The sequence below is a fragment of the Strigops habroptila genome, chromosome 2 (genome assembly GCF_004027225.2).
Source record: "Strigops habroptila isolate Jane chromosome 2, bStrHab1.2.pri, whole genome shotgun sequence".
NCBI lineage: Eukaryota > Metazoa > Chordata > Aves > Psittaciformes > Psittacidae > Strigops > Strigops habroptila.
The window spans coordinates 77,884,934-77,957,022 of record NC_044278.2 but is presented as its reverse complement, the minus strand read 5'-3'; the positions used below and the strand labels follow the sequence as shown (position 1 = coordinate 77,957,022).

The 72,089-nt window shown below is 38.0% G+C and overlaps 2 long non-coding RNA genes across 2 annotated transcripts; one reads left to right on the top strand and one right to left on the bottom strand.

Moving 5' to 3' along the window:
- The first annotated feature begins 23,846 nt into the window (after window positions 1-23,846).
- Window positions 23,847-39,134, top strand: LOC115604228. Its single transcript, XR_003990159.1, has 3 exons — window positions 23,847-23,932; window positions 30,011-30,016; window positions 39,125-39,134. It is a non-coding gene; the product is annotated as an uncharacterized LOC115604228 (long non-coding RNA).
- Window positions 39,135-44,955: 5,821 nt separating this feature from the next.
- LOC115604227 lies at window positions 44,956-57,536 on the bottom strand. The gene is made up of 4 exons (XR_003990158.1): window positions 57,453-57,536; window positions 56,835-56,928; window positions 55,207-55,261; window positions 44,956-51,386 (listed from the first exon to the last, which is right to left on the bottom strand). It is a non-coding gene; the product is annotated as an uncharacterized LOC115604227 (long non-coding RNA).
- Between the last annotated feature and the right edge of the window lie 14,553 nt (window positions 57,537-72,089).

Sequence of the window (72,089 nt, the reverse complement as noted above, 5' to 3'; positions counted from 1 at the left end):
GGTTTGAATAGGCACTGAAAAAAGAACCATGTTATATTAACAACAGTGGTCTGTAGGGAGACAGGGAGATATCCTGAATCTTATAGTGTTCAAGTAGCAGATATTGATCTTTCTCAATTGCCTGGGATAAAAAGAATTATACAATATTTATAGTAGAGCCTTTAACCCATGAGCAATAGCTCTGTAGTAGCCAAATTTAGGGATATTTTTGTTATTAGTAAAAGCATATTCTGGGAAGATATAGAGTGGATACACTTCTTAGGGTGTATGACTTTTCTGAGGGTTGTCAGGATCTGAACTACTTAGAAATGCAATGGAACCACATAGATAGATACACTTTAAAGGACTGCTTAGAACACTGTTCATGCAGCCTTCCTGTGTGCCTATACCTGGCGTCACAGGCAGGCTCTCTGAAAGACCTGTGTTGGTTTGTGCTACCAGCATGACTACAGAAGATTTAGAAAAGAGGTAAATAATAAGATTAAAAAAACTTCAAAACCAAGTGTTTCAAACTTATGCAGCATAGTCAAATCCAAAACTGACTGCCAAGATTTTCAGAAAACTCTCATGATTAATGGTAGGTAAAGAAAAATGATAAAACTTTTTACAAATTTGTGATGTATTAGATGATGTCCATATGGATAAATAACATTCGCCATACGTAAATAGTGCTGAATTTCAAATGCTCTAATACAATTGAAGAAAGTAATCTTGGAGTCATGATTTTTCTGATAACACTAACTCAATAGCTATTAGGAGGGGAGACTTAGAAAGCAGTTGGAAGGGAACAGAGATCAAAACAGAAAACATCACTAACAAATACATCTACATTTTGATCACTGTTAGGGACATCCCACTTTAAAAAGAGTATCACAGAATCAGATGAAAGATACGACAAAGGTAATGAATTTCCTCCCTATGATAAGACTGGCACTCGTATTCCTGAAGTGTAATACTGAGCTTGATAGAGCTCTGTTCTGATTCCATGTGGCAATCTTTATGCCTGAAACTACTGAAGTCCTGGCTGTTTGAAATTAGTTCAAAATTTGTGTCTCATCATTTATTGGAAACAGCTAAATTAAGCACATAAACATCATTAGAAAAGAATCATTCTAATTAAGAAGCTGCTTAAATAAACTTGCAGATAATTTCAATGAAAAGGATTTTGCCTTGAAAGAAAATTATATATGCAACACTGCCATGCTTATAACATGAAAGCTGCAGCTCTAAATAATCTCTTGAAACTGTCTGCATCAAATCTAGACAAAATGAAAATGGTTTGTCCTGCTTTTTTACTTAGATGTCTGGACCACCAATGGACTCTGGGCAGAGCAGACCAATGACAGGGAAGCTCTGATAAAATATTAAAATGATGTCTTATATATCCTCTGTATATATCCTCTGTATATATATATCTCCTCTGTATACAATTTCAGGTACAACTGAAAATACCTTCATTTCATGGATGGTTACTTTTTCCTGGCAGCAAATCTTATAATTCATTAAATGTAAGAATGTAGCCTGATTGCTCATGCAACATGCCAACCCACAAATTATAAAACATTTACTTTTTAGTGATTTGGTATTCAAGTTCTTTGACAGGCACTGAAGAAAAAAAAAGTAAGAGAAGAGGCAGAAAAAGAGCTTTAGTTAGACACTAACAGAAAAATTCAATAGAAAGAGCATTTGAGTGCAAAACAAACAGATAAAACTGCAGCGAAGCCTAATCAGGCTCCTTAAAGGCTTCTAAATTGCAGTTTTCTAATTGTAGCCCTCCTGCTTTCAGGGCCCTGAGTAGACCAACAAGCTTTAATTGCCTATAACCATCCTTTTCTGTAAACCTCCTCTGTACTCCTGTCTTACCAGGCCCACCTTGGGCTTTGGTCACCTGCATGTAACATGAGTGCTGACAAGGTTCAGCTGTGCAACTTTGGGTTATACTTAAGTGAAAGGTCTTCAATGGATGTGCTATCAGACACATTGGTTTGAGGGTGGCATTTCACCTCAGACCCCTGCCCTGAGTCATGGCCTGAGTAATATTTTTGGCATGCTCTGTTCTGCTTTTTACTTTACTGACCATGACTTGACTTTCTGGCTTGACCTTAGACTTCCTGCTGACCCTCATTCCCCCATCCCTATTCCAGCCTTGCTCTCCTGGTCAGGTACCATGGGACTATGCTCCTAGGTGAGTCCCTGGTCTGCTGGCCTCCCTTTACTCTCTACTCCCATGTCTTGCAGGAAGTTTAATCCCACTGGTCCTCTTAACTTTCCTCCAAATATGTTCTGATACAGTTTCTGCTTTTTTATTGACTAAACATTGCACACATTGTAAAAACAAGAGTAAAATCTGAAAAGAAGCTAACCAATTGATTTTTCTGGGCAGCAGGGGTAATTAGAAAAGACGGATACAATCTTTTTGTTGTCAGTGCCTGAATGCATTATCAAGTGAATATGCTTGGAGTCTGACAAGAATAGTATCTTGTCACTGAATTAAAGAAACAGAATACAAAGACTTGCTACACTTCAAATAATTTTGCAGCAAAAGGATAACGCATAAACATTTGCTTCAGAGAGAGAAGAAATTAAGGAAAGAAGGCAAGAGAAAGAGAGAAACAAAGAAAGGAAGGCAGGGGGACAATGAGGGAAGGAGGAAAGAAAGAGGAAAGCAGAAGGGTAAAAGAAAAGTGAATGAATGAGCAGAAGAAATAAAAAAAAAGGCAGGAGGGAAGGAGGAAGGAAGGAAGGAGATTCTGCTTCAGACTGTAGAATTCTAATGCAGGAATTTAAACCTCTAGATAAGAGGTATCTGCACTTACCTATCTATCTACCTATCTATCTGTCAATCTACTATAGGACTGAGTTGCCAATCAAAATACCTCAGCTTATCAAAGATACCTGTGTGCTCATTAAAAAAAACACAAGATATATAGTACACTGGAATATTTTTAGACCTTCAGCTGGAAGCTACTAGGGAGTCCCTGGGGCATCACAAATGGTAATGGATGCCTAAGTGTAAGGAACTAAATAAAGTCCCAGGTCAATACAGAAAATGGAGTCTCAGCTGTTCATCCAGGCAAACACTTAGGGCTCGACTTGGTGCTGAAACAGCCCCTTGATTCTACTTGATATACGAAACGATGTTGTTCCTAAGTAACCAGATGAGCAATATGATACATGAACTGTGGAGACCTATGCCCTTCTACAGCAATAACTGGAGACCAGGCAAAATAGTCTAAGAAATATCAAATCACACTGTGCCTTTGGGGTCAGGAAACAGAACCAAGACAGCAAGATCAGTATGACTACAAGCCAAGAAAACAGGACAAAAAGGACAGAACTGAGAATAGCTTTTTTAAAAGCAATGTGTTTTGTCTCTGTCTTCTCCCTTCAACTCCATAAACACAATAATTCCTTTAATCTCTTAAAATTTTATACAGCTATTTAAATGATAGGTTCAGGTTGGTTATATAAGTGGTCCCACTGTAATCAACTCTAGCTTTCTTATTTCTGCACATCCATAAAAAAAAAAGACAATGAATCTTCATTTCAGTATTTCAGGGGATGAAATGGATGACTTTTAGTGGTATTCCAGGATCTCCAATTGAAATAATATTTCCATCTAGTTACCCATAAACACTAGCAGAAATGTCTATAGGTTATACATAGAACTTCATGAGTGTGTATGTGCTGTAGGGCTAACATCTTGGAAAGGACAAATGAACAATGAACATTCTGCACTTTTCAGACCACATCAGCATGAGCATCTACAGTAGAACTATCTTGTTCGAGACATATGTGTACTGCATCATTGGCTTCACTTCTGTTTGGGATTTATAAATAGCCAGGAATTCTAGCAGTTTCACATAATCAGTAAATCAGGACTGATCCATCTGTTACAGGCCGCCTGATCAAGAGGACTCTGTGGATGAGTTCAAGATCCTCAGGACAGTGAGAAGAGCATGCAGCAAGCTCACTGCCCTGGATTTCAGGAAAGCAGACTCTGGCCTCTTCAGGAACCTCCTTAGTAAGGTTCCATGGGATATAGTCCTAGAGGGCAGGGGGGCCCAAGACTGCTGATTGATATTCAAGGATCACCTGCTACGTGCTCAGGAGTGTTGCGTGCCGACTAGAAGGAAGTGCAGCAGGAGGGCCAGGAGACCTCCATGGATGGACAAGGAGCTGCTGAGGAAACTTAGAGGGAAAAAAGAAGCTTATAGAAAGTGGAAGCGAGGACAGGTGGCCTGGGAAGAATATAGGAGCATTGCCCGGGAAGCTAGGGACCAGGTTAGGAAAGCTAAGGCCCAGCTAGAATTAAGTTTGGCCAGGGATGTGAAAGATAACAGGAAAGGATTCTGTAGGTACATAGCAAATAAAAGACAGACTAGGGACAACGTGGGCCCTCTCCGGAAGCTATCGGGAGAACTGGCTACCATGGATTTGGAGAAGGCTGAGGTTCTTAATGACTTCTTTGCCTCAGTCTTCACCAGCAAATGCTCTGACCACACCGTGAAAGTCTTGGAAAGCAAATGCAGGGACTGTGAGAATGAAGACCTTAGGCCCACTGTAGGAGAGGATCAGGTTCGAGACCATCTTAAGAACCTGAACGTGCACAAGTCCATGGGACCTGATGAAATCCATCCATGGGTCCTGAAGGAGCTGGCGACCGAAGTTGCTAAACCACTGTCCATCATATTTGAAAAATCCTGGCAGTCAGGTGAAGTTCTCGATGACTGGAAGAAGGGTAATATAGTCCCCATTTTCAAGAAGGGGAAGGTGGAAGACCCAGGGAACTACAGACCAGTCAGTCTCACCTCTGTGCCTGGCAAAATCTTGGAGCAGTTTCTCCTGGAAAGCATGCTAAGGCACATGAAAAACAACGAGGTGGTTGGTGACAGCCAACATGGCTTCACTAAGTGGAAATCCTGCCTGACCAATTTGGTGGCCTTCTATGATGGAGCCACGGAACTGATGGACGGGGCAGAGCAGTTGACGTCATCTACCTGGACTTGTGCAAAGTGTTCGACACTGTCCCGCATGACATCCTTGTCTCTAAATTGGAGAGACATCAATTTGATAGATGGACCACTCAGTGGATAAAGAACTGGCTGGATGGCCGCACAGAAAGAGTTGTGGTAAACAGCTCGATGTCCAGTTGGAAACCTGTAATGAGTCGTGTCCCTCAGGGATTGGTGTTGGGACCGGTCCTATTCAACACCTTTGTCAGCGACATGGACAGTGGGATTGAGTGCGCCCTCAGCAAGTTTGCCGACGACACCAAGCTGTGTGGTTCGGTTGGTACGCTGGAAGGAAGGGATGCCATCCAGAGGGACCTTGACACACTTGTGAGGTGGGCCAATGCCAACCTTATGAAGTTTAACCAAGCCAAGTGTAAGGTCCTCCACCTGGGTCAGGGCAACCCCAGGCACTGCTACAGGTTGGGTGGAGAAGAGATTCAGAGCAGCCCTGCAGAAAAGGACTTGGGGGTGTTGGTTTATGAGAAGCTTAACATGAGCTGGCAGTGTGCACTTGCAGCCCAGAAAGCCAACCGTATCCTGGGCTGCATCAAAAGAAGCGTGACCAGCAGGTCGAAGGAGGTGATCCTGCCCCTCTACTCTGCTCTTGTGAGACCTCACTTGGAGTACTGTGTACAGTTCTGGTGTCCTCAACATAAAAAGGACATGGAGCTGTTGGAGCGAGTCCAGAGGAGGGCCACGAGGATGATAAGTGGGCTGGAGCACCTCCCGTATGAAGACAGGCTGAGAGAGTTGGGGCTGTTCAGCCTGGAGAAGAGAAGGCTGCGTGGAGACCTCAGAGCAGTCTTCCAGTATCTGAAGGGGGCCTATAAGGATGCTGGGGAGGGACTCTTCCTTACTGACTGTATTGGTAGGACAAGGGTAATGGCTTCAAACTTAAACAGGGGAAGTTCAGATCAGATATAAGGAAGAAGCTCTTTACAGTGAGGGTGGTGAGGCACTGGAATGGATTGCCCAGGGAAGTTGTGGATGCTCCATCCCCGGCAGTGTTCAAGGCCAGGCTGGACAGAGCCTTGGACCACATGGTTTAGTGCAAGGTGTCCCTGCCCGTGGCAGGGAGGTTGGAACTAGATGATCTTAAGGTCCTTTCCAACCCTAACTATTCTATGATTCTATGATTCTATGACTGGTTACAGTATGCCTAGTAATCTTGGATAAAGGTGCAGTTTCATTAAATTTTACCTCTATCTAATTTCTGGACATAAATTTGGATATACCAACGAAATGGCAAGTCACATTAATCTTAATTAAAATTTCCTTCAGTCTTTTTCTATCTGAATCTGGTGTTAGGAACTTTTAAAGTCCCAGTGCACTCAGTAAGAAAAGATATCACTGGGATCTTGATGTCACTAATTGCTCTTTTTCTAGTATACATGGTTGTGTTTCGGTTTTCTTTGTGTTTTGCGTTTTGCATTTTGTTGTTGTGTTTTGTTTTGTTGTTTTGTTTTGTTTTGTTGGGGTTTTTTTTGTTGTTGTTGGTTGGTTGGTTGGTTGGTTTGGTTTTGGTTGGTTGGGGTTTTTTTTTCTCTCAGAGGCCTTTATCTTCCTTTATCTTCCTGCCTTATTAGGATACAAATCCCTTTCCTTTACTACCTCTGCTCCCTTGACTATTTTCCTTCCAGAAAGCACTTGCATGTATCATTATAGCTTTTTTGAAAATACTTTAATCAGCCTCCAGATTATTTGTAGTATTTCAATTTTGTTGACAAATATAACACATTCTGCCCTTCCCACATCCTTTCCCAAACAGCTATAGGCTGTGATGCCGTGTAATAAAGTCACCCATGGGTTTCTTTGAAAAGTCTACTTGACTCCATCGGTGATTGTGTGAAGCTTACATTCAACAGTTACTGCCCATCTCTTTGGAGCTCTCAGGCTATGCGAGGGCAGATAAACTAAAATTCCTTTTCCTCTTTGTGATCTGTTTGTCACATTAGCATTAGGCCCAGAATGAATGTTGGAACAAGGCATGACCCTCTCCTGAAAAGTGGAGGTAAGTCAGAGGTATTCAGAGCCATGTGTGTTCCCAGTTCTTTCTTATCCTGCTCACAATGAAAATAAATATGTTTCCGATTACAAAATGTACTCTGTTTGAAACAGAATTTAATTTACAGGAATCCCTTTTATTGTACTATCTGAAACTGAAATCAATACCTTTACCCTGGAGATCCATAAGACCTAACATATTTCAGAACGCACAAAGAAAACTGGTTGCTAATAGAGATTCAAGGCTCATCTACCCTGTCAGACTCTTTGGGAAACTTATTAGTCTGGACTGGAGCTTCACTATCATGATGATGAAGTTTCCAGAAGAGGCTTGGCTTTCTTCCAAATAATGCAGAGAAGACACAATGCTGTCTGCATCTGATCATGCAGACAGATCTTCCTTTAGATGGAAATGGTTTCTAAAACTTATTTCTTACAAAGCTGGGTCACAGTTATTTAAAATAAAACGAAGCCATGCTCTGAGCAAAAGTATTTTTCCATACAGTAGTATTTGAAATAGGTTGAGAATCAGAATTTAAAAACATGACCACATATATGTTGTTGAAATATTATATATGCTCCTATATAGAGTGTATATATAGATATTACCTTTAAATAGTATATACACTCTTCCTGATCCATATTCAACAGCCTATGTGATGCTGTAAAAATGTGCATTGCTGCTTCTGAGACAGGCTGTTACACCTATTGTGTAATGCTTTTATTAGATACTTATTTCTTTACATTGTTACCCTTCAAGTTTGAATTATGCTTTTTTTTCACATATTCTCCTACAGAAAAGTCCTATATTAAGTTTATTTTTATTTGTTCTATCCTTAGCCATTTTCAAGATTTCCCTTGTAAATAATTACAGTAATACGCTATAAACAAAGTTTGCATCTAGTTAAATACTGGTCAATTGAAAGTAACTAGTTTTGAAAAAGAAAAAAATTGCTTCTCTTTTTCTCTTACATCAAAATATTTTTAGTTGTAAGTAAGTTTTCAAAATCTCTTGAGTAGTAACAGAAGTAGCATAGTTTTCTTTCCTGCAAAAAGGCTTAAGTTTAATAAATCAATATTTTTCAATGAAAGTATTATGCATGTTCCAATTTTGCTGTAGAAACAGAGAAGAACACTTGTCAACTTCTTCCAAGGATACCTTAATGCATAAATGCTGTGAAGACTCATGTGCCCTTTCTTTCAGCGTGGCACAGCCTGGGAGAGTGTCTTTGCCATCTTTTGTTGAAGTTGTCCTGCTTCTTAATGGTATATGATGCCTATATTTAGACATGCGAATGCTGCATTATTGTCTGTTAAACACCAGCAGAATGCCACTGCCACCAGTTAAAGAACATTCCCAATGGAGTGAATTCTTTTGGTTCATTCACTGCTGCTAGACAAGGAAATCCCTGCAATGATGGCAAACAGCTATTCCCTCTCACCATGACACTTTAAAGCATGAATCGCTCATTACTATGGTGTTTACTGTCAAGAAGTACAGAATAAATGAACTCTAAGTCTATCAAAAATAAACAAAACTCGTTATTATAGACTGTATAAAGTACTACTTGTCTCCCTGATTACTGAGGTTATGCTGATGGATCCTTAATATTGTGTTTTTCCTTGACAGTATTAGCTCACCACCTCGTTTCCATTGTTTTATTGCCTTTGCTCACCTAAACCACCAGTCACTCTTCAGAAGATTTTAGGTATGTTTTACATCAGTGTGGTGGGTTGATCTTGGCTAACAGCCAGACCCTTATCCAGTCACCCTCTCATCCCCTCTTTCATGTGACAGGGAGAAAATAGAATGCAAAATCTCATGGGTCAAAATAAAAACCAGGAGATGACTTACTGATTATCATCAAAACCAGACTCCACATGGAGAAAACATATTTAATTTATTGCCAATTAAAATAGAGTTGGATGGTGTGGAACAAAGCCCCTGTTTTCCCAGGCTCCATGTCACTCCTTCGTTTCCAACTCCTCTACTGCCTTCCATCCTCCCCAAGCAGTGCATGGGGATAGAGGAATGTTAGTATCAACTCTTCTCTGTCACTCCTTCCTGTTCACTTTTCCTGCAGCTTCCTTCAGGACGTATCCTCCTGTTCCAGTGTGGGCTGTAGTGTGGATATCTGCTTGCCATGGTCCTCTCCATAGGCAGTAAGTGGTACAAAACAGTGTAATAAGAAATTTCAACTTGCTCAAAATGCTTGAACTATGTTTTATTCACATCTTAATCTTGTAAGTCTAAATTTCAGTATTCTGGACAAAGAAAATGAAAACGAGGTTTGGAGACAAGTGTTTAACTTATCTTTGTACTTACTGTAACCATTTCAAAGATCTCAAGGGAACAGGAAGTTTAGCATATTAAATAATAACATTTTAAAGTGCAAATAGATGTGCATTGGCTGGTATAAAAATATTTGGTTATTTTCAGTTTGGAATATCCCTTCAGAGACTTTTGGCAGTTGAGTGGATCAATGGACTATATCACAGCTTAGTGGATGAACTGGTGGGGTAATTGTTTTTTCCTAAGTCAGCCACATTATGGGGAGAGTAAATACATGTTTCAGCCCAGCACATAACACAAAAAGTACACAATTAACAAAATCATTTAGGAGAATGCAATGGGCTTGAGCTGGCTTTGACCCACATGTTCCATCCCGGCGACTAGGGACACCCAGCATCCTAGAATCATTCCAATCATTTAGGTTAGAAAAGACCTTTAATACCGAGAGTCCAACTATAAACCTAACACTTCCAAGTCCATCACTAAACCATATTCCTAAATGCCACATCTACATATCTGTAAATACCTCCAGGGATGGGGACTCAACCGCTTCCCTGCAAAGCATTTTCCAATGCTTGGCAAGCCTTTCAGTGAAGAAATTTTTCCTAACGTTCAATCTAAACCCCCCGCCTTGGTGCAACTTGAGGCCACTTCCTCTTGTCCCTGTTAGCTGGGCGAAGAGATCAACAACCACCTTACCACAACCTCCTTTCTAGCAGTTCAGGTCTCCCCTTAGCTTCAGTGAGCATATTATAAAGACTGGTAATGGGGATCACATTGATATTATATTGTAATTGAACTGTGTATTGCAAATTCTATATTTTGCTATGTAACACATTCATATAGTGTTTTCAGTCTAATTTGTATCACTCTGCTAAATCAGAAATTTTGTGTGACATTAACTATCTCCAAGTAAAGTTGATATAAAGTATTACATCCCTGCACATGTGCCATGTCTGTAAGACCCTGGGCAGAGTTTACTGGATTCTGACACCTAACCATCTCCTCTCAGTAATCTTTCCTTTTAATTCTCAGTGGCTGCCCACCTTATATTTTGCTCCTTTAATATCTGTCATTTTCGTATGAACTACAGTGGTTCCATTGTTTCGCATGTAGATAAATAGTGAAACGATACTTCTCTATTTTTCTCACGTAAGCAGCTCACCTGAAAACCATTAATATGTGAAACATTCCATTTATACGGCGTTGATTCTTTCCTCCCTTCTAAACCAGCATACGCACAAGTCATGAAGCTCAGTTTCTAGTTCATGCTTGACAGAAGCTCCACAATGCTTGACTAGGTGGATCAAAGTTATGTTTGAAAATAGGTTGCCATATGTTTTAGAAGAATAAATTATTTGGTATACTATTTTTCTGCTATTTATTTGGGACCATTAGAGGAAATAAACAAAACTCTGAAATTTCATGCAGTATAGAGTCTCTGACGTGATATACAGAAGTATATTATTAATGTACACATTCACAGCAAGTGTGTGTCTGTTTGTGTGTGTACATTTATATGTGCATATAACTTTTTCAGAGATAATCAAATGAAATTCTCCATTCCTAATCTGATTATCAGTAGATCAGCAAATACAGTTCATACTGAATATTTATAAACCGGTTTTCTCTGTGACAGAGTTTTAGCATGAAGATAAACACTGAACAGACTTGTGCTGGATAGAAATAAGGCAAAATAATTCAACTTGGAAATGACAGTCGAAAAACCTTCAGATACTAACATATATTCTTTTACTATATTAAGAATTGCTGTCTTGTTCCTTTAAGTGGGGATTGGTGAAGCTGCTCTACAATAACATGCCTCATCAGTGTTCAGACAATCCTCCCTAAATCTTAGTAGAGAGTTTGTTCAGATAAATGCTCAAGAGAAGAAAACAAAACATAACCCTTATGTGTACATTCACTCTTTGCTTTTGTAACATCCATCGCAGTAAGACTTGAGCACTATATTAGAGATATCTTTTAGTCACTGTACCTTCCTTTCATTTCTCAGCAGAGATACTAGAAGCTGCAAAGGAGTAATACACCACCACCTTTTTAAGGGGCTGCAGCCATTTTACTGGTTAGCCCTTAAGAAGGGATAGTGTGGCAGGACAATTCCTCCTCTCCTAAGCTGTATAATATTGTTCCTTTCTGGTCATCTGGAAGCAGACTGGCAGCTGGTTAGACATGGAAAGACTTAAAGCAATTAAACAAATATTGGAGAAGAGAAAAAAATGCTGGATCAAATGTACTTCTGATAATTTTTAGCTGATGTAAAAAAGAAAACAAAAAAATTACTCTCTCCCAAGATGCTTTTTTTTTTTTCTTTAAAACAAACTAACTAATAACATTTGGAAAAAAAAAAAAAAATCAGATTCCTATATAGCCACTTCTAGAAATAGTCTGTATGCTATTGTAGAAATACAAATTGTGTGATAGAGAATGAATGCAGGGACTGTTTTGAATACTGCACTGTCATGGGATCAGAGGAGATGAGCCTAATGTTCTCTTCTAAGCGTGACTTCAGTTTGAGTACTGCTTGGTGGCTATAGACACCTTACTATTATCAGCTGTAATGTCTACTATGATTGACACTTAAGTGCTGTAACACAGTGTAACAGAGATAACATAGACTTACTTTGTTTCTAAGCATAAGGCATACTTTGCTTGGATAGAATTTCCTTTCACAAATCAGTTTAAGAAATGAAATTCATGGGAAGGAAAGAAAGCCAGCCAAGTTGTTTCCCCTATCTACATCTGCTTCAGGCTGCCAACTTACATTTCAGAAGATTAACTGTGCTCACCTTTTCCTAAAAGCAACTGTAGCAAGAATACATACTCTGAAAAAATTCAGGTGCCTGAATGGGTCTGCAGCAAATATCCACTCTGTTTTTTGTGCTGTGTGCCACAGAGGCTGCTTGCTTTGTCCCACGTGAATCACCTGGAACATTGTAGTGGTTTAACTGTAATTGGTCTCAGGTTACGGTGGACCTCATTCAGTTTATGAGTGCTCCTGCCCAAACAGGATTTCTATTGCAGTTCTATCACTTCTCAGTGAAGGGAAGAAGTCAAAAATACTTTTCCCTGTAAGTTTTCTGGCCTTGAGATTTAATTTACTATGAGAGGGAACTTATGCATGAAACTTTTGTACAATTTTAAATATATATTTTAAATTTCATGACTTGTTTTCTGATTAAAATGTTTGACAGAGATTAAAATAATCTTTCTGAATAACTGACAATATAATTGAACACAGAAATCTCCTTTTATGTTTTTTAAGAAAGATTGCATTTTGCATGTTTAACCTCTATTAATGAGTATTTAATGAACATATCACACCACAAATTAAGAAATGTATTTGTATTTTTTGCAATTAAATATTAATTATAAGAACATTTATAGGCTGTAAAAAGATAAAATGTAAATGTTGTTGCTATTTAGTTCTTCTGAATTACACAAGCAATACAAAAGTGATTGAATTGCTATTAATAGACTAGTGTAAAGTATAATAAAGAATTTTATTGGTGTTTAGTAAGATAACTAGAGCAAGTAAATTAGATATTAACAAAGTTAGTAAAAGCCAGTATTTACAGACTGATACCATATTTATTTACTTAAAATTAGTATTACCAACATTAATTAAATGCTTAATTAGCAGAAATAATGTATACATGTGGGCCACTGAGCAGAATCACCAGGAGGAAAAAATTAACAGTGTAATTCTCAATAGAAGACTCTCTTGTCTGGGATTTCTATTACATAGTTTTACATTTTAAGGTTCTAAACCTACTGGAACTGTGAGTCCTAACTGGCGTTTTTGCTAGTAAACCTTTTTAAGCCAAAGTAGTCATAGCTATAAATGTCTTAGTTCTAGGTTACAACTGACAAAAGTTTGTGCATTATGTACACCTGACTGAAGTAGAAGTAATCTGGTATATTTAAAAGTTCAAAATGGCTTTAGCTGAGAATACTGAAAAATGGGTAAAGGGTAAAAGATATATTCACCCACCATGATTTTTAATATATTTTTTAAAAAAGAAAAAAGCTAGGACAAATAAAAATTTGTGAATTCACAATATATACACCAGTGAGAAGTAGTTACAGCCTTCAAAGCAGCTTTGATTTATAGATTATTTCTTAGCATCAGCTTGCTTACTGATATTACATGATGTGCCACTTAGAAAAAAAAAACCAAAATCCTTCTCCGATTTTTTTGAACGGGAATCCCTCTCATGTTCTACAAGAATTTCATTTTTTCTGTCAAAATGCTCTCTTTTCTCCTTTATTTTCACCTTATTGCATTGTTCCTTGTCTATCTTTAACTGATTAATCACTCACATTGCGTTTAGAGAAAGGGTTTTCTGTTACTGTTTGAAAAGTACTTAGCAGAAGAAAGATGTGACATTTTACTCAACTCTTCCAAAGCAAATTAATTACACAGTAAGAACTTTGGTTCACCATGAGGCTTCCAAGATCTAGAATTCTCTTTCTCAAACAGAATGCTTCCAAAAGCATTACCAAATTTCACCTCTAATTGGAGAGAGATGGGTTTGATGGATAGATTATTAAATGGATAAAAGATTGGCTGAATGGCCTTGTCCAAGAGTTACAGTCACTGTCACAACATCCAAGTTAAAAACCGGCAATGAATGGTGTCCCTCAAACATCTGCATTGCCGGAACTGGTACTGTTCATGTGCTTCATCAATGATATAAACAGTGGATTGAGTGCACCCTCAGCAAGTTGCTGACACCACTAAGCTGTGTGGTGCAGCTGATCATGCTCAAGAGAAGGGATGCCATCCAGAGGGACCTTGACAGTCTTGAGGAGTGGACTCATGCAAACCTTGTGAAGTTTAACAGGCCACTGCAACTCCTGCACCTGGGATCTGGGCAAAACTTTGGTATCAATGCAGCTCTGGTGTCTTAAATCACAAAATCTGAATGAAAGATTTTTTTTAGTAGTATCTCATGTATGTAACAGTAAGAAAGCTAATGCTTAGAATTAATCTACACATTCAAAGCTATCTTAAAGGTTGTAACTGTATTTTAATCATGTTTCTCCTCATTCCCCACATCAATAGTAGTCAATATTGAGGGCTACCTTTCAGAATGCCAAAGGTGTTCAGCAAGATACAAAATAATTACTACTTTAATAATGTACATGGTAATATGTATTATTCTTTCTTTCCAGTTATTAGGTGTTGTGAAATATCAGTATACAGTTCAGTTTTTCAAGTATTCTGGATTTGTTCTCTTTCTTTGAACAAGAAACATGCTATGGTCCAATTCGATCTTTAATCTATTCTTTTCCAGAAACTTCAGTTTGTTAGACCCTATAAGTGTATGTATTGATGATTGTGACACATATTTCACTGGACTAATTTAAATTCACTTCACACTTTCTAATATACATAGAAAAAACTGGAGCATATTTATATATGTCTCGGAAATGTGCAGTTTTCTCATAGTTGACTTGAAGAGCTGATTACTTTTGTAACAGTGGAGTCATCTGTGCATTACAGTTTTGTTCCATCATCTACACAGCTATAAATTTCCTTCAGGTTGACTTATGGTTATACCTTGAGTAACTCATTGGCTTTTAAATTAAAGTGTACAGAAGGTTAAGAAGCTGTCTGACGGGAAGGTTAAGAAGCTCCTAAGGGGTTATTTTCCTCATTTTATTTGTTTGGTGTTGGTCCTTGAGCAATTCTGAATCTACATCTAAGCTAATGAAATACACATCGGAAAAATCTGATGGGTTTTGTTAATTGTTGGAAGATTCTAACATCTCAGAAAACTGTAAAACCACATTGATACCACTGTTTTTAGAACTTTATCTGTTTCTTTTTTTATCCACATAAAGTTGTGTTTAAATATTTTTCTTTTCTAAAACTTAGCAATTAATGAGATGTGTGTTTGCAGAAAATTAGCTTTTATATTTCTAAAAAACATCTGCAATAATTGCCTTTAAAAATATTTGTTAGTGAAACAGATACCTTGGTTCATATTTTATTAATTTCAGTTACATATTGCATTAATGAACAACACTACTAGGCAGATTTTCAAAGTCCTATCCAGATGCAAGAAGTAAGATTTACAGATATGAATAAATTATAAAATAGACTCAGAATATGAACTGCTCTAGTTTTGCCTGTATAAAACTGGGTTCCAGAATCCTTGGGAGAATCTAAAAATTTCAGTAGCTATTCTGCAATTCAGTGTTTATCAGAAAATATGCTTCAGTCTCTTAATACATTTTTGCCCTTCGCTAGGTTTGCTCTGGTATGCCAGCATCACAGCAACTCCAGGTGTGGCCTCACCAATGCTGAGCAGAGGGGAAAGTTCACCTCTCTTGACCTGGTGGTGATGCTCTGCCTCAGTGCTGGAACCCAGAGGCTGTTCGTTGTCTTTACTGCAAGGGCACATTGCTGACTTATGTTCAGATTTTGGTCTACTGGAACTCCCAGTTACCTGCAAAGTTGCCGATCCAGCAATTGGAAAAAACAATTTCTTCTTTCCATGTTAAGGATTTTGCATTTCCCTTTGTTAAACTTTCATGAAGTTCTTCTCCAGCCTGTCCAGGTCCTTTGAATGGTAAGACACACATCCAATATATAAGCCACTTCTCTCAGTTTTGTATTGTCTATGAGTTTACCAGCTCTGGAGGTTTCTAAAATATCTATAGATATTGACATTTCTCCTTATGTTATGAATTTATCATATTAGTATGGCCATAAACATCATGAATACTAATCAAGTCAGTAATAAAAAACCCCAAACCAGTTAATACACCACAATGGTATCCAAATTGGCTCCACTGTTATCATTACATAACAACAAACCTTCTTAACTTCAGACATTTATGGTGTAGATGTCTATACAGAACCTGGCATCTATGACGTTGTTCATAACCAGTAGAGAGAAGGAAGGTGTAAATTGTCTCTAATCTGGAGTAGGCTTTTAAAGTAAGATATATTAATCACTAGCCACAAGTGTCAGTTTCTCTCCCTTACAGTGAGAGGTACACTGGAATGTCTAGCAGAGATGATTACAGCTGAAGATTTGATATCCACCTACAGTTTTTCACCTTCAGACTCATTCATATCTCTTCAGTTGTCATCCTTTACATCAAGAAGGAAGTGCAACTTTTGCAGTCCAAGCTAGAGCAATACGACATTCCATAGTCCCTTTCAAAAGAAAATGGTTAGGATGTTTCAGGAAACCAAGTACTTAAAATCCTGTGGTCATCTAGAATGTTTTATGTCCACATACTATGCACGTTTTCACAAAAAAACGTACATGTGTAGTGCATACCTATAAGTATACATGTACATGTGCTCATATGCAGCTCCTTCAAGTTAAAGAAGCATCTGATCTCACACTTTTAGTTATCATAGTTTCAGTTTTAGGTATTCCTGAGAGGAGTAGGGGAGTTGGATTTCAAAGATTCTTATGGGTTCCTTGCAACTTGAGATATTCTATGGTTCTTTCTATGTACACACATGTATAAAAGAATGTATTCACAAAAGTTAGCCATAACGATTACTGTGCATGACCCAAAGAACACTGGATTTGTAATTCCTGGTAGTTTTTGTATGTGCTTTTCCACTACAGTCCTAAATTTCTGGAGTGATGCTTTTCCAGCTTGCAGATAAAAAACAAAAAAAACAACAAAAAAACAAACAATAACAACACAAACAAACAAACAAAAAACCCCACAAAAAAACCCCCGAAAAACAAGGGCAAAAAAAGATTATTGTACCACATACTGTGATCAAAATAAGATCATTACATAATTGGCAGTCCCAATCCCAAAGGATTAGGAATACATCTAGGGAGGTTAGGCATTTTGCATTCCTATTTCTAACAGCTTCAATCTCAAAAATATCCCCAATATGGTTCACCAAGCCATTAAGACAATCAAAAGAACAGTCCCAAATGCAGAACAAAACAGGCCTCTGCAAAGCTGTTGCTTTAGTCTAAGATCACAGTAGATTTTTTCATGAAGTCAAAAGCAATACCCAGTTCTTGAAACTTTAGTTTTAGGCCATTCATCAGATTTCACAATGCATTTCTTTACCACTCTGTCTTCATAAGGTTCATAAGATGGCAAAGCTTTCATCCTTATCTTAAATCTTACTTATCACAGTAAAAATATATATCAAACGTTACTTTATAGCTTGCTGTTTTGTACCTTTTACACGACAGGATCTGGAAAACCTCATGTAACATATATAGAACATGTGAAGATGTTGCCTTGTGTCTCTCAGAATGCTCAAACTGTCTTTGTTCTTATTTATTGGGTAATATTACAAAATATCTGTAAGAAGTTGTTCAATATTTAGAGGACATTTGCAATAAAACTGTCTTCATTTGGATGATACTGTCCAAATCCACTTTATGCTATAGGTATTCTTCTTGTATGCCTCTAATTGGTGTCTTTTAATAGATTTTTTCCCTCTTTTTTTTTTTTTTAATTTCATTTTATTTTATTAGTTACTACACTGACAGAGTACTAGAAATGAAATGTCTCTCCTCTTGCTAATAACTAATTGTACAGATGAATCTGATCCTTAGAACTCAGCCACTCCAGCTGTTCTTGGATGTGGGACTGTTATAGCTTATATTGGGTTTCCTGGCAGAGCTTCAGCAGAACTTCAGGAAAGTCCACAAGTTCTGACAAAAATGTACTTAAAAAAATAGAGTATTTAATTAAATCGTGGGTCATGAAATGGAAATAAAGGATAGATACAACCACAAGTGAACAATCATTCACATTTACACAGAATATATTTGGTAAAATTTCACACAAGTTGCAAGGTCAAGTACATGAGTTAGGAATGACAGAAATCAGATGCTCTATGCAAATCCCATATGTTTGTGTTCTTGACACAAATATCATGATGTTGAATTTAATTACATGATCAAATAATCTCTTATTAAAGTTTTTTTGTTACTGTTGTATCCATGACTTCATGCTGTACTTTACACGCCTGCCTTCAGAATGGAAGTTTCTTCTGCTTGTACATGTTGTGTTACTGTGACAGTATGCCTATGCTTCCCAATTTATTTTCCAAAACTGTTTTGTGAATAGAGAGATACTATTATCCCATTTCTAAATGAAAAAAAATTAGGAGAGATTAATATAAAATATTTGACTAACCTTGAGTCTCAATGGTGAAAATGTTTCAGGTTACTAATATATGGATTTATACAACATCTCCGTTTCCCATTTGCCTTACTCGTTTTACTCCACAAGTTTACAAATTCAGATTACACTTTCACACTTCTTCTGTATCCTCAGTACTTCTCTCCACACCTGCTAATTTTTTTTAATTACTTTTCTTATTGATCAGTACATAATACAAGTGTGCAGCAGCATGAAATTAATTCTATCTAATTTTGGCCCTTACTTAGTTCAATAACTAATCAGGGTCATACTTAATGAAGAGAGATAAAACTCACCAGAGGGAGATTCGAACTGCCTCTTTTTAAACATTTTTGTAGAACAACGTGAATTATGTTATAGAAGTGCCTGATCTAATCGACCTTAAAGAAAGCCTGGAGAGCTTGGTTAAATTATTTCTAAATATAGTATACAAACTCTATCTTTGTTAGAAATCATGGAAATTTTCAGACTTACCAGACTTATTCAGACTTACCAAGAATGTATTCAGTCATACATTTTAAAAAATAAATACTTAGAATGTAAAATGATAAATTACAAAGTTTTACTAAACACAGTCTTTTCCTATTCATACAAATTTACATTTAAAAAAAAGACACAAAAAAAGGAGCATGTTATATTATTGTCATGGTGAAATAATTTTTTAAAAAAATTATAATTCTATAAAGTACTTTGTTACTTTTTTTTCTGCTGTATGCATGTAATTGATGTGATTTTGTTCAGTTTCTTCTAATCCTGTAAAACTGTCATTATCCCATTTAATAGAGGCTTAGATTGTATTAGTTCAATAAATGTTTCACGTCATTAAAAATCTCAATGTTCTCACTGATATACCAATGTACAAATGAGCAACTGAGTATTTACAATTAAAATGTGGAAATAAGCAGTAAAATGACTATGAAGTTGTAATATATTATTCTGTGGTGGCTCACATCTGTTTTAAATGAACACACACTCAGTAATGAAAGCAAATATCAAGAACAAACAAAATAAAATTAAGAGGACAATGAGTTTGGGGAAATAAACCTAATTGCATTTCCAATCAAATCTATGAAAAGCAACTATAATGATTATGACATTTATTGGAAATGAAGTGCTCTGCTTTATCTCAGGACACCGTCAACAACTTGAAATGCAAGCAACCATGCCAAGTTAGTTTAGTAAAATAATTTCCTTTCTAATCTTAAAAAGAACATTAATCCCTGATAACCACAGTAAACATCACATATGCAAAGGCAAATTATAAAAGTTAAATGAGAAGTTTAACATATGTGGTCAGCTCCCTCTACATAGTTGCAAAACCTTACGCAGCTAAAAAAAGTATAGGTCCATATAACAAAGTTCCCGTTTCAAGGTTTCCAATCCACAAATATCATTAATCTGTCCCAGTATTCACATTCCAAGTGTGATGTACTATAAGATGAAAGTTGTATGAAAAGCATGTTAGAAAAGGAAATACAGTCTTACAGCAAAATGCTACTCCGAAATACTGGGTCCCTTGCAGATGACTACTTCTCACATAGTGAAAGACACATTCATAGTATTCTTTACCCACCGGGAGATGCCTATGTCTCTTCAGTCTTTCTCCATCCTCTTTAGAAAGACAACATAAAATTCATTTAGACCATGAATTAAAGAGTTAGATAATTAATTCAAACTTCCCAACTGTGGTCTAATAAAATACAACGATCTAGTTTTATACACTACATTTATAAAATACGTGAGAAAACAGAAGACAACTAGTATAAAATTTACAATTTTATGCAACTTAGCAATATCTTTAGTTTTGAATAGTGATTTATGTTTTTCTCTAGTTGTTTGGTTAATTGATTGCTGTATTGTAAAAATTATTAGCTCTTTACTCAGTAATAGCTATCCAGTAGCTCTGTGGCTTAAGTATTAACGTTTTCAGCAGCAGGTCACAGAATAGTTTATAATGGAGGTTGACCTAGCACTGGTCCAGCTTACAGATAAAGAAAGTGAAATACAGTTTTCTTAAAGTGACTCTGCACTATAGTGGCAGCGCCTGGAAGATCTCCTGAATTCCCTGAAAGAGAGCACTGATCCCAATATATGAAAGTAATTGTGCTTCCAGAGTAGTATTTGAACAGGATAAATAAAAAAAGTGTGCTACTCCGATAAAATCTGACTACATGGTTTGTCTTAATTCTGCCTTTTCCCAGTTTATGAGCATTTTACTTTTTAATCTGAACACTCCTCCCACATAAAATCAGCTACACATTCATTCATTGACTAACATGTTGATTTACTAAGAAAACTTGTAACATTACTTGCTTGCAAATGGGCTAAGAACATTAAGCACGTCAAAAGAACTGAAGTATGTATGCTTAGCATACTCTCTAAATCAACAAGGCATGAGTAAAAAGTGTGAATAATACACAGAAGTAGTAGGCGAGATAACAACACTAATAACAAGAGAACTGATTAAGACTGCAGTGAAGCTAGAAGAAATTGTTTCTTGAGTGAGAAGTAGAAAGCCACAACAGAAAAAAAAATGGATCTTTCTCTCCTGTCATTTACCTTGGTTTACAGTGCTTTTACAACAACTCCTAACTAAAACATCATAAGAGAAAAAAGGATTGTGGCCTGTGAATATTATTATTCAGCCTTCTTGTTTGTGAGAAGCTTCATATTTAGCACTTACGGGCAATAAAAGGTTCGATAAAATGTACAATATAGGCATAGTCTCCTTCACAATATTTTCTAGGAGTAAGATAGCTACGTGCTCACATATTTTCACCAGCACTGGACCATACTGAATTTTAATGTGAATACTAGCAAATTATAAAGATTCTTACTAAATTTTCTAATTACACCATTAAATCTGATACCAATATTTTCTGTTTTCTCGTGCTTAGAAGAAATGCAGAATACTAGATGACTATTTTATAAATTCACTGCAAAGTACATCAAGCAGCTCAGAATCTTACTGGATTGCTTTGTTAATTTGTGTTATTTCAAGCAAGTTTTTATGTTTCTTGTACTTTCTAAAATAGACTACTATATGATACCACTCTATACAATACACTGTGACAAGCGAAGTGGCTGATGGCACTGCCCTTTATCATTGTGTTCTCAATACTTTTATGTTGGTGTTGGTCAACAGCTGGTTGAATGGGAGCTGGCATTGCGCACAGGTGGCAAGGGCAGCTAATAGCATCCTGGCCTGTATCAGAAATAGTGTGGCCAGCAGGACTAGGGAAATGATCATCCTCCTATACTCAACACTGGTGAGGCTGCACCCCAAATACTGTGTTCAGTTTTGGGCCCCTTATTACAAGAAAGACATTGAGGTGCTGGAACGTGTCCAAAGGAAAGCAACAAAGCTGGTGAAGGGTCTGGAGCACAAGTCTTATGAGGAGTGGCTGAGGGAACTGGAGTTGTTTAGGGTGGAGAAAAGGAGGCTCAGAAGAGAGACCTTATCACTCTCTCCCTGAGCCTCCTGAAAGGAACTATAGAATACTTAGCGCTGGAAGGGACCTTAAAGATCATCTAGCTCCAACCCCCTGCCATGGGCAGAGACATCTTCCACTAAACCAGATGATTGCTCAAAGCTCCATCCAACCTGGACTTGAACACTTCCAGGGATGGGACATCCACAGCTTCTTTGGGCAACCTGTTCCAGTGTCTCAACACCCTCACAGAAAAGAACTTCCTCCTAATATCTAATCGAAATCTACCTTCTTTCAGCTTAAAGCTGAAAACCTTGTCCTATCACTACATGCCCTTGTAAAAAGGTCCTCTCCAGATTTCTTGTAGGCCCTCTTTAGGGACTGGAAGTCTGCTCTAAGGTCTTCCCAGAGCCTTCTCTTCTCCAGCATGAACAACTCAACTCCCTCAGCCTGTCTTCATAGGGAAAGTGTTGCAGCCGTTGGAGCTTTGTGGCTGTAGTGAGGTGGGTATTGGTCTCTTCTCTCAACTAACAAGCAAGAAAACAAGAGGAAATAGTCTCAAGATGCACCAGGGGAGGTTTAGATAGGATGTTAGGAAAAACATCTTCATCAAAAGGCTTGCCAAGCATTGGAACAGACTGCCCAGGGAAGTGGTTGAGTCCCCATCCCTGAAGGTATCTAAAAGACGCGTGGATATGGCATTTAGGGATATGGTTTAGTGTTGGCAGTGTTAGGTTTACAATTAGACTCAATGGTCTTAAAGGTCTTTTCCAACCTAAACGATTCTATGATTCTACGTTTATTAGTGATCATCTTTTTGCCCTTCATCTGCTACCATTCTTTTAATGACAAGTAACTTATATCTCTACCTATTCACATATTATGAATATTACCCGTACCTCTGACATAACTGGGAGCTTTTAAAACATTTAAAATGTGGTTTTAATTGCCTAAATGAATTATACATCTGCTTTTGATTATGCAAACTGTAGAAAGATGTTGCCTGATTACTGCTAATATAATGATTTTGCTTTTGTTTCAATTGTTGGTGTTAATTTTCTTTTATTTTTTTCTATGACAGTTGTGATGAGTGACTAATTGCTAACACCTGGCTCATAAACCATAGAGTACTGATTAAAAAGATCATCATATTGAAAGAAAGTTACCAGTGTCAAAATTTTAAGAATATAACGGAATTCAAGTGAGTTGAAATTGCATTATTTCATGTAAGAATTGCTTGTATTATGGCATTTGTTATTATGAACACACACCTTTTATAAAAATTTTAATTAGGATGATCAGTCCCAGCCATTTCAACTCTAATATGTTTCTTTCTTTCCATTCATCTTTTTGGGCTTCCAAACCTAAGCTTTCGTTCCGTCCTGTTGGCCTGTCAAGATTCAAGCAATTAATCATTCTGTTGTTGATTTATGCTACATGTTTCTAGAAGTTCTAGTAGGAAAAGGTTGATTTCTCTTACAAGATTAGATTCTCTCTACTACTATCACTACTTTGGTTATTATTGCTGGCATATACTGAAGTGGTGGGCAAGACTGTTCCAAAAGGAGGCACGCTATGCTAGAACTACATAAATGCAAAGTGCTACAGGGGTCTACAAATAATTTAATGAAGATGTCTCATAGCAAAATTAAACTTCTTTGTCTTTAATATAGCTTAAACATTGGACCAGGCTCTACAGTCGAGAAAAAAAAAGTAAATAAATGAAAGATAACTTTAGAGAGATAGATAGATAGATAGATAGATAGATAGATAGATAAAGGCTATTATGTGTTATTATAGTCTCCCCAGCACGAGAGAGACATGGGACTCCTGGAGAAAGTCCAGCAAAGGGCTACTAAAATGGTTAAGGGTCTGGAGCAACTCTCATATGAGGAAAGGCTGAGGAAGCTGGGCCTGTTCATCGTAGAGAAGAGAAGGTTCAGGGGGCATCTGATCAGTGTATGTAAGTATCTGAAGGGATGGTATCAAGAGGATGGGGCCAAACTATTCTTGGTGTTGACATGTGATAGGATGAAAGACAATAGGTGTAAATTAAAACACAGAAAGTTCCACCTGAACATGAGGAAGAGGGTGACTGACCATTGGAATAGGTTGCCCAAATCGGTTGTGGAGTCTCCTTCCCTGGTGATATTCCAGAGCCAACTGAACAGAATCCTGAGCTATGTGCTCCAGGTGACCCTGTTTGATCAGGGAAGTTGGACCAGATGACCCCTGGTGGTCCCTTCCATCCTCAACCATTTGGTGATTCTGTGATTAAGTACCTATGAAATGAAGTGCCAGACTGTAATAATCAGTGTGAGTACTTTTATACATCTCTGATAGTCCAGTTTTACTATTTTTTTTGAGTTACAATATTCTAGTAATACAAAAGGTTGTCTCCACGTAATAGTTTTGTCTACATTGAAGCTTAATTAAAGGAGAAATAATTCCACCACCCTTTTATTTCGGTTTTAAATGCTTTGCCACTCCCAGGCTTCCAAAAGTGAGCATACATTCTAACAGGGTCATGCTCCTCTGTCTCAGAGTTACTGTTTAACCAAACATCAATAAATCAAACTTTTAAATTATTTTCTGCTAAATTTCACTTTAAGTATTAGAGGAAACTATGTGAAGACAATATCTGCACTTTATAGTTTGATTTATTGCTTCATATTATCTTTCATTAAGGGAAACCAAAAATGAGATCAGCACAAAATATTTAAAACTGAACAGCACTATTTGCTTGAAATAGTTTTTTGAACATTTTAAGACTGTGAAAGAAACAAGTGCGAAAGATTTTCACTTATCACAAGACAGAGATTTCAAGTCAAATTTTTCTTATTACAGATATCATTAAAACAATGCATTTGTACTTTACTGAAGGTATTTCCAAAGAGCTGAAATTGAGCCTTTAGTCAGTCCAAAGGGTGGATCGTGATTTATTGTTAACACTTCAGGTTTGGAGTACATTAATATTAAGGGTCTGGAGTATGTTTCCTTTGAGGAAGGCTGAGAGAGCTGGGGCTGTTCAACCTGAAGGAAAGAAGCCTCAGGGGATATTTTATCAATGTGTACAAATACCTGAAAGGAGGGTGAAAAAAGGACGGAACCAGGCTCTTTTCAGTGGTACTCAATGGCAGGACCAGAGGCAATGGGCACAATGTGAAACACAGTATGTGCACATAAGGAAACACTCATTTACTGTTAGGGTGACTAACCACTGGCACAGATTGCCATGAAAGGTTGTGTAGTCTCTCTTCTTGAAGATCTTCAAAATAGTTCTGCACATGGCTATGGGCAACTGGCCCTAGGTGGACCTGCTTGAGCCAGAAGTCCCTTACAACCTTAAACATTCCGTGATTCCCTGATTCTGTGGTTCTGTGCATTCAGTACAAAACTCATGAATGTAGAAATTGTGCAATTTTTAGTTATCTTAGCTGTAGCTAACTTTATACTAGGCCCAGTATATAGGATGATATGGTAAAGAGGAAAAATACAGAGTACTGTTTGCACAGAGTTTAACTCCATGTCAGTTAGAAATGAAGTGGCAATGGCTAACTTTTCTTACAGAAAAGTAGAGTAAGATCTGGAGAATATCCAACTTAGAAACTGAATCTGACTCTTCTGCACTAATTATTCAGACATGATTAAATTTTTGGTTGCAGTAGTGGCCCAGCATTTACACAGTGCCAGAGTTCAAGCCTTGCATCTTGGTTCTCAGAATTTTATGTATTTTTTTGCAATTCTAGATGACAGGTAAGCAATCTGACATAGTCACATAGTTTCCTTTATCCAGGGTTTGGTTTTTTTCCTGTTGGTTTTTTTTTTTTTTCTTTTCTTTTTTTTTTTTTTAAGGGAGAAAAAACCAGTTTAATAATTCAGTGATATTTGTGATTTTGGAACGCAAACATTTGCCAGATAATGGTTTTGCCTGCTTGCATTCCACTATTCTTCCTTTTCGCTGCACTGAAAGTTGTAACATGCAAAAGAGAAAAAAATATGTTTGCTGTTTTCCTCTACAATATGAAGAAATCAGAAACACTAAACATGTATTCAGGAAAAATATCATTCTTCTTGGACAATCTAATGACTATTTTATAACTATATATTTCAAAAAGTCATCTTGAAAACATGCAAAAATAAGATGAGTGTTCAGTCTGTGCAAGAATGTGCTGCCGTGACAATAATAATATAACTTCATTACATATTTACAATTCATACAGCCACAGGATTTGAACAAAAGTGGGTTTTTACAGTAAAAGTAAAAAATATTTCCAGCTGGTTTCGTACAAATGCTCTTAGAATGCCATCAAAAAAAGCTCCAAGGTCATTCAGATGTTTTCTAGCATTATTGAACAAAAGTTTATCACACTATGTCCTGTCCTTATCTAGCAGAGTCCTTCATCATAAATTCCTCTTTACCCACATATTTCTCTGCTTTAGTTATATGTTTTCCTGAGCACAAATCTAACCTGAAGATCTGATTGCAGATCTGACGAAGGTGTACCTCTATATAGTTACCTTTTTTCAGAAGTGAAGAATTTTGTGCTATGCTGGAACTGAAGGTTCATTTCCTCCTAAAGCCAAATAGAAGCACTCTGAAGCAAAACACCTGAACTCGGGCCAAGGGGGCAATACCTGCCATGGGCAACCCACTCTGTCCAGCAGGGATCCTCAGGCACTGATCGCTCAGTGTAACCCCCTCTTTGCTTGATAAAGAGCACTCAGCATTAGGAGGCTAAAGACAACACCAAAGGGAAAGGGTAGACGATAGAAAGATTATGTATAGCAATTTTAAGGGAATTATTGATTAAGCCTTTCTATATTACTTAGATAATTTTTAATATTAGACTTCTATTATGTACAGTGAATAAATTTTAACTCCATACAGACTTTCCCAATATATTTCAGGGCACTACAACCTTCTGAAAAAGAAAATGCTGAATTGATAGGATCTCTCTGTAAGCGGTCATTTGAGGGTTCTTTTTCTGTCAATACTGGTTTACATCTGACTGTACATCCTGGTAAGCAGAAGGATGTAACAAGACTACGGAAGTAGTAAAAAAAATGCCAGCTGGCTTGCTCTTTTCTCTTGCCTGTGATAAAGGTTGCAGGTGTGTTTGTTTTGGTTTTCTCCTTTTCTCTAATCTTATTCCCAGAATTAGTAGGGTTATTCCTTTAATGAATTAGGCCTTATAAGCTTGGTCCTTTTGCCAAATTGCCTTAAATCTGGGTCTTTCATAGGGCAGACTTGAGCAATGATTTTTCATTGGAAATGTCATTACTTTAGGAGGCCATTGCATTGGATTGTTGTTCTAAAAGAACAATTACACTGAAGCAGTAATTTCAGATTGATTGCTCTGAAGCATGAATTCAGAAAAACAGTCTGTGTTTAAAAAATAAACTTCCTGAATCTACCTGTGCTGTTACCTGCCACGTTTAGCAAGTTGAGTGTTAAAAATTAAGGAGGGAAAAGGAAAAAATTATCAACTGGTGTTCAGTGGAGAAAACGCATTAGCTGAAGATTGGCTTAGCATAGCTTTTCTGAGGAAGTAAAGTAATTGCAAAAAGTGCACCATTGTCACCTTTTCTGTGAAACATAGCTCCCTAAAAATGGAAACATAGGTTTGTCTTATTAATAAGTGATGAGGCTGTGAAGTGAGATGGTGCAGTGAACAAAGACTGATAATTCATCCCATTATAATGTGAATTATTTTTCTGCATGTATTTTTTTCTGAAATGATGTGGTTAAATATATTTATATTACATTATAGTTCTACATACGATCCAAATTGTTTGCCCCTCTTGATACTGTGAGTGTGGTTCAATAGACTAAAACCGGATGTCTACTGATATTGAAATACTTTTGCTTTGGCGGTGATACATCTGTGCTGCTATGTCTTTGCCTCCTCCCACACCAACACACTAACTCCTGGATTGTACAGGGGCAGTATTCATTTGTTCTTCCATAGTGGGCATATCATCTTAAAAGATACATATATTGCCTGTCTTGCACAAGCACAAGGAATCCAGCACACAGAATATAGGCATCTTGTAGCTGGTACAATGCACCCCGCTATGGGTCTGTGCTGAGATTTTGCTGCCTACCTGCCAGCTGTTCTTAGTTATGATATAGCCATGACTACAGAAAAAGCCCACCTACAGCATAAGGCTTCTGAAATGAGGATGAAGAATTACCCTCCAATAAAAAAAAGTTGATCCCATACTTGCTGAGGTGGTTATGAGACTATCCACAATATGGGCAAAAAAATTAAGACTTTTTGCTTACAATAATGATCACCTGTTTGTTTCTCCTGGTTGCCTGGAATGACACTTTTCCTCTTAGAGAGGGCAAACATAGTGTTTTGAAGTGTGTGAGACATGCAGCAGTTTTATAGCTGTGTATTGTCCATCCTGTGAATGGAGATATGTTGAGAAGACATGAAGAAGTGCTAAGTGCTTTCCTTCTACCTGCTGCAGATCCTCCAGTGTCTGTCTGCTGTTTGCCTGGTTACAGTCTCCAGCAGGTAAGAGAAGCTGACCAGAGGAATGACTTTGTGTGGGTAGTATGTATTAGCAGAGATGCTGAATTGTTCTTCTGTGAAAGTCAATGCATGAATGTAGAAATCTATTGTCCTAATATTGCATAAAAGTACAATTAGATATTGTCCTGATATTACATACAAAATACAATTTTCCATGAGCATATGCACAAATGTATCAGTTGCTACAAGTGTTCATGAACACTACTACCTCTTGAGATAAGGTAGTTCTCTTATCTACAGACATAAGTGGTGGCCATCGACAAGTTGGTGCAGGCTGTGTGGTACAAAGATGTCTTTATATAATTCAGGATGCAGCTGAGAAGAGTGATCACGGCACTTGAGCTAGTGAAGAATACAGTGTTCAGGGAAATGTGAATGTCTTTTATGCAAATACACTGGATACTTTCACATCCCTGCCTTTCCCTTGGCAGGCTTTAAAATACCTGTCATTTTATTTCTCTTTTCTTTCCTTTTCTTTTCCCTGGTTTTTCTTTTCTCCCCTGCTATTTCACATGTGAGGAACTCCCTCCATTAAGTTATGCAGGCTATGATACACTTACAGCAAGGATCTGAAATATTTTGACTCAACAGGTGAAGGTTTCAGATGTGTTGTAGTGTTGAGACAAGGAAGTACAAAATCAAATATAATCCTTTGTAAACAAGAAAATTCAGTTTTAAGTAACTTCAAGCTTGGTGGCTTTGTACATAACAACAAAACTTTCCAAACCTAAAAAGCCCAACCAAAAGAACATAATAAGGATCACTGTATAAGATAAATCGTTGTAGCTGACAGTTTTAGAATCTTATGACCTTCGCACAAAATCTATTGTAAGCAAAACAGGACTGTAGATAAAGAGTGTCTGAAACTAGCAGATGTTCAGGATGTGCTGTAGCGAAGTTAACTGATAAGTAGAAGGACGAGAAGTCACTCACTTATGTCAGCAGTGTTACAGAACTAATTAAACTGGCGTAAGCACTTATTTTCTGCGCAGACCTCAAAGACTACCAGAACGAGAATTCAAGGAAAAGATAAGGTGATGAAGAGGAAGATGATGAAGAAACGACCACCAAAGGTCCCAAAGACCACTACCATAATAAAGTGTGCATGCGGGAAGAATGTTCTAGGAATGTGATGTCATGTATAAACAACTTCATGAGTATGTATACAATATAATGAATATGTATGACTAATGACAATATAATCATGGTTTGATTGATGCTCGGACAGAACATACTAGGAGGAGCTATCCCCCATGTTCTCCGGCGAAGCAATAAAGAATACCTGCTTGTCAAACTTAAAACTTTGTTGACGAGTTTTTAATGAGTTCTACGAATCAGGTGTGCTATGTGTGACTCACTGTAACTAAGTATTGAGCACATTTAGGAAATATATTAAAAATGCATTGCGTAGTATAATACTCATACAAACACATTTGGAAAACTAACCACAGGTTTTTGAAGTCTCTTTGTTTTTATTGTTTATTTATGTTTTAAATCCTTTGTTCACATTTTTATTTCATTTTTATTGTTTGTTTTTCCTAAAGCCAGGTTGCTGTTTTTAGTAAAACTAGTTATCAGCTTTTGGTAGCCTCTAAAGACTTCTGTAGCCAGCTGTGTAATTCATGATTGGAAAAAGTCCTGCACATTCAGATGTTTTTATTCATTCCTGATCTGTGAGTATCATGCTTCTGGTCATCTGCTGGAGTACAGAACCAGGAAAGAGAATAAGATGTGACAAGACACAACATAAGATGACATAGCATATGCCTATTTACCTGATAAATTGCACATTAGATTAGACTAAATATTTAGCAGGTTATTTTTGTGCAGCATGGTTTGCAAAGGAAGCCCAGAAATTTTGCTACCAACAGCATGGGACTGGGCAGCAGTGGCAGTGAGAGATCAGAGTAGCCATTCCTTGGTTCTTCAGACTCTTCACCACAGATATTGCTCAGGAGGAAGAATAGTACCATCCAGGCTTTGGGCTGCAGGGAGAGCTTGTTGACTTTCCTCGGATTGAGGACTGTTATTTGGCTGAGTGTCATGGCCAAAAGGCTTACCCAGTCCGTTAATATGTAAGAGACTGGAACTGTGGGTTTGTAGGATGCCATAATACACAAGGACACAGAGGCTTTATCCTCTGAATTTCTCTATTACAGGTTACTACAAATATGCCCCAGATCACCACTAGTAAGTATACCTATGTACCATACAGTAAGCATACCTTAATAAAGTAAGTATGTGTGTATATATATAGAGCTATTAAAATTGTTATCAGCAATTGGTAATCTAATATCAATCAATAGTACGGCAGCAGTCAATAATAGCAGAAATCAGTAATATAGCAACAACCAATAACAGCAACAACAGGTGAGAATACACCATTCCAGGTTACTATAAACTTACCAGTAGTGAAGCTACTTATCAGCAATATAACAGCAGATAGATTACTTGTATGGATGTATATAATACTGGTATCAAGAAATTTCAGAGATTTCAGAAGGAGACAAACCTTGAAGCAGAGGACAAACCTATCCCAGAGAGGGACTCAACCATTCTAAAGATGGGACAAAAAGCTGAATCAAGCCCAGAAGTGGAACCAGAGGTGGGACCAATAAAATAGGAGACAGAATCTCACTTCAAAGGTGGTCCACATTCACAGAGTCTGGAGTCAGCCAGGTGTGCCTCGTGAGGGCCCAAGATTTCATAAAAGATAGTGTGGTGAAATCAGCCTGTTTAAGGTATGTTTTCACCTGTAACAGCCAATAGATGATGATATTTTCTTTTCTTTCAGAACAATTTTATTTTCCCAGACTGTTTCCCTGTTTTCAGATGATAAGTTGCCATTACAGTTCCTCAGTTTTATGCGTATCAATGGTATCTCAGGATGCCTCCGGTTTTTCGGTACCCAGCTGTACTTCAAAGACAGCAGCTGCACTTTTCAAGGATGCTTCTGGTTCTCAGCCCTAGTTCCCAAGTTCACAGCTCCCAGGCTGGCAGGTAGTTGCTCTGACAGTATTTTCAGCAGACATTTTTCTTCTGTTCAGTAATTTTCGTCTTCTAACCAGGGTGCATTTACGGTTGCTCATATGACTGGGGAAAGCTGAATCTGGTAAAACTTAGGTATCAGTGTATTTTTCCTATAGGTCTGTTTGCTTCTGCTCCTGCTGGTAGATCAGAGTATACCCACACATAAGACAGGACAGAGAGTGGTGATCAGGCACAGGGCTCAGATCAGACAGACCAGTGTCTTGCTTATACAAAACCAGACTCTTTTATTCTCCTTCACACCATGTTGGTTCCTCCTACATCAACTTTGATTCTTCTCTTTCTCTGGTCTTGCTTCTTCCCAGTAAACATACCCAGAATTGGTGTATTCAAACACCTTTACTTGGATCATCTTTTCCTTAAATGGTATCACTCGTGGTTACTGAGGCACTGTTGGTCTTTCAAAGGTCTCGTATGTTTCCCTTCAGCTGCCTGTAACATTTGGCCATTTTGAACAATTCCCCTTTAACCATCTTTGAGATCCACCCATCCCTAGTGGAGCTATCCGCAACTTTTGTCAGCTTCCTCCTCTGTTACGTATCATGTCCAGCAGTTTCTTTATGTCAGATCAAGCAGTTTCTCATGAGATGTTCAGTTAGCTAAACTTCAGACTGAGGTCCAGTCATTTGCCTTCACTTCTCAACGCTGGTGTTCAGAGGAAGGTAACTCAAACCCCACTGTATAGAGATAAAATATAATAATCCACAATAATCCCATAATAATCCACAAAATTCACTGATTTCTACAAAGTGAGTACTGTGTTGACGACATTCTACTTCATTTTCTGCATGACCTTGGTTTGCAAATTTTAGTTTTCTATGACAGAAGTATTGGAAGGTTTCACAGATAATATCATGGCAGATTTATTAACAAGTGAAGTGTACTTAGTGGTTCAGAGATCAGCATTGCATAAAATCAGCTAACATCTTTTTTTCGTTCAGAAATAAAGGAATGGCTATGTTTGGCTTCAGGCCAAGGTTCTATCTAACTCCATATCCTGTATCTCACAATGATAGTGTGCAGGTGCTAACAGAAGACTATTAACAGGAGAGACATTTATGATTCTTTCCAAAACTCCAGCAGTTTTCAGCTCTGGGAATTTCCTGACCCTGATACATTTTTTCTGTTTTATTGATCTTCAAGTTTACTCCTCCAGATGCTGCTTTTTCTCCCTCCGAACCATTGCTGTGGAGAGCAAAATGGGCATGAGGCATACCAGTTCACATATAATTTGTTTAATTGTTTATACAGGAAAAAATTTGCAGCAAAGAAGGGAATTATTCCCAGTCATCTTCACTCATCACATACATGCAATGCAGATACTCTTAAGCCATCCGTACCCAGGCAATAGTCCCTTGTGTATCCCTGCAAGAGACCACATAGCAGGTATCGTTGGATTGTGCATTGTGATTCTCCCTGCGTCCTCCTTGCAATGGTACAACAGCTACCATCTCACCATAAAGCTCTTGTGATCTAGAGGGCCTGGCATCTCTCAGGGCTGGCCTGTCCTGGTGTCAGTCATCCCTCTCACAGTGCACTGGTGTCATACTCTGAATAAGGAGGTATGTGAAAGACGGTTTTCCCCTTTGAGACTACTTCCCCATATGATAAGTCCAAATGACAGATCTTGTCCCAGCTGCACACCAGTTGGCACTCTGTTCACAACTGTCACTCCATCATCCTGTTGCTATGGCAGAAGTGTCAATTTTTGCTTCATTCTGTCATCACCTTATTGGCAGGGAAGTCCCAAGTAATAAACTTTATACCTAACATTTCATACATGGTTACTTAGGTGCCTTAAGATGGAAAAATCTTCAAGGGGACATCCACATAAACTTTTTGTATCAGCAGTGTCCTTTGGCAAGTAATTCCATATATTTGCTCTCCTTATCATGAAGAAACATTTAACTATTTCCTGTTCTGAACCTAGTTCTTGTCTATCCCTTTGTACCCTCTTCATGATACTCAAGAAATCTAGCATACCTCCTTCCCAAAGCAATCATCTCATTTACAACGTGAAGCGTATATTGAGTTATTTCCATAAGGCAGCTACAAGCATTTTTTTGCTGATCTTCCTTAAACCTTTCTTCCTCTCAGGATATTATTTTTAAAAAGAAGTTGATTAGTTAAACCTAGAAGTTTTACAGACACTGAACCACAGCTATCTAATTTACCATCTTCTGTATAGAGCATTAATTCCTGTTTCTAATTAGTTTTAATTTATGTGGTTAAGGGATACAGGATGGGCTTCAACCACCTGCACTTTTCCCCAGACAAATACATTCATCAGGTAACAAGTAGTTGCAGAAATCTTGTGATCTTGACCATGTTTTTGTATAACAACTGTCAGAGAAGCAAGACACTGTATGGAATTACGGAATCATAGAATAGTTTGGGTTGGAAGGGACCTTCAAAGGTCGTCTAGTCCAACCTCTCTGCCATGGGCAGGGACACCTTTCACTGGACCAGGTTGCTCAAAGCCCCATCCAACCTGGCCTTGAACACTTCCAGGGATGAGACATCCACAACTTCTCAGGGCAACTTGTTCCAATATTTTACCATACTCATTGTAAAAAATGTCTTCCTCACATCCAGCCTGAATGTCCTCTCTTTTAGTTTAAAACCATTACCTCTCATCCTATCACAACAGGCCCTGCTCTCCCCATCTTTCTTATGGGCCCCTTTTAAGTACTGAAAGGCCACAAAAAGGTCTCCCCAGAGTCTTCTTTTCTCTGGGCTGAACAACCCCAACTCTCTCAGCCTTTCCTTACAAGAGAGGTGTTCCTTCCCTCTGATAATTTCTGTGTCCCTCCTCTGCACTCTCTCCAACAGGTCCATATCTTTCCTGTACTGAGGACTCCAGAGCTGAATGCAGTACTCCTGCAGACCCAGGTAGGGTCCTACCAGAGCACAGTAGAGGAGCAGAATCACCTCCTTTGACCTCCTGGCCACAGTCCTTTGTATGCAGCCCAAGTTAAGATTGGCCTTCTGGGCTGCAAGCGCACACTGCCAGCTCATATCCAATCTTCCATCCACCAGTGCCTCAGAGTCCTTCTCCTCAGGGATGCTCTCAATCCCTTCTTCCCCCAGCCTGTATTGATACCAGGGGTTGCCCCAAAGCAGGTGCAGGGCGCTGCACATGGCCCTGTTGAACTTCATGAGGTTCACATCGGCCCACTTCTCAAGCTTGTGCAAGTCTCTCTGGGTGGCATCCTGTCCCTCAGGTGTGTCAACTGCACCACTCAGCTTGATATCATCTGCAAACTTGCTGACGGTGCACTCAATCCCACTGTCTACGTTACTGATTGTCCTGGGTTCAGCTATAGCAGTCATTTTTCTCCTTCTTAGTAGCTGGTGCAGTGCTGTGTTTTTTAACTTTCAGCCTGGGAACAACGCTGATAACACTGATGTTTTTAGTTGTTGCTAAGTAATGTTTATTCCAACCAAGGACTTTCTCAGTCTCATGCTTTGCCAGGGAGGAGGGGAAGCCGGGCGGAAGCAGAGACAGGACACCTGACCCAAACTGGCCAAAGGGGTATTCCATACCACAGCACGTCATGCCCAGTATATAAACCGGGGGGAGTTACCCAGAAGGCCTGATCACTGCTCGGGTCGGGCTGGGTATCGGTCGGCGGGTGGTGAGCAATTGTATCCTCTCCCCTTGTTATTTCACTAATCGTTATTATCATTGGTGGTAGCAGTAGTGGTTTTGTATTATACCTTAGTTGCGGGACTGCTCTTATCTCAACCCATGGGAGTTACATTCTTCCCATTCTCCTCCCCATCCCTCCGGGAGCGGGGGGGAGGAAGAAGGCGGGGGGGGGAGTGAGCGAGCGGCTGTGTGGTTCTGAGTTACCGGCTGGGCTCAAACCACGACACTGATGATGATATTAAACGGTATTGGTCCCAGTATGGACCTCTGATGGATGCCACTTCTCACTGATGTCCATGCAGACATTGAGCTATCGACTACTACCTTCTGGATGCATCCATCCAGCCAATTCCTCATCCACTGAACAGTCCACCCACCAAATCCATATCTCTCCAATTTAGAGAGAAAGATGCTGTGGGGGACCATGTCAAAGGCTTTACAGAAGTCGAGATATACATGCATAGCCCTTCCTTTGTCCACTGATGCAGTAACTCCATGATCAAAGTTTGGTCAGCCAGGACTTGCCCCTGGTGAAGCCGTGCTGGCTGTCTTGAATCACCTCCTTGTCCCACATGTGCCTTAGCATAGCTCCTAGAATGATCTGTTCCATGATCTTCCCAGGCACAGAGAGGAGGCTGACAGGTTGGTAGTTCCCAGAGTCCTCCTTTCTAACCTCTTTTAAAAATGGTGCAATATTTCCCTTTTTCCAGTCACTAGGGACTTCACCTGACTGCCATGACTTTTCAAATATCATGGAGAATGGCTTGGCAACTACCTCAGCCAATTCCCTCAGGACTCTGGGATGCATCTCATCAGGTCCCATAGATTTGTGTATGTTCAGGTTCCTCAAATGGTCATGAACCTGATTGAGACCTCCTCGTTTACAGTGGGAGGGTCTTTGCTCCCCTGCTCCCTGCCTTGCAGTTCATCCACTCTTACATCAAATTGAGCAGTTGCTGATTCCTTGGAGGACAGGTCTACCGTTCAGATCAATGACCAGGTGACCTCCAAAGGTTCTTTCCAACCTGAATTATACTTTCATTCTATAATTTAGGTAGACTGCACTGAATATAAAGTGTTAGAAGCAAGCACTTTGCATACTGAAATGCGATTTTCTTCAATACCAGATTAGATGTTGGACTGCATTTGCCTCCTAAATCTGTTAATTATGGAGTTCCTCATAGGACAAGTGTTTCACTGATTCCATTCTATGTTTATGTATAGCCTTGAGCTTATAATGATTCCAACCATTTTTGGCATTTACACAGTCCAGCACTGGAAAGCGCCAACACGCACAAAAGGATTCAGTTTTTAAAACATGGGAGTTTAGAGCTATGTTAGTTGATCTAAGTTTTTATATCCCTTTTTAATGATTACTCCTAAAAGGTACACATCTGGTCTGCCATCCCTCTATAAGCCTTTGAATATGCTGCAAGCCTGTGGTGGCTTGACCCCAGCTGGATGCCTGGTGCCCACCAAAGCCACTTTATCACTCCCATCCTCATCTGGAAAGGCGAGAGAAATTATAATGAAAGGCTCAAAGCTAGAGAGAAGTACAGGGAGAACTCCCAGCAATTACCATCACGGGCAAAACAGACTTAGGGAATTAATTTAATTTATTATCAATCAAATCAGAAGAGGATATTGAGAAATAAAAACTAACCCTTAAAACACTTTCCTTCCCCCCTCCCTTCTTCCTAGGCTTAATTTTACTCCCAAATTCTCTCCCTTCTCATCACCAGCAGCACAGGGGTATGTAGAATGGGGGTCACAGTCAGTTCATCACACTTTGTCTCTGCTGCTCATTTTTTCATTTTTTTTCCCCCAGGAAAAAAATCAAGCCTTCAGATGCAGCAAAATTGTAGGTATACTTTACTTCAAAAATACACATTGAAGATTAAAAAGTTCAACGTTTTTATAATTGAAGTAGGGGCTTAACACCCTGAGGCAATCAGTGTTGATGATGCTTCAGATAATTTCTAGTAAATAAGGATCCTTCCTCCCGTACATTAAAGTAGCTCCTTTTTTTATTTCAAAATAACCTATTTTTCATTTTTAAGTAGTGGAAAATCTGAAAATATATTAATATTTTATAGGTTTCTTTTATGTTTCTTTTTTTTTAAGGAAAAATGGAAGTTGTGTTAAAATTACTTTCTAAATTTTTCTGCAAGAGTATCTGTTAATAATTTTTTTTACTTCTAACCATATTTTTTTCAATATATTTTTCTTATAAACCTAATATAACATTTCAACCTTATTTTGCTACAGCCATATGTCAGAGGACTAGTTCATTTTTCAGCAAAGGCAACAAGTTCGTTCCCTCAAGGAAAACTTGCTTTGACAAAAATAACAGAAAAAAAGGGACTATAATTGGTCAAAAAAAGGACTTTAGATGCTATCCCATTGGCTCAAGCAGATCCATCAAGGAGGCACACGAATAGATTTTCCATGTACCTAAAGTAGCTATCTATAATTCTCCCAGTGAAAAATCAGAAGACTTTCCTTTGTCATGAAACATTAATTACAGATTTATTAATAGCAGTTAAAAAAAAAAAAATCCCAAACCAACAACCTTTGTTTTTCTTCTTCAGCTTGAGCAATACCTTACTTATTTTCAAAATATTTTTCAGACTCCCTACTGGCTGAGCAAAGGAGTTATTAAATGCTGGAGAAGAAAAATACAGGTTAATAAGTGAAAAGGACATATTTAATATTCACTCCATCATCCATTCTTAGTTATCTTACGCTTCTCAAATCAGTTATCTTTTAGTAATTTTTTTTTTTTTAGAACACTGGCTTACTTGTACGTATATGAACTTACACTTATGACAAAAGTTTGTGTTTGCTTTACAATAACTCTCACGGTTCAAACTCTAGTGAATGAAATTAGAAACTTTAAAAGGCTTTTCTGATGCTCTTTTTTTTTTTTTCCTTCAGAGTTTATTTGAGGAAAATGATGTTATTCACAACATACTGATCACCAGAAGTCATACTCATTTTGCTGAGTACTTCTAACAAGCATGCTAGCCAGATTTCATGTTTACCAAACTTTGATGTTTTCAGAACTTAAATGCTTCTCTGGCATATTCTTTAAAGATGTTTTAAAATGTCTGATAGCTGAAGGCAAGCCCAACATATACAGCAGACATTTACTTTTCCTACAAGAGTATTTATCATCTACACATTCTAAAGCAAACCTGACATTTCAACTGACAGTGAACTTTTCAGAGTTTTGTGAAAGCTAGCTGAGAATACTTCTAACAGCATATGTATAATGAAAGGAGTTTCACTGGGAGGGCTTGGCAGAAAGATTTTACTAACAATTGCAGTACGTTGGAGATGTGATATAGAGTAAAAGATAGCGCTTCCAAATAATTGTACTTTCCACCTGTTTTAGGCAACACCTGAACGGTAGCCAGCCTTTCCATTTCTTTATCAATACATAGCAAGATTGCTTTAGAATAAATCAGATCTTCTGTAAAAATATATGCTTTGACATTCAGCATTCTTATCACTGACTAATGAGTTCTGTGGGATGTGGCATTAAAGACTTTTCGCGGGGTCTTGGTCACTGAAAAACAGAACATGAGCCAGCAGTGCATGCTCGCAGCCCAGAAAGTCAACTGTATCCTGGGCTGCATCAAAAGAAGTGTGACCAGCAGGAGGTGATCCTGCCCCTCTACTCTGCTCTCGTCAGACTCCACTTGGAGTACTGCATACAGTCCGCAATATAAGAAGAACGTGGACATGTTGGAGCAAGTCCAGAGGCCAGTCCAGGCCACGGGGATGACAAGGGGGCTGGAGCATCTCCCATATGAAGACAGGCTGAGAAAGTTGGAGCTGTTCAGCCTGGAGAAGAGAAGGTTGTGTGGAGACCTCATAGCAGCCTTCCAGTATTTGAAGGGGGCCTACAAGGATGCCGGAGAGGGACTCTTCATCAGGGACTGTAGAGATAGGACAAGGGGTAATGGGTTCAAACTTACACAGGGGAAGTTCAGGTTAGATATAATGAAGAAGTTCTTTACTGTGAGGGTGGTGACGCACTGGAACAGGTTGCCCAAGGAAGTTGTGAATGCTTCACCCCTAGTTGGATGCCAGGTTGGACAGGGCCTTGAGTGACGTGGTCTAGTGGGAGGTGACCCTGTCAATGGCAGGGTGGGTGGAACTAGATGATCAAGGTCCTTTCAAACCCTAACCATTCTATAATTCTATGTTTCTGTGATTTTTCCATATTCTGTATTAGAGATAGCTAGCATCCATAACAAGCAAGTTTGTGTCCAGAGACTTGATATAGCCCGAGTAACCCAGTTTTGAACTGCAACCTGGCAACAAGAAAACTTTCAGAATAGCCAGTAATTTGCCTATTTACCTCCCACAGCTACTGGCACAGCCAGTGGAGAGGAGAGGTTGTGCTTGCTTCGTTTTCATGGACTTTACCAATTTCTGGCTAAGCCTTGTTTATTCTGTGAAAACATGAAATGAGACCCAAAGGTAGCGTATATAAACAAGTAACACAAGTACAAAAAAACACCCGACCCACCAAAACCAGCCAAAAAACTCCTCATCTGTTAACCTTCTATCCTATGACATTTCTTATTTCATCTTGTAATTATGCTGAAGAGCACTTCTAGTTATCATTGCTTAATTACAGAGTAAGTGTTAATTTTCCAGTTAGAAGCAAATACTTAATTGCATCATTCACTTATTTTTACTAAAGAACTTTCTCAAGTTTCTTCACTATAAAACTTATGGCCAAAATAAAATAAAGGAATACAACTTTTTTTTTTGCTTAACTCTGGATTTTATGAGAAATCAGGAATCATATGCCCACATATCTTCCCACATTCTCCAATTACATGGAGTTTACTGAAAGTTTGATAAAGTTCTGCTATTAGATTTCTGATCATAATGTGAGTGCACACATTAATGAGCATTAGAGGTTCCCTTAAGAATGAAAAATACCTGAGTTATGGAAAATTCTTGACCGAGAGCCTGCAAATTCTCACTATCAACTGCAAGTCCCACCATCAGCTATTCAGAAGCAGCACAGCTATGGGAAATCAGGCTTCACTAAATTTCTGCATACATAATACAATCTGCTTCTAACTATAGACATAATTTTGGTAACTTCTCTGTAACAAACGTCTGATTTGTTTTTACCTTCCTGCAAAGCCAATGTTAATTTCTGAATACTTGCATTCATATTGAAATATTCTCTTATTTTATTGGCCATTTTCAATGTACTGTTTAACACCTTATTTAAATGATTCTTTAAGTGTAATTTTCCTGACCCAACACCACCACTGCTCTTCACATTTAAACCTCTATAGACATTCTACGGTCAGTACTACATTTTTAACAGCATACATAGCTCCTTTTCCAAATAACTATACTTTCACTTTAAAAACCTAGTTTTCAGACAAAAACTTGCCATAATAATTGCCATTTACCACTGGGTTCCAAGAAGTGCTTAGATTACCAAAGTAGCAAAAGTATCCCAGATAGATACAAATATTCTTACTTCTAAAAGTTGTAGATGGCAATGGCTTGCGCAATTCTGTTACCAAACTTGTCAGTCTCACGTCCACCCTAAAATTTGAAACTGTCTTTTTGTTTTCATAAATTTGAGTTTAAGTCTTCCAGATATTAAATGGGTGGCAAGCACCTGCTAAATATAATAAACTTTATTTACTTTCAGTAAGTTTTTGGCAAGCACTGGGAGGCAGATCTCTTTATGCCTTGCTCTGCTGTCAGACATTTAAAGGAAAAAAAGCATAATCTAATTTGTCATGTATTTCACATCAGATTTATTTATATACATTAGACTCTCACCTCCATGAAATTTCTCCCTAAAGTGTTGTAAGTTTATTTTTACTAAAGAACTGTGTGGAATGATTTAAACATTTGTCCAATAAACTTTTAGCAATAAAAAAAGACCTATATTTCATCATTATGAATACTACCAGAAGGTCAAAGGAGGTGATCCTGCCCCCTACTCTGCTCTTGTGAGACCTCACTTGGAGTACTGCGTACAGTTCTGGTGTCCTCAACATAAAAAGGACATGGAGCTGTTGGAGCGAGTCCAGAGGAGGGCCACGAGGATGATAAGAGGGCTGGAGCACCTCCTGTATGAAGACAGGCTGAGAAAGTTGGGGCTGTTCAGCCTGGAGAAGAGAAGGCTGCGTGGAGGCCTCAGAGCAGCCTTCCAGTATCTGAAGGGGGCCTATAAGGATGCTGGGGAGGGACTCTTCCTTAGGGACTGTAGTGGTAGGACAAGGGGTAATGGGTTCAAACTTAAACAGGGGAAGTTTAAATTAGCTATAAGGAAGAAGTTCTTTACAGTGAGGGTGGTGAAGCACTGGAATGGGTTGCCCAGGGAGGTTGTGGATGCTCCATCCCCGGCAGTGTTCAAGGCAAGGCTGGACAGAGCCTTGGGCCTCATGGTTTAGGGCAAGGTGTCCCTGCCCATGGCAGGGAGGTTGGAACTAGATGATCTTAAGGTCCTTTCCAACCCTTACTATTCTATTCTATTCTACTTTAAGGATAATGTAAGCTGTTCATCCTCACTACTGTAGCCTGTTAAATCATACTGCAAGTATTGCTTTACTTTCTCTTTTTTTACAGTCTTCGAAGATATTGTGTCAGCAGTTTGAAGGCTGAATAAAGTACAAATGAGTTTATTTTCTTAAGGAAACTCAGCTTCCTCCAAATGAAGGGTGGAATTCGGCTGCCTAGCAATAAACATCTAATGTGCTTTGATATGCCCTAAGGTGTGATGCTTAGCTATATATTGCTCTTCTAGATGAAGAGAGGTCTCTGTAGGTCCTTCCTCATATCTGCCAGCCTATGTAGCTGTCTCTCATACCTCAGAGCACCTTGAATGAATCAGATGCTAATGTCTGGGGAACTCGGCTAGAGCTCAAGGTACACACTGTTTGACAGGTACACTGGATATATTATTTTGTATACACCACTCAGACTTATCATCTGTGTTAGTAAGAAACTGGAAAAATAAATAGATAATATACCATTTGTTATTGTCGCACACTGAAAGAACAGATATTAAAAGAAGAAAAAAAAAGAGCTTCATATTTGAAGGATTTAAAATCCCAATAGGTTACATGGCTTAAAGAAGATTTGTGGTATGTTCTGTTTTAACACTTTAATGCTAAAAAAAAAAAAGGGGGGGGGGGAATTTTTGGATTTATTATGTAGAACAACTTTATTTCTCTTTAAACAGAATAAAAACAAACTATGATGTTTCCATGGTAAATTTCTGAAGCAATGTGAATTGAGGAATTTGTTTTTCAAGAAACATTTGGTGGGACATTCCCTCCCAGGCAGTCTGGGATAAATTCAAAAATTCAAGAAGAAAAAGAGCATAAAGTTCCTACTGAAGAAAGAAATCAAGAATGTAAGGGCCAGAGGAACTATGTGCTAATTTTTGAGTCTTCAAGTTTATTTAACTGTCTGTGAGTATGTGTGAACTGAATGACAAAAGAATTTATGTAACAAACGAAAACACAGTGGCCTGAAAATCTGTTCTTCAGTAAATGAAGCACATCATAGTTTTATTAGAAGAATATTATTTTACTTTCAAATATGTTTTAAATTGGCACGCAGATATTAGAAACATAGAGCATGTGTGCTATATAGATGACAGCAGAAGTTGTGGAAAATTCTTGAATTGTTGGACATGTGTGAAAGATAAGTTTATTGTTATGTAACCTCTTCAATCTAAACAGACAAGATAGGCAAAAATTTAGAAGGAGAAAATAGAAAGAAGCTTCCTTGCAAACTTCTGAATAACATTTCATGCTACAGTGTGCCAGTATGTCTTGTTCTCTTCTTATGTCTTTACTTGTGTTAGATTAGAACAATAATGACAGGATAGCCATTTACTTTTCTTGGCCTTAAAGAACAGGAAAGGGACAGACATAGGAAAATGACAAAAGGTAATTCTGTGCTTTGCACACCACTATCTGCACAATTAATAAACTGAGATTAAAAGGTAATATCCTGCTTTGAATCAACGAAAGACTCCATTTTTTTTTACCTTCTTTGCCTTCGTGCAGCTTCAGAGGAGATGATTGCAAAGACAGCTCAAGTTCTGTATTAATGAAAGGTGTTGCAAACCCACTTGAAATACAATAAATGTAATGGCATGAAAACATTTTGAGGGTTTTTTTTTAGGTTATTAACTATGACTTGTTTAGGTTTTTTACTCTTTATTTCTTAATTTTAAATGCCCAAATCTGCAGGTGTTTTTTTTTTTTTTTTTTGTGGGTTTTTGTTTGTTTGTTTGTTTGTTTTTTATTCTACCACAGAGGAAATCATTATATTTCACAATGCAACAAAATAGCTATCATTTTCAAATGAATAGACCAAACTATTATAAATAAAAAAGTATGCCAGTGTAATCTTTCATTTGATTGATAGAATGTTATTTTGATATTGCGATAGCTTTATAAATATATATATATGTAGGTATTCTTTATCACGATTCTTCTGGAAAACATCATAGTGAAACATTGGAATGAGTTGCCAAGAGAGACTGTGCAATTTTGGTTCTTGGGCATGTTTAGAGCTCAGCTGGAAAAGGCCGGACCAGATCCCGTTTTGACCTGCTTTTAGCAACAGGCTGGACAAAATGACCTCTAGAAGTCCATTCCAGCCTGCATGGTTCTGATTTTATAAACACCATTGATGTTACGATGTTACTATTACTGTTTACTACTACTGGTAATATTTTTCTATTAAATGTCAAAACTGACAGTAATTTATTATTTAGTGCTACTACTACTAAAACGTAGCTAAGGAAAACATTATTGATTTGGCATTGTGCAAACAGAGAGGACCATCTTCATAAATAGTTTTTGACTTAGTAAGAACACAAATGAAAGGGGAATTATAAGGAAGAAATAAAACTGTATGATCAACAAATAAGAAATGGTAAAGCACAAGATTAAGCTCACCGTAGGTCTAACTATTTCTTACATTTGATACTCGTATTACGTCACACTGTACTTTCTTTTTTTCTTGTTGCTGACATAGTTTTGTGATTGCAATAAGGAATGAGTGAAGTGAATGAAAGACTCTAATTGGAGCAACAATGTACATGAGTTTCTAACCTGTCTGGTTAGCTGGGTCATACTACGGAAAGTATATAGAAGCTGGGGTTATTCCAGTAGTTTGTTATATGACAGCATTTGATGTTGCAGTCTTGAACTGGATAACCCTGTTTGCTTGTATACATCCATTGACTCTTAACAGACAAGGAGAAAAGCTTTATACAGATTTTGACCTTGGGGATATATGCACGAAGGTATCTTGCCATTTCTCTACTTCATTATGTAATACTCAATATTCAGAAGCACTTTCTATTGTCATTTGTATTCAATAGATGTCATCTGTAGTAGACATGTAAAGCCTATTGATATAACACTAAGCTAACAAACTGTTTAGAGCTTACTTACATTGACATGAAACACTGAAACTAGATAGACTATTCTTTTCTTGTTCTCAGAGTCTTGTATTACAGATGTTCAGAGAAAAAAAATTAGTACTGAAAATCTACAAAAATCATCCACATAGAAAAGCTTCTAAGATGTATTTCTTCAATAATGGAAGTTCCCTCCTAATCTAGCCATTTCATTTGATATGAAAAATTGAGGACAAAGTCTCTGAACTTCACTCACATTATGGATATAACTTACTAATAAAGTTAGTGTTCTTTCTCAAACTGTATACTTTCAGGTAGTTCTTCCAACCTTTCCTTTTCCTCTTCCCCTCTAGAAATAGGAATCTTCTTTAAATGCAGCAGCCATCTACATAATTCATGGCTGCCATCACCCTTGTTTTACAGTTGTTTTACAGTTGTTTTAATTGTGTTACTAGAGAATTAGAACTGCATTTGACATAGTATGTGGCATTTTACATATGTAATGCATTCATGACAATGACAAAATATGTACACAATATGCATTCTAAATAGTGTTCTCAGTCAGTAAGAATACACCACCATCACAATTCCCAATGCTCTTCGAAAAGGTGACCTTTTCTTATTGGCTTAGCCAATTCCAGACTGTTTGTAGATCTGTTTAGAAGAAACCATTAATTTCTTTACTGTATAATATCTGAGGTAGTACTACATCTAAACAGACATCTGTGAAGCATTAGTTTTACAACATTATGTCCATAGACTTGATTTGGTACTTTTATTGTTAAAATAGAGTCTCTTTCCAAATAGATATGTATAAAACTCACGGAAACATGGTTATGCATTTGAAAATCTATTCATTTTAGTACCTTCAAATGTTTCATTGCCTCCCTTTAGTTTTAGTTATCTGTTATGAAAGTAGTTGCCAACATGACTAAAACTTCTATCATTGTATTTTTATTTCTTCTGGCTCTTGGCAGGGAAAAGAGAGAGGAGAGAAGAGAGGAGAGGTAAGGAGAGGACAGGACAGGATAGGAGTAAGGAATGTAAAATTAATCAGATAATTTAGATTTTTCAGGTTTATAGGGCATTTCATCTAACAATCTGTACTTAACTGTACAGTATCAGTGAAAAATCAATGCAGGGTGGTTAATAGCAGGGTGAATTTTCTTCTCACATGTACTCTCAGTAACGACTTCTCAATGCACTAAACAAAAGCATTAACTGCCTTTCTTCTTTTTAAACACAGCCAAGTGAAACAGCAGAAATCATAAAAAAAAACCCAAAACAAACCTGCATAAAATATTTTCTACTAGAATGTACCAAGATTACACAGCAAATGACTGTTGTGTATATATATGCATATTTTACTTTTTAATCCAAGTGCTTGAAACAAAGTCCAGTCAGATTCCATCACAGCATGGCAATGAATGTATCAATGTGAACAACTGATTATGGTAAGGTAATAAGAAGTACCAAAAGGTAACTGTTACATAGCAACTGATCTACTGAATCATACTAGTGTTTCAAAAAATTCAGTATTCTGCCTCTCCAAATAAACAACTGCAGATACTTACAAGTATATAAGAAGAATTCAGCAGCCTATTATGAGATCTTCTGCCTCCCAGGAAAAGTGTCCTTCTAAATCTTTTCAGTCAAATGAAGGTTTATGAAGTAAATAATAATGTGTGTAGTGACTAAAGCTTACATGATAGAAACACAGATGTTCTCATACTCACTGAAAATGACAAACAATCTGCTTGGATACCTTTAAGATCTTGATTTTCTAGGCAGTGAATTCCTTATGTACTGTTAACTTGAATAATACCTTGTATGTGAGCCAACTGCATGTGATCCGGATGACTAAATGTCACAGTTTACATGTGAACATCATACCTGAGCTTCTGTTCCAGCCAAAGGAGGCTTAATTTGATTGTTACATGCATATCAGGATCTTATACCATCCAACAAATCCTAGGGTATTCTGCATGACATCCAAATGCTGTTCCAGAAAAGCATATGCCAATATAGACATCCCTATGCTAATATCTCAGCTACTCCAGGACATCCACAATTGTAGTAAAACAGCTGTGGTGACAGTATATAGCTTCTAGACAAATCAATCAGTATTGTCTGTGAAGCTGTTCAGTTGATGACATAATGCACAATGTGTGCATTTCTCAGATTGGATTTTGTAGCCCTCAATATTGATTTGGAAATTCATTCAGACGCCTTAATGTTGGGAGTTTGGAGTCATGCGAGACATACAGGTTAGCCAAAGCATCTTCACTAGACTAAGAGAAATCATTATGGTTTTGGAGTGGCAACTGGAAGGCAATCAGATTGCAGTCAGTCAACACATATTATTAGCTGTCTGTATTGATGTAACTATATTAAGCTGCAGAATTTCATTAACAAGAAAGGGAGCTTGGACATGCAGCTCCCTTACAGCAAATTTATGCATCTGCAAATGTAGAGCTGAATCCTGTCCTCTTTGTGGTCGTGCATTATTTGCCTGTTCTTAGGCATTTACAGCCATCTGAGATCCAAGACATCCTAAACATGCACCCGAGCTATTGTTCTTATTTTCCCAACTTAGTCTTTCTTCTGCCATGGCTTCTAAAATGACAAACAGCGTTCATCAGGCTGATGATACCTTTCTAGAAGGTAGTATTTTCAGTATGTTGTCAGGGCACGGAGTGGTCCGGCAGCATTCTTGAAGTCAGGGAGTGTGGCACTACAACAATCCCAAGGTCAGCTGAGCTCTCCTTGACAGCACAGCAGGCAAAGCTGGTGGCCCACCAACAATCCCCAACAGTTTTGTTGAGTTTCAGGCTGAGGGTGGAGTTTGGCCACCAAGAGTGGATGGAGATAGGCTGGAGATGAGCTGCAGTGCAGGCCTGATGGGCCCATCCAGGAGATGACATACTGATGGTGTTGGGCATAAGCCAGCTAGAAATAGGAACGGAGATGGGGCTGGGCACAAGCAGTGATGCCCATCAGCGACCCTGAGGCCAGGTGGTGTCTTCAGGTCCCTGACATACCCATCCAGTGCTTGGCTTACTCATCTTTTCACTAACAAAAGAAGGTAGCTTTATTGAGTTACCTGGAACATGGTTGGTAAAGGCACCATTTTCCCAAAAATGTTACCTGGATAAGTCTCACAATATGGATGCAGTTTCACCATTGTAAAACTGTGTTATATGGGTATGCTTTACTCTTTACTATTCGGGGACAACTGTGTCAATGTATATAAGATTTATCTAAGGATATTACTGTGTCCAGGGGCAGGCTTATAAGGATATGGAAGGAATAAAACACATGAAAGTAAGAAAGCTGAATACTTTTCAGTTAATACGACCATGTAAAACCTGAAGGGTTACTTAGCCTGCAGGTGTGTAGAGATCGTGACCTTAGGTTCACAGGCTTCCATGATAACACAAGGGCATGGAGGCTTTATCCTTTCAATTTCTGTACTTTACTAAAATCTCTAAAATTTACTAAATGTACTTTACTAAAATTTACTAAAATATCACAAAAATCACCACACTAGCAAGTAAGCTACCACAAACATCACCACTGGCAGTATACCTATGATTAATGAAGTGAATATATATACATATCGAGATATTAAAAATTATTATCAGCAGTCAGTAATACAGTACCAATCAAGAGCATAGTAACAATATAACAAAAACCAGTAACAGCATCAACCAAGTAGTTGTATACTATTACAAGTTATTGCAAACTTAACAACGTAACAGCAAATATGGATTACTTGTATATAATACTGATATAAAACAAATGAGACAGAGCTCAGAAGGAGCCAAATCATCCCTAAGGGGAGGACAAAACAATCCCAGAAGGGTCCTCAACCATGCCACAGGTGGGACAACAAACCGAAGCAACCCCAGAAGTGAGCCCAAAAGGGGACCAGTGAAGTAAAAGGAAGAGTCTCACTTTGAAGACGATCCACATCAGGAAGTTTGGAGTTAGCCAGGTGTGCCCATTGAGAGTCCAAGAGCTCATAGAGAGCTTGTGTAGAGAATTTAACCTGTTCAGGTGTGGTGGGTTGATCGTGGCTGGACACCAGGTGGCACACCAAGCCACTCTATCGTTTCCCTACTCAACTGGACAGGGAGAGAAAAATACCATGAAAGGCTCATGGGTCAAGATAAGGACAGGGAAAGACGACTCGCCAACCACCATGATCGGCAAAAAAATCAGCTTGGGAAGTTAATTTAATTTATTGCCAATTAAATAAGAGTAGGATAATGAGAAATAAACCCAAATCTTAATAAACATTCTCCCCATCCCTCTCTTCTTCCCAGGCTCAACTTCATTCCCTATTTCTCCACCTCCTCCGCTCATGGGATGAGGAACGGGGGCTGTGGTCAGTTCATCACATGTTGCCTCTGTCGCTCCTTTCTCTCACGCACTTGCCCTGCTCCAGTGTGGGGTGCCTCCACGAACTTTTCCAGCATGGGTCCTTCCCATGGTTTGCAGCTCTTCACGAACAGCTCCGGCATGGGTCCCTTTCACAGGGCGCAGTCCTTCAGGTCCCCTAGAAGGTTAGTCTTGCCAGAAAAACTGGCATGGATTCCCATGGGGTCTCAGCCTCCTTCAGGTACCCACCTGCTCTGCATGGGGTCCTCCATAGGCTGCAGGTGGATATCTGCTCCATCATGGACCTCCATGGGCTGCAGGGGGACTGTCTGCCTCACCACGGTCTGCACCATAGGCTGCACGGGAATCTCTGCTCCAGCACCTTGAACACCTCTTCTCCTCCTTCTTCATTGACCTTGGTGTCTGCAGAGCTCTTTCTCTCACATGTTCTCACTCCTCCAATTTGCTGCTGTTGCATGGCAGTTTTTTCCCCTTTTAAAATACATTGTCACAGGGCCACTACCACTGCTGCTAATGGGCTTGGCCTTGGCCAGCAGTAAGTCTGTGTTGGAGCTGGCTGGCACAGGCTCTGTTGGATGTAGGGGAAGTGTCTAGAAGCCAAGCGGTAATGATGTTTTCTGTTCTTTCAGACCAATTTTTGATTTTGTTTCCCCAGACTATTTTCCTTTTTTTTTCCCCCCAGGCTATTTTTCACCTTTTCAGATGATAAGTTGTCACTACAGTTCTTTGGTTTAGCACTTACTGGTGGCATCTCAGGATGCCTCTGGTTTCTAGGTACCCAGCTGTACTTCAGAGAGGCTAGATATACTTTTCAAGGATGCTTCTGGTTCCCAGACTTACTTCCCAGGATCACAGTTCTGAGGGTGGCAGGCGTTTTCTCCTGTTTAGTAATTTTTCTTTTCAAACCAGGTCACCTTTATGGCTGTTCACACATCACCATGGTGATAAATGCTTCATGCTAATGAAATTCCTCTCTTTCCATCCATCAAAATCAAAGCTATATTGAGAAATGGTTTTCACAAAGCAGATTATATATTTTACCTACAGAAAAAAGTTGTGAGATCTACCTGTACAGAGAAAACCCACATCTTATTCTTAGTGATTATAAGATTGTTGATGCATAACTGAAATTAGAAGGATGTTTTCGGTCAGCTTCTCATACTCCTTAATTTTGAGCTGCACTATTTTCCCAACAATTTACATTGCAGTCTTATAACATAATTTGTCCATTGTATTTGTCTCTAATGATGAAATCTTTAATTATTTCATAATTCTGGTGTCATCTTTACATATAACTATGTTCTAGTTCTACCTTCTTTACTATCAACCTCGGTTTGCTTATACCTGTAGTGTTCTATGTGTAATAATTAAACCTGGTTACTAAATGATGTGGCAGTCTTCAAGAGATAATAAATTGGGGCTCAGGAAAAAAAAAAAAAATCAGATTTAATCAAATTTCCATTTAAAGTAGTACCTTGTCACTTGTTACTGTCTTGAAGACAATGGTAAAAATGTTTATTTCAATGGCAGTGGGATTGTGCTGTACATGAAAACATATATAAAGAAAGCAAAACAAAAGGTATGCTTTCAGGGATAGTATTTTAGACAATGTTAGCAGTGTAATTTTAGTAACAAGAAGATTTTTTTTAGCAATGGGCAGTAAGAAGATGATGGGAGTTTCCATTATTTATTAATTATTGCTACAGAATTTTCCTTAATTTCATGAGCAAATGCATGATAATTCAATGATATATTTTATATGTGAATTTTAGTAATCACAGGCATGAAAATAAACTGAATTATACAAATAGTTACATCTGATGAATATTGTAAAGTAAAAAAAGGCTCAGAATCATAAATAGAAATTAAATGTGGAAGAGCTGTGTTATGCGATATTTTAATGAACCTCAGCTCTGCAGGTCAGCTACTTTAAAAATGCTCATAGTAGTAGTATGGGTGTATTGAAACATTTCTCCCAAACATATTTATTGAATACTTAGTTTATGCATATGATAGCCCATGAAGTCCTCTTCACTGATTTTGAAACCTTTGCAAATAGCTGAATTTAAAATCCACTTTGAATTAAAACTAAGTACTTCTGAACTATTTGAACAAGACAAATATTGTATCCATAATATATAACTAAAGCAGAGGTCTGTTGCATCTATGAAGACAGTAGCATACCAAGCAGATTTCAATATTTGGTTGTTATGAAACCAAACATAAGCACACTAATAAGCTGCAACTGTGTAAACACTTCTGTACTTGCTGTTCACTGGAAAGAGTGTTGCTTCTGGGACTTGCACTAGCTGTGCCTTATGCTGACTGTGCAACGTCTCCATCCTGGTCCCTTGTTACCAGCTTATTATGGGAACTGGCTGTGGAAACACAAACATGAGAGCTGGGAAAAAAATCTGTTTTCTTTAATGAAAGAAGCAGCAGCTAAGCAAGGAGAAAAAAAACCAAACCAAACAACAGAAAAAAACCCCAACAAACCAAGGCAATAGCCGAACTACAGGATGAGGTACCTGCCTGTAACTTACCCCTCTCATTTGTCACGTTCCTTCTCTGTTGTCTCTGTCAGAGTCTAAGAGGTGGAATTGTTTAGAACTCAGGTGTCATATAAAAGAATATGGTCCCAAAATTGGAGGGGCAAAGAGGGGACAAATCCACTTTGTTCTGAGCTCTTCTTGCTGAAGAGCTCTAAAGTCTACTCACCTCAGCCTCAGCAGTAAAGACTATCATAGACCATAGTTATCAGTGCTAACTGCTCAGCACTTTGGCATGCTCACAACTAATATGTGATGTGATTTCTAGGGACTAACCACTCTGATTACATAGTTTTGTTTTAAATTTTGAAACTGGACTGATTAGTTAATCTAAACAACCCAAACACACTAATTCACAAATTGACATATATCATACCTATACACACGCATTCAATTCATTTGCAGCAAACGGCATAAGGCAAAGAGCATGGGGATTAAGTTGTAGGTAAAATAATGAAGAATAACAAATTAACATCCTTACTGAAACAAGCAATTATTATTCCTGTAGTACTTCAAGAAATGCACTGTAGATTATAGAGATCATGATGCAATTGTGTGAAAGCATAAATTAATCAAACCAAGAAATGTCAAATTATGGTATAGGAAAAGGAACCTGGAATCTTCTTACACAATTGGAAAACAGGGCTGAGGCAGAATACTAGTGAGAAAGCTGAAGATCATGTTTCACTCCATGTAATGCACACTCAGTATCACACAATGTGTGGTATAGACAACACTATGCAGTCTTCTCTCTTACCTGCTGCCAGGGCAGCAGCTGTACTTGCTTGTACCTTATCTTGGGAAGCATCTAGGAAAAAGTTTTTGCTCTTTGATACATCTGTATCAAGATTTCACTCCTAGGGTGTATCTTTATGGCAAAGATATTCCTGAGGCTGAATAACTGAAGTTAAGATATTTCATGAAATATAGCAATTATTCTAGGAAACATTTTATTTCTGACTCCCCTTCAATAAAGACTGCAAAAGCAGGCTCCTTACATGTCAGTTCTCAAGTTTGTCTAAAGTGAGATAGGATTCTGCTTGGCTTTCTTCCTGCTTAACACTGGCATTTAAATGGATTGAGTCACCCCAATTTTCCCAGTACTCTATTGCTTAGAAATGAAGTTAGTGCTGAGAAATAAAGATTTATGCATCATAATTTGATTTTGGCTTTCTCATATACAGTTTCCATGCTTTCATGCCCAGATTCACCATAGAAACTGAGACATCCCTAAAGCGCTAAAGTCAAACAGAACGTGACAGGTGGTGCTGAGTCCAAAGTGGTTCCAACTTTGGTTATCACAGAGCTGTTGAACCTGATACAGACAGTTTTGGCACAAAGTGCACTTCGTGAACAAGTAAGAATTTTGTGTCAGTGGGGGAATACTCAATACACTTCATAGACATAATCTGAAAATATTTTCAAGTTCAAAATACAAAAAAAAGAAAAAAAAAGAAACCGAGTGATTAAATAGGGCAGAAGATACTGTGATATTGCAATTCTGTAATCCTTCTCTCCCAAAACCACTTAGTACCAGGATGAAAGTGGATTCCTCTTTACTGCACCCTCCAAGACCAAGCTATAAGTCTGATGGAGAGTCTAGCAGGCAATTGAAGGGGCTCCCCCAGAATCTCATTGTGCTTGTGTCTGCAGGTTAATTTCATTACTGACCATAGGCAGCCTCACCCCTCCCACTGGTAGTTTATGCCCTCCTTTGCTCTTTGCCTGACTTTACACCTTCTTATTTCTCCATTTTCTGCTTTTGGGTATATCTTCTCTGTCCCTAACTGCTTCTTCCTCCCTGGTTTCAATTCTGTTATACACATACCCAAATCTGGAATTTCCAATGTTGTTGCTAAGACAAACTTAGCCTTATGTGTTATTGCTGCCGCTGCTGTCGAGCTGAATGCCAATGGTGCCCAGCAGCTATCAAGTTTATACCTGCAACACATTCTCTACCTTAGACAATCTTTAAGACAAAATGTTCTACTTTAGCCTTGATACTTCTATGTAGTTCTAATTAATCACAAGCGTTTTCTTACCTTATGTGCAGTCTGCATACCAGATCAATAGTGTGTCATGTTTTTAGACCCTGCTTTTGTGCTCATCCAAAATTCTTGCTCTTGAATTGTTTGAAGTGCTTTCTTGGCTCCCTGCAGACATCTTAGCTAGTTAAGAGTTGCTCTAGTGGGACCTCTTGTTAACAAATCCAAAACAAGTGAGCATTTCTGTAGGAATCATTGGAATTAAATGATCATTTTGTCTACAGAGAAAACATTCTCATCAGTGCATTGTGCGCTGTGGTCAAGGTCTCCTTTTCTTACAGTCTTTTTCTCCTGGGAACATACAACTTGCATAAACAATTCTGACCCCAACCAGCACAAATCTTGCTGCATAGAAGTCCCTATTTAGCAGGAAGGGAAGACAACTGTTTCTCTCCCTCTCCATTTCCCACATTATATCCAATGGTCTAATACTCAATACTGTGTTTTGGGTACAAAAGCCTCTGCAGGCTGAGGAAAGAATTATTCTGGCATTTCCTGCTTTGGCCAAGTGATTTAATTAATTAGCTTCCTTTATTTTTTCCACTTTAGATGTATGCACAATCTGAAACCTTTTTCGATCAGGCACCAGCACAAGAATTTCTTCTGTCCCATGCCTAATAGAGCTTACTTTTCTGACAAATGATGAAATTGTAACAGTAGATTTTATGTTCTGATGAGCTGTACATACTCATCTCCTAAACAGGACTACAAACAGTCAAAATAGAGATGACTAATCAGTCTATTGTTTTTTGAAGCTAGATCTTTCAAATTACCCCTCACTTAATTAATTACCCCTCACTTTAATTCATTAAATCTTGTAGCTGGACTCTACTGGGATGTTTGCAAAATTATAAAATCTAAGACTTTTGTGTCTGAAAGCATATAATGTGTTTCTTGCATATAAGGTCTTAACTCAGAGCCTAACTCGTATGTAACTGAATTAAAACTAAAGAAAGATTGAGATACTTGTAAAATATTATATGATTAGAATAATGTGTAATGCCTTCCTGGCAGACTTATTTTTGTACATGTTGTTAGGTATCTGATGAAAGCCAATAAATGAGTTTTGTAATGATAAGTGTGTAATCATTACTGGGATATCTCTCTTCAGACCTTAAAAAAAAATTGATACTAATAAAACTTCACATTTTCCATCAGTTTCAGAATTATTGAAACAAGTGTGGATACCAACAAATTGTGTTTGGTTGCATAGAAGAAAGTTATTTATGATAATTTCGCCTCTAATAAACTATTTAATTCAAACATTTCCTCAAATATTTTATGAAAATGGGTCTATATTATTGCACTCTAGTTAGTCATACCCAGTAAATCTAAACCAATCCTGAAGGTATCCTGTATATGACCAAGCAGTAAGATGTTGTCATACATTGACTTATATACCCCCCAATATATAAACTGATGAGACATGAAGGTTGGGTCACTTTTTTAAATACTACAATTTAACCAGGTCAGGAGAAAAGCATTGTTATCTTTTGGGGAGTGGTAAACAGAGCTGTCTTCTTATTGTAGAACATGTTGCTTGGTTTTGGTTTTGGTTTTTTCTTTTCCAGACACAAAATGCTGGTCTATTTGTGAAAACTTACTTTTTCTTTTCTTTTTTTTTCACAGAATCTGAGTGTTTTCTTGTGTATGCTGTTCCTGTGAAATGACAAAGAGAAGTTTCATCCAGGTCTATTCCATTGCTCAATTATCTTTTGAATAGCATTGTCCTTTTGAGCAACTTAGGAAATCAGGTAAGTCTGAGAGCAAGACTAAATGTGAGTCTCTCATATGAAACGTGTGGAGTCACAATGCATAGTTGTATAAATTGTGTGCATTGAAGAGACCATTTGTCAAGGCAATAATATCTTATTTTTTTTACAGATGAGAATTAAGTCTACAGTTCTTCAACTGGGAAAATTTATTTTACATTGCATTGCTTTGTAAAGGATTTCCTTGAGAATAAAGGAAAATAAACAGCCTAATTCTGCACTGTTGAAAGAAAACTATAACATGCTTTCTGGTTTTAAAATATTTTATGAGTTTCTATTCTACGAGATAGCTCCTGCAGCTTTACTGATTCATTAGGATGTGAAGAGAAAATCCACCTCCTCCTGTTTCCACTAAACATGTTGATTTATTTATCTTTGCACCTTGAAGACAAAAGCAAAATATATTCACAGGGAATTTGGAATAGTCTATATAACTATGTTACTAATATAAAATGCACTAACATTTTCTTTTTATGCAGATATTTTTGTCTTATGAAAACATCAGAATATTTCTGAGAAAATGTAGTTGCCATGGGATACAAAAAGGCATGCTTGTGATATTCAACTCAGCCAGGGAGTTGTTTGTGCTTGGAGGTGTTCTGTTTAGGTAAGAGCGACTCTATACTACTGTTGCTTAAAGAACAGAAAGCCATGTTTAATCCCAGAATTATGTAAAGATCACACCTTACTCCAGGGGTAGCCCAAACGAAACCCGGGGAATAGATTTGTAGTTGACTTTAATTAGGCAATTTACTTCACTATAAATTTTCCTTTGCAGCTGAAAACAACGACCAATATGGGTTACATAATAGGCCTGATTTTGTGAACTTTCTACATGTATGTCTGTGCACTTCCTCTTACCCAATTTATCATACAAGAGTACTCCTTGGCTATTGTGAGGAGTATTGTGAATATATTGTGTGATATATATGATACTATACTATAGCAATAACATAAGCACAGAACAGATCAGAATAGAACAAAACAGAACAGGACAGAACATAATAGAATAGATATAAAAAAATGTTGCAATCCTTCATTCATAACTGTTATTTGGGGAAAAACAAATCCTGTAACTCCAAACTTTCCCCTTCCTCTTTCTTCATCTATTCAAGACATATATTCAAATTGAAGTTAATGACTTCATTTAATATAAATTTTATTTCTGGCATGGACCTTTCTGAATTTCAACTGATTTCCCAGAAAAGCTTGATAAAATAGGTATCCATGGATTTTTAGAAACTGACTTCTGTGGAAAGATAAGGCTCTCTTCCACTAAGATGCCACTGAAGAGAATGAGTTCACTCACTGTTTCTGTAGATACAGTAAGTTCTACCAGTCTCTGAAAACACCTAATATACACTGGCACAAGAATGTCTAGGGTCAAATGGGAGGAAGAAAATCTGCATATAACTACGATATCCAAATTATAATATTAGAGAAAGGAAGATATCACTTACATTGGAAAAGTGTATGGTCTTAAGTTCCTCATTTTGTTTATTTTATTTGTATTGTTCTCAAGTCTGGAGCACAGTAATGTTGTAAGTGTCTGAACTGAGATTAAAAGAGTCAAGGAAAGGATGATATAAAAGATGACAGCCTAAAAGACAGCATGGCAGAGTTAAGATCAAAACACTGAGGCATAGAAAGCAGAAGACAAATACAGGTAGCAAAAAAAAAAACCCAACATTATTGATCACAAATTATGTTGAACAAATAAAGCCTCTAAGTCATGTCATAAGATCTGCATGATGGAGCACAATGATCTTAAGAAAAAATATTGCCTTCAGAAAATAATTTATTTAAACTAAATACTTTGTTTTAGAAGCATAAGGTGGAAAAAGAGGGAAAAGTTAAAAGCTTCCTACCATAACTGCAAGCTTTGATTTTCATAAGATGTTCTGTTGGTTTCCATTTTTAATTTTTCCAACATCACTGAGCTCTGATTTAGTCTGAATCTGCTCCAAATAAAAGAATACTGAATCTGTGAGAGCTATGAAATCATTCCGTAACACTACAGCTCCTCATTCTTTCTTTTGTTAAAAGAAGCAAAACTCTTGTAAAAATTCTGCAGATACAGTGTATCCTGAAGTTCTTGGTATTCTTTTTCTCCTCAGCTTGAGCCTATTCAGTGCTGCCCAGGCTCCTGTTGTGAAGAAAGCGAGATGGGAAAATGGCAGTTAAGGCACATTGAAATATAGAAATAGAATGATTTGTTCAGTGCAGTTTTCACATTGTGAAACAGCTTGCTGCAACTCTGGTTTGTTAGGAATGCAAGCTTATCTCCCAGAGTACTGAAATGATTTGTGCAAAGCGTCTGCCTTGAAAGACTGTAGTAACAGATTGTCAATTTTGTGTAAGGTAGAATTTAGAATAGTGTCTTAAATGAAAAAGCATTGTATCAAAGTGAAGCTGACATTTTATTTTTTCCTCTTACATTACTTTCCAGCATACTTTCAAACCAAGCAATGAGAAAATTGTTTAAATGGGCCCAAGTTACCAAACTCAGTCCTTCTTGTTAGCAATTGGTTCCCAAAAAGAACCAAGTTTCTCAATTTTCTTTAAAAAGCCATTTCCAAATAGGAGAGATTTAATTAATGAAATGTAACAGATAGATAAAACTTTGAAAGAATTATAGAAATTACTAATTTTGCAGCCTATTTACAGAAATCTCTGTATAGAATCTCACCTTCCTTTTGTCTTTTCAATTTAATAAAAAGATGATATTCAGTATCTATCAATGCTTGAAGAATCTTCTTCAAAGCAGTTATTAGAAGTTTAAAATAAAATTAAGACACATTTTAAGTAAAAATGTAGAACTACAACTTCTGAAATCTAAGGCTAGACTAACAAAATGCACCCTAACTTAAATATAGCTGGAATAGGGCTGCTGCGATCTGTGCCCAAGACATCTTTTCAGGAGTGTACCATTACCTAAATTTGGGTTCAGCATTGCTTCAGTTGGACTTAATTTCTTGAAATAGACATGGAAGACCAAGATCATAGGTACACTCATTCACTCACTCTAAGGTGATTATGCATAAGAAAACTTCTTAAATCAGAAATATCAGTCGAAAACACAGTTATGGAATCCTTCAATAAGAATATCTTAACACATTACACTAAATCTCAAGAGAATTAGAGATTCTGTTCTAGATTTTTCTCTGTTTGAAGTTGCTTGACACTGATACCAGTATCTGAAACTAATCTGAATCAAGAAATGTAAATACAGTGAGATGGGCTTAGGATAGCTGTTTTCCAAGCAATTTCCTAACTGAAGGGTATTAAATATACGTGTGTGGACACCTCAGTCCACATCTATCCAATCCACAGCAGATTTTTCCAATATTATCTCATCCTCTGGATGAGAGACAGAACAGACGAAAGACAGGATGAGTAAGGAAACAAGCAGCTTTTACTTCATGAGAAATGAAAGTTTTCATATTTCGGAAGCTACAGAAAACAGACTATAATAATTTTATTGTAGTATTATCAATGACTCCTTGGAATAATGTATCATTTTTAAACTGTTAGGAATTTCAAAGGAGTCAGATACATGCTAAATGAAAATCATTAAATGTTCAAATGAAAGAAGACAGCTGCACACAAGAAATTTAAAAACACTTATTTGTGCAAAAATTATGTTAAAATCTCTGATGGGGAAAGTTGGCTTCGAATTCAAACAACATGCATTTTCAGGGTATCTGTCTCTAATAAAAGACTCTCTACATAATTTGCATGAACGTATCCATTAGGATCATTCAGTTCTGCTGGCTCTCCTTTGCTTTTATGCTCACTGTACTGAAAAGACTATGTCTAAATTATAGGGATTAGCACATTTCATGTGGGGGATGCATCTACCTTAGTGCATGGTAGAGATTTTGTGCAGACACGAATGTGTGTTTTGTCTATGCCTGCTGTTATGAATCACACACTACACCTGGACTTACGACATGCTTGGAAGTGTGTGACCAAGCTGAAGTCATGCTCTGCGGCAACATGTAAGACTGTCCTGCTTGAAATTTCCTCTTTCCTTAGGAGGAAGGTGCATCTTTTCTGAGGTGACCCAGTAGTTTGCTCAGTGTGAGCATACTGGATCCCATTTGTCATGGAAGTGATCTGTCACAGCTACAAAGATATTTGCTTCACATTGTCTATTAGGTGCACAGTGCACACATAGAGCTCGAAATTGAATTAAACTTCATTGCCAAAACCATGCACTGTGGAAACTGTGGACTTAATGATCCTAGAATAAAAATTTAACCCTGGGCCTTTTCTCTTTTCACTGCAGCTGTCAGGATATTAGTACAGAGTACAACTGTTATCCCTCGTCTATCATTTATTCAGATTGAAGGACCCTTGTCCCATGAACTAAATGCAGCAAAACCACCCAAGCATCGTTCTGTGTATCTCAGAACAGGGTTACTGAGAAGAAGGAAATAGAAAACCAGACACCTAGCAGGGCAGGCTCTGTTCATACTAACTTCATAAACAGAAGGCTTTTTTTTTTTTTTTTTTGGTGGGGGAAAGCATAATTAAGGATATCTAGCCCATCTCTATTGTAGAACATAATTAATTTAAAATATTGTTATATCTGTTCAAAATATTTAAGTAGCACAGTTACTAGATACATACATACACATATATACAAAATTGAAGAAACAAAAAATGATATTACAAGTTCTGAAAGAAAGCTTCAATGAGAGGTGAGGTCGAGAGCTGAGGGTGAGGAAGGCCATCAAGGCAGTGACTCACCAAGAGGCTCAGTCCCACAGCAGACAACCAGGAGAGAAGAGATGGGATAGGGACAGTGACTGGGGTCAGCCAGGAGCCTGGTGATTTCCATGCAAGTCCCCAGTAACCAGGCAGGCCAAAGGGCAAATGACCTCACAGGTGGCTCTGTCTAAGTGTGCAGTTGTAACATAATACAAAACAAAGACATTAACAGCTGCAAAGGGATGTCTCAGTGCTTTTCTGCCTACCTCTCTGGTTAAATACATTCTATTGCTTGGTCGTCTGAAATGAGCTAAATTATTCTAATTTGTATTTCCCATGTCAGAAGAAAATCTCTACATGACTAATCAATTTTAAGCAGCAAAGATATTAATATTTTCCATATCCTAAATGTTTTGCAAAGCTTTGTTTTATTTTACAATGTGGGTACATTATACATGGCATACATATAAAGCATGGTATAATACACCCTGCATAAAAAGGAGATACAGAAGCAGGTTCCAAAGTACATGTAAAAAGATGAAGGGGAAGCAGTGAGGGAAAGAGGCTGAGGTCTGTGTAATACTGTTTGATATAAGGAATGCTTCATACGTAGAAATATTGCTCAAATCACTGCTGAAAACCTTACCTCCTCTCAGAAACACCTTGGGTAGAATGAATGACAAACAAAGTGATCAATTTTAAAAGAAGCAAAAGCAACATTTCATGTTAAACATCAAATGTTAAGATGTCAAGGGATGAAACAAGACCATCTGCGGAAACACCAGGGAGAAGACTGAACAAAGTAGGCACATATGTCAAAAACTGCACTAACATTTTTGAAAATATGTCCTCAATTAGAAAACACTTTAATGAAAAAAAAGGTGAAGATCTGAATTCTCCTTTGGGTGTTTTATTATAGGATGTCCTGGGTTCAGCAATAGCAGTCATTTTTCTCCTTCTTAGTAGCTGGTGCAGTGCTGTGTTTTTTAACTTTCAGCCTGGGAACAACACTGATAACACCGATGTTTTAGTTGTTGCTAAGTAATGTTTACTCTGACCAAGGACAATACGGAAGGACCCATCAGTAAACAAAGCATATTGCTTTTCACTCTCTGACAGTTCATTATATGGTGGGGCCTCTTCAGCATACATTATCTCCTCTTCTGGTGACATCCCAAAATCCTTGCCCCCTGGCCAGCCCATGATGACTTTTAGAATTCCTGGACAACTGGGATTTCCTATTCGAGCTCGTTGTGTAATTAGTGCAGCCCACTTACTCCATGTAGCATTGGTTGCATGATGGGTAGCGGAGACCCTGTCTTTGAACATCCTGCCCAGCACAGGCAACCGGGGTGCCAGGAGAAGCTGTGCTTCAGTTCCAATCACTTCTGAAGCAGCTTGAACCCCTTCATAGGCTGCTAGTATCTCTTTTTCAGTGGGAGTATAGCTGGCCTCAGATCCTCTGTATCGCCGATTCCAAAAGCCGAGGGGTTGACCTAGAGTCTCCCCTGGAGCTTTCTGCCAGAGGCTCCAGGTAGGACCATTCTCCCCAGCTGCGGTATAGAGCACATTTTTCACATCTGGCCTGGCCCGGACTGGTCCAAGGGCTACTGCATGAACTATTTCTCGTTTAATTTGTTCAAAGGCTTGTTGTTGCTCAGGGCCCCATTTGAAATCATTCTTCTTCTGGGTCACGTGATAGAGAGGGCTTACAATCAGACTGTAATTTGGGATGTGCATTCTCCAGAAGCCCACAACACCTAAGAAAGCTTGTGTTTCTTTCTTGTTAGTTCGTGGAGACATTGCTGTTATCTTGTTGATCACGTCTGTGGGGATCTGGCGACGTCCGTCTTGCCATTTTATTCCCCAAAATTGAATCTCCTGTGCAGGTCCCTTGACCTTATTCCGTTTTATGGCAAAACCGGCCTTCAGCAGGATTTGGATTATCTTCCTCCCTTTCTCAAAAACTTCTTCTGCTGTATCACCCCACACGATGATGTCATCAATGTACTGGAGGTGTTCTTGAGCTTGCCCCTGTTCCAGTGCAGTCTGGATCAATCCATGGCAGATGGTAGGGCTGTGTTTCCACCCCTGGGGCAGTAGGTTCCAAGTGTACTGGATGACCCTCCAAGTGAAAGCAAACTGTGGCCTGCATTCTGCTGCCAAAGGGATTGAGAAAAATGCATTGGCAATATCAGTTGTGGCATACCACTTGCTGCCTTTGACTCCAGTTCATATTGAAGTTCTAGCATGTCCGGTACGGCAGCACTCAATGGTGGTGTGACTTCGTTCAGGCCACGATAGTCTACTGTTAGTCTCCACTCTCCATTAGACTTTTGCACTGGCCATATGGGGATATTAAAGGGTGAGCGGGTCCTGCTGATCACTCCTTGGCTCTCCAGTCTACGGATCAGCTTATGGATGGGAATCAAGGAGTCTCGGTTGGTGTGATATTGCCGCCGGTACACTGTTGTGGTCGCAATTGGCACTTGTTGTTCTTCGACCTTCAGCAACCCCACAACAGAAGGATCCTCTGAGAGATTGGGCAAGGTGGACAGCTGCTTAAGATCCTCTGCTTCCAAGGCAGCGATACCAAAAGCCCATCGATATCCTTTTGGGTCTTTGAAGTACCCTCTCCTGAGATAGTCTATGCCAAGGATGCATGGAGCCCCTGGACCAGTCACGATGGGGTGCTTTTGCCACTTCCTCCCAGTCAGGCTGATTTCAGGTTCCAGGACAGTCAACTCTTGGGATCCTCCTGTCACTCCAGAAATATAAATGGGTTTCACCCCTTGATACCTTGATGGCATCAGAGTACACTGTGCACCGGTATCTACTAGAGCCTTATACTTCTGTGGGACTGATGTGCTACGCCATCTGATCCACACAGTCCAGTAAACCCGATTATCCCTCTCCTCCACCCAGCTGGAGGCAGGGCACCTCTAATAATGATCACAAGATTGTCCTCTTATGTCTCGTAGAAAGAGACTAGTATTCCTTATCACAGGAGCTGGAGTAAAATCAGCTCTTCCACTCCGTCTGGGAAACTGCTCACCAGAGACTGGAGCAGCAGCTTTCCTGGGAGGATCATCCTTGACCATTGTTCTCTTCAGTTCACGCACCTGCTGCTCCAGAACTGGGGTAGGTTTTCCATCCCACTTTCTCACGTCTTCTCCGTGATCCCGCAAGTAGGTGGCCCGTGGCGTGTACCTCTGATATTTTCTTTCTCGAGCAGTAGGGTGCCTTCTGTTAATAGTTGAGACATGGGTTGGTACACGTGGGGAGCTGGATACACTTGGTGGGTAATGCCGGAAGATGGGGAAGTCCGATGTGTACCTGAAAGGGATTTAATTTGGGGGGAAAACAGCCAATGAACTCAATTGTATGCTGTTGCTTGCTCTATAACACTTTTATAGCCCACCTGCTAGATATCTTCAGGTCGCTAGCAACTGACCCTGACTTCCCTCCAATCATCACCCCAACAAAAAATGAATTTTGAGGAAACCAGACGAGCTCAGCAGTGACCAGACGAGTTTGGCGGTGTCACCAGCAGGCAACAACCCAACACTACACACCATCCCTCCTGCCCTGAACATCTATTGCAAGAGATGGAGCCTGACATCATGGACTGGATGAGTTCAGCAATTTTACAGGGATTGGTCCATGGACTAGGGAATGATATATTTCCCTTTGTGCGTGAGTGTGGGTGTATATATATGGGACAGGGGAGATGGTGTATTGAGAGATGTGGGATCTGAGCATGACATGAATGGTATGGAATAAGGGGTGGATACTGTCCTGGGTTCAGCTATAGCAGTCATTTTTCTCCTTCTTAGTAGCTGGTGCAGTGCTGTGTTTTTTAACTTTCAGCCTGGGAACAATGCTGATAACACTGATGTTTTTAGTCGTTGCTAAGTAATGTTTACTCTGACCAAGGACTTTCTTAGTCTCATGCTCTGCCAGGGAGGAGGGGAAGCCGGGAGGAAGCAGAGACAGGACACCTGACCCAAACTAGCCAAAGGGGTATTCCATACCATGGCACGTCATGCCCAGTATATAAACTGGGCAGAGTTACCCGGAAGGAATAGGAGAACGAGAAGATACTTTTTCCTGGGTTTTGCCCTTTTTTTTTTTTTTTTATATTTTCTTTTTGTTTTTCTTATATAGTAGAAACATTTCAACAAAACCCCTTCTTGCAAACATACTCTAGTTCCGATAATCTGAATGAACATTTGAATGTACAATTCACTACCAAAAGTAGAAACAAAGCTATGGCAAGCTATGGAATTCTTTGCTACAAAATGTTATCTGTTGAAATCTTCTGTTGAGTTTTGTAAGTGATCATATAATTTAATTGGTGAAAAATGAACTCAGAGCTCTAATACCTAGAAACCAATTCTGCCTCTGAAAATCCCTGAGTTAAATCAAATAAAAAATACTGAAGACTGGGAATGTATTCCAGGGCATAATATATACTTGTCTTGCTACTGGCTACTGTCAGAGATAGAGACAGAACTAGAAAGACTTTTGAGATAAACCAGAAGGCTAGTTTCCTGTTCTTTCCCATTCCCCTGCCCTCCCCCTGAGAATAATTGTCCTTCAAAATATATTCTCTGTTTTATTCATTATATGGTAGGCAGTGCAAAATCATAATCTCTTGCCAAGCCCTTCTTACTCAGAAGCTGTTGTGGTTTAACCCTTGCCAGTAACTAAATCACCACACAGCTGCTTGCTCCCCACATTGAGGGATGGGGGAGAGTATCAAAAGGGTAAAAGTGAGAAAACTTGTGGGTTGAGATAAAGACAGTTTAATAGGTAAAGCAAAAGCAAAACAAGGAATTAATTCACTGCTTCCCATCAGCAGGCAGGTGTTCAGCTGTCTTCATGAAAGCAGGGCTCCATCATGCATACCCATTACTTGGGAAGACAAACACTGCAATTCTGAACATCCCCCCTTCCTTCTTCTTCCCTCAGCTTTACATGCTCAGCATGATGTTATATGGCATGAAATATTCCTTGGGTCAGTTGGGGTCAGCTGTCCAAGCTGTGGGCCCTCCCAATTCCTTGTGCACTCCCTGCCTACTCACTGGTGGGGTGGGATGAGAAGCAGAAAATGCTTTGACTCTGTGTAAGGACTGTTCAGCAGGAACAAAAACATCCCTGTGTTACCGACATTGTTTTCAGCAGAAATACAAAACGTAGCCCCTTACTAGCTACTATAAAGAAAATTAACTCTATGTCAGCCAAAACCACTGTAGAAACATAGCGGAAGACGCCTTCCAGTTTGCTGGAATTGAATAACCTAAGCTTCACAAGCCACCTTACGGAAACTTCATTAGTATGATCAAGTAGAGAACTTCACTGACAATCACGTATGCTTAAGTTTCAATCCTCTAGATGTCTGGTTCTTTATTAGACTCATATGTTATATACACTTAAATTCATCTATCTCAATGTGGAGCTCAACCTCACTCTGTAGGTAATTCAGGATCTGAAACACAGCTACCTGTTTTAGGTCCATTTATGGTATATTTGCAACCTGTGTCTGGCTTATTGCTGCCACTTTAGAGGTGGCTTTTGAAGTATCTGAAAATGTGTGGGATGGCTATTCTCATGTGCTAGGGTACTAGATGCCATTATGCCCTAAGCTAAGGTCATCCTGACCTCTCACTCTTAAATGCAGAGCTGGAAGCTGGAAAGAGAAATTGCTTCCATAGCTGTGGCTACCTAGCAGGCAGTCTTGGCTTTTTATTTATCCACAGCAAAATGAAAGTAAGAAAATGATACACTTACACTAGCTTGCTCAGGATAGCAGAAGGGGTATAGTGACAAAAGCAATACTAGCAACCTGAATAAAGCCTGCCTCATATTCTCCCTACCAAGTGTGCAGAGATGTACTGAAGCTTACATTGCTGCATTTTTGCTGACATTGTTACTCAACTATACCTGAGCACAGCCCCCAAAATACGTTCATTTTTATCTTTCAGATATGCTTTTATTAAGTATTGCAAGGAAAAGTTTCTAGCTAAATATTCTATCTTGTATAGTAAACAATAAAACAGGAAATCATCCTCAAGATGTCTACTTTCCACCTTTTCTCAAAGTAGAAAGTCACAGTTTTCTGTGACATTAAAAAAAAAAAAAAAAAAGTGTCTGATTTTTCCAGGTATGTTTTCTGGTTTAATATAGAATATTACCTCTACTTCAAAACTTTGTCTTGTCTTGACAATAACCTTCTAATCTTCTACCTCCATGTCTGCAGCAATGCTCCTTTCGTAATAATGTTTTAGGCTAATATATCTTAGTATGATCTTTAAAGATGACATTACACTATATTCTGAGAAACTTCTCAGTGAAGAAAATTACTTACAACTCAAAATGTAAAAATAAAAATTAATAATAATCCCACCACTGACATTATTGTATTAATTGAATTAGGAACATGGGAAAAACACTGATGTTAGATTTTCTGGTGGTGGTGCAACAGTTATACTTAAACATTCCTCTATATTTTGTTTACAAGGAATTTGAACTGGGATCCTCCCTTGCCATTTTGAGACCAATTTTATTTCACTTGAGAAGGTAGAGAAAAATGAAGTATTTCATGCTGTACTGATTATAGTTTAACTTATCATTAGTTAGTTTATATGTGATAAAATATTCTGTTTACTTACAGCATATGGTAGACTTTATTAGGGTCATAACATTATTGTTAATAATAATAATAATAAAACAACAACATAGCCATATTATCCTTCAAGTGACCTAGATAAAAATCCAAAATCACTCATTTATCATCAGGTAGAAAACCTTCATTTATTATACACTGAGTATTCTAGATTTATCCTACTTACTGATATCAGATATTTATAAATTATAAACATTTGTGGGTCAGAGATGTCGGCACAATTTTTCCAGTTTTTGGATTGGGAAAAAAGAAAGAAAACAAACTGCCAGCAAATCCAAATAGGAAAACATAATGTTTTTAAGGTGTTGTAAGTAAAAGACAGATTGCCTAAAAAAATGTGTAAAAATTTTAAAAGAATTTATATGGTCTCTGAATTTGCGGTATCTTTTGAAGTAAAAATATCTCAAATTAATTATGTACAGCTTAATGAAAGAGTTTTACCATTGTGCAGCTGCAGTAATGAAGTAATTAGAGTGCCTAAGTGAGTAAAAATAATATGAAATACATTGCAAATACTTTGAACTAGGTCCCTATATAAATGGATTCCATTAGATTTAAATTAACATTTCCACCACAGAGAGAATTATTATGTTCCACTTGCATTCTTATGCTTAACCACATGCAAAAGCTGAGATTAAAAGGACATGAAGATAATAAAGGTGAATAAAAAAAGGAAAACACAACAAAACAAAAACCACCAAAGAAAAGCTGTGTTTTCTTCTTGAAGAAAGGATGTATGATGAGCTTATTAAAAGTACGAAACACCTTGGTTCAGTCTACTGGCATTTATAGTAGAAAAACAAGAGGAAAAAAAATACTTTCCCTAACAGCAGGTAGCCAGTGCATTGAAAACATTACTTAAACAAATTGCAGAGGTGGGTTTTTTACCCTAATTTGTTTTAAAAGAAAAGTTAATAGAGGTATATAACCAGTGACATCAAACTTTATGTTTCAGGCTTCCAACTGACTGATTTTTTTCATACCACAATGCATTCTTCCCAATCTGTTTCTCTATATATTCACCAGCATCCATTTTCTAACTTTTTTTTTTTTTTTTCAGGATCTTAACCTTCTATAATAGCCATTTTGACAAAGGCCCTTGAACTACGAGTAATTAAAGTCAGAATGGCAAACTCCTGTTTCGAACACATTTTCACATTTTACAATCTACTTAAATATGTATTTGTAATATGGTAAGTATATATTATTCTCTCTTTCCCTGCCTCCCTCATATTCCCTGCAAAAAATACTCTCATAGGTCTCATAGCCCTTCTTTCCCTCCATTATTTATACTGCAAAGTCAGAACTTTCTATATTGTATTTATAAAGGCTTGTTTTGATCACTTGTGCTGTCATAAATAGATTGTAAGCCTGATGTAATATATAGAATAAACTGTAAATAAGAAAGATATTAAAATAAATGAATAATTTTGGTGATACTAAGAGTTTTTGTCTTTGTCAGTTCTTTAATTCTTCCCTGTACTGAGAAATCTGGTAAGACAGCAACAATGTGTGCACTCATGAAAATCTACATTCAGAGTGTCATTCAAAATCTCAAGTCACTGAATCTAAGCTTAAACACTTCCCTGTCCCCTAATCACTGATAATGACATGTTGACAGAAAAAACCCCCAACTTTCAGAACATTTTCTTCTGAAAATGAAGAAGAAACACCCTTAAGAACTCTGTTAGTATTAGACTGTTTCTAAAACTGTTGTCATGCGTCAGAAAGGATCCTTCTAGCATAACTGGCAAACAATACAGTAAAATGTAATTAAATATGGAAGTCAATGACTGTTGGAACAGTTTCTGTTTATCAGTATTAAAACACTGCTAATCCAAAAGACAAATGTTCTCGGCGTGTATTTGTCAGATAAGAATTTTGTATAATTAGTACTCTTAGGATTAACAGAGGAAGCCTAGGGGTATGCTATGCACATACACACATATGTGCGCAACCTTCCTAAGCAAGCAAACAGAAGAAAACCAGCCTCAATCTATAAAGAAATAAGGAAGAAATGCAGTGAAACGAGAGAAAAGAGGAAAGGAGGAAAATTTAATTTACTGTAATTAAGGCAATTTAAACCTTAGCTTTTTATTTTGCTGTTTCTGACACTTCAATATAACATTACAGAAAGAAAGAAACAAGAAACAAGAAAAAAGAAAAAGAAACAAGAAAAAAGAAACAAGGTTCCTTACTTTGTCACTGGACATTCCCATTGCTTCTGCCAGACAAAGAAAGTTCTTTGTACAGCTAGCATTGTTCATTTTCTTCCTAACTAGTTAGAACCTACATCCGTTTTTCATATTCATTTTCAGTTCTTCTTGACAGCTGCAGAAATAGGAAGAGTTCAAGATAAGTCAGTAATAATTGGATCCAACTATATTAACATCATTATACTAGGCACAAATTGCTGTATTTTTCTTCATTAACTATGATAAAATATTTATGTCTTTTCAGAACAACAAGTAGGAGTTTTGTCAAAAAGTACTTTTACTGTTACAATCTTGACAGTTAACTTCATACATTTGAAAATCAAGAACCTGGATTAAAAACAAGGACTTGTGTGATTTTTTTTGTGTTTACTTTTTTGGTAGAAGAAGAGCTGGCCTTTAGCTTTCTAAGCCCTCAGGAGATACTTGGCTGGGATATTCCAAACCTTCTCTGCAGTCAGAACATCAGTAGAACCACTTTTTCCAGTTTGTTCTGTTTCAAACATGAAAAAAGAAACTTTTTCATTTTAATTCAAAGATTATATATTTTTTAAAGGACATGTGATCTTTTGTTAATATATTCCTGTATATTTGTCTTTCAGTGGATAAATACAGCTGGTTTTTTTTTAATTATGTAATGTTTTGTTCTTTGGAAATAGTTCTCCCAAAAAGGCTTTTATTCTGGTACCAATAGTTATGAAGATTATTTTTGCACATATTTAATGGTAAAAGTGTCAGAAATTATTTTATTTTGTATTCATAAAATATTTAAGTAAGGCAATAGAATGCTGTCTATAAACAGCTATTTATTCCTCAACATTTATTCAGAACCATCTGCTTAAAGCAAGTAAAACTATTTCTTATATTCTAATACAGGCTGCTTTATTTCTCATGAAGAACATAATTTTCTCTCTCATTTTCTGTAAGGCTTTGCAATTCTGATAACAAATTCATTTAATTATTTATATTTCACATATCTAACTCAAGAAACTTCACTTTCAGAATTGCCTTTTTTACAGATTAATGCAGGTTTTGAGATGAAAATTAGTGCTCGAGTTACAGACAGAGCTTTTTAATAATGTTACTTCAGCAGCACTGGTGCAAAGGTTGTCTCCCACTGCTGTAAGGGCATGTGTGGCACTGATGTGCTGGGGTTAGTTCATGTCTTTCAGCAGCTTTAACATCTGTCCCCACACTGTACACCAAATGCTTCACCGTTGTGATGTCTGCTTAGATCAGGGTAGTCATGCTCCCACACACCTATCCTCACAAGCAGCTGTACTCATGTTGGCTCAAACCTCTGTTGAGAATGGGTTTATGTTGACCCTATTCAGGCCACGAAATAGAGGGCATGGTCCCAGAACTTTGTCCTGTGTGGTTCTAGTGCCCTTGCTGTAGTCAGGGTTGCCAGCATCTATCCCCTTGGGGTCTTGGTTGAGTTGTATCTCAGGTTTGCATTGCTGTGGTGAATTATGGCACCACTCTCCCTGTCTAAGGGCTACATGGACTGTGACACTGAACATTTTTTGATGATTTTGTCCAGTCTGTCTGTCCTGCCATTTTCCCTTCTTCTGCTTTTCCTCTCTCCCTTTTTTCCCTGCTCTCCTCTAATGAACTCTAACCTTGAACATCATCATGTCCAAATTGTTAGAATTATCCAACTGTAAAATACAGAAACTGTTTAAGATATCATTAATTACCTCTTTCAAAACTATAATTAAAGGACTATCCCTGTTTTAGTAGAGTACTCTCACTCAATTTGTGTGCCTCTATGTAGTTCTCTTAGAAACAACTAAAATTCAAACTTCCTTCCTGTTTTTGTGTTGTAAACTTTACTTCAGTGGAATTGCTTTACAGTCTTTGAAGAACAGAGTAAGAGTCTGTTTGTACAACAACAATGTAAGCATCAAGGAGATCTGAGGAAATTAAATCTGCTTTATGTCAACATGCAGTCCTGCTCAGTGTAATGATCACGTATGATTTTCTGCCACAGTTGTATCGGCCACTGGCTCTACCATATCAATTCTTAAATTAAACAGACATGAGGCAAGTATTTGTGGTGACATAAAGTATAATTTACCTAATACTGCATCTTCTATTAATTAAACCTACATTAACTGGCTTGTAGATATGCTTTATGTTGAGACTAAAAATGCCTTCCTTTGAAAAGAGGGAAGATACTATGAAAGATATTACCAATCTTGTTTGATTTTTCTCTGCATAATCTAGTAGATGTTCGGAAGGTCCAACAGATAGTAATAATGATCACCATTGTCCTGTTACCATAAAAGTCTATAGGAGAAATTCTCTAAGACTCAATTTGGAGTTTTAGAAAGCAGGCATTATTTATTGCAGTACTGGGCACACGCGTGAATAGTTTCGCAAAGGTGAGCGCACCCATTACTTGCTGGCAGAGGCTATATATTTAGCATACTCATGAATATTTATAACTTTTTCCAGGAAATGATTTATATATTAATGAGATTTTTCAGACACTAATCATAATATTTACATTCTAATTACATATGCGCTTTCTTGTTGAGTGGGGTTCTCTGGTGGTCGCCGATAGTCTTCCTCACTTTGTTTACTGGCTGACCTCAGTGCTTGCGCATGCTCACAAAGTCCTAGAGCTGAGTTAGCAGTTGATATGTCCTTGCTTCTGTTCTGTTCCAGCCTCTCTCCACGTTGGGCTCCACTCTGTTATCTTGAAGACTAGCATCCTTGGTCTTAATTACTGTTTTCTTAGTTGTTACCAGTCCTGTGGTGTTCCTTTCCCCGTTAGCTGAACATTCCTTGCTTTCTACATGTTAGCAAGTTAGAAGAGTCTGCTGTATTTTACTATGTTACTTTAAAGCCACACACACTACTGTTAGTTTAAACCTATGATTTAAGCCTACCGTCCTATTGGTGTATGGGTTGCTTATATATCATCTGATGATCCAGCTAAGGCTTCTTCTAATTACTTTTCTCTTGCATTAATAGAACAGAAAGGAGCAGAACATGTCTTTCTTACTACTTAAATGGATGCATAACAAAAAATACCACAACCCATGACAAGTTGAAGAATCTGTCTACACAATTTCTGAATCATGGCTGAG